We start from the raw sequence: 58,482 nt of genomic DNA, 5'->3' as shown, positions 1-58,482 counted from the left end.
TAAAGTTTGGGAACCACTGCTGTAGTGCCTTCTTCACAGCGCCTGTCAGGCCAGGGCAGGAGACAGGGGCTATTTGGAAACAGACAGCGTGGGTCTGCTGCAGGGTCAGACAGGGGCTCATAAGGGTTAGTGGGGGAAGAGAGACTGGGTCAGGGGCTAAATGGGCATGGAGGTGCAGGGCCACATGGTGATGGGGGAGAATGTGCTGGGCCACATGGGACAGGGTGTGGCTGAGTGGGGGCACAGAGACACATGGGGACAGGGGCAGAGGGTGCAGGACTATATGGGGAAGGGGGGAGTGGGTGTTTGAGTGGGGGTGGAGGGACACGTGGACAGAGGGTAAAAGACACATGGGGGTGCAGGGACACATGGGGAAAAGGGCAGATGTGCCTGACTGAATGGGAGAGGCTAGGGGTCAGCCAGGGTCTGCATAGGGGAAGCTCCCTAATAGTTCCTCCCCACCCTCCAAAAAAACCTTTCCATACTTTTCCCACCCATACCCAACAACCCCTCCAAATTCACACCCAGGCTCCTTCCCAGCAATTACTTCCCTCTCCCTCAGCTCCTCGATTATCCCTGACTCCCCCAAGCATTTGCACTGCTTCTGAGGGATGCAGGAAATACGGTTCTGTATTGTAGTTTAAATGAATTATTACTCAGCGTTTTGTATCAATATGACTAGTAAGAAATCAGTTTGTCAAAAAACATTTCCTGAATCTTTTTTGTTGTCTGTATTGTTAACAGACATACTCGCTGACAGGTATTTTGAAATAAATGACCAAAAATAATTGAAACTGGTGTGATTATATTGTGTTATTTTGACAAATAAAATATGCAGAATTTTACAGAATTTGAAAATATTGCATGCAGAATGGCTTTTTTCTTTTTGGCACAGAATTCCCCCAGGAGTAAACTATATTGGTTAAAAAAAAAATCACACTCCTAGTTGGCAGCGATAGTGGCATAAAATATGTGCCTAGACCAGGCCTTAGTCTCCAGTTTAGCTTTCCCTCCTCAGAGCACTTAGGCTGGCCAGTCTCCCTACATTTTAATTAAAGTCTTTTTCTCTGAGGGATCATAGTCTTTTAGTAAATTCCCTTAATGAACATGCATTTGTAGATAAGTCGATTATAGAATCATAGAAATTAGAGACAGATAAGATCTAGGTACTCAGATACAAGAGTGCGGGAGCCATATAAACATGTAGATAGGTTGGTCAGTTTATCCATCCCCTGGCCAGTACAGGATCATTCTCTACAGTATACTCTCTAGTGCTTTGTCCTGTCCCATTTTGATGGATCATCCACCACTTCCCCTGTAAGAAGCTGTTCCAGACTCTGTTAGATCTCATTAGTAGACATGTTTCATGATGGTCTACATTTTCCTTTGCTTCTTTTAGTTCCATCACTCCTAGTTATAGCCTCTGGGCCTTTCTAAATTATTCCTTTAGCTCCTGGATGTTGTGAGCCTTCAGATATTTGCAGGTGGGTTTCTGTTGTTTTTTAGCCAAGCAATAAACAATGTAACATACATGACATACATACATGTGCAGTATGTATGCACACAGAGGTGTGATACACATGTTCAGATCCAGAATGATTCCCCTATGATTATGAACTGAAACTTTGGAAAACCACAGATGCAATGAAATTCTATGTTTTACAGTTTATGCCAGAAACTGAAAAATCCACTTGCCAGTGGTGAGTAGGAAACTTTCCCTTGTTGTTGAGATGAGTTCCTGTCTGCATCCTGTAAAACTTGCCCATACGGGTATTGCCCTGGCCTCTTCTTTTGTCATTCAGTGTTGCACGCATTCTAAAACAATATGCATTTCCTCACCTTTTGGGGGTGAAGCCAGACTTTGAGGCACCTGCTCCCTTACTTGGTGTAAACTTTGCTTGTGCCAATCAGAAACGAACACAAACAGGTTTTGGGCCCCATCCCCTATGGCACTTCTATGATGTCATAGTTGGTACTTTATGGGCCTGCCTGCCATGTGCAGGCAGGGAGAGGAGAAAGAAAAACAAATCCTGTGTATCTTGTGTACACCCGTACCCGAGCCTGATCACCTCAAAGCCTCTCTCTCAGCTCACGTGTTTCAAACAGAGTGTCTACATTTGCCGGTCGTTATGCGTTGGTTGGTATTTGTAAGTATCAGTTATTACTAAATGCTGCATGTTTGTTTATAAATATTGTTAGTAGATATTTTAGTCATTGTGTGTTTTACGTTTCATTAACTCTATTAGCTAATCAAACGCTGCTCCCTTACCCCTTGTAATTATCCCCAATAAAACTTTAAATTGATTAATTTTAGTTGTTTGTGTGGGTCTGCAGTTTGCATCGTGACCCATACTCTCCTTGCATCCCTTACCAAGATAGTCTATGGCCACGTGCAGCCTGGTAAATAACAGGCCTGCATTTTCTTTCGCCCCTGCATGCCCGTGGCAATCCACACTTGTAAGTGGGATAGAATTTAAACTTTGATTAAAAAAAAAAGTATCTAGCCCTTATGATTTAGAACATTGGCTCTCAACCTTTCCAGACTACTGTACTCCTTTCAGGAGTCTGATTTGTCTTGCCTACCCCTAGGTTTCACCTCACTTAAAAACTACTTGCTTACAAAATCAGACCTAAAAATTAGGTTTCAGAGTAGCAGCCGTGTTAGTCTGTATCCGCAAAAAGAAGAACAGGAGTACTTGTGGCACCTTAGAGACTAACAAATTTATTAGAGCATAAGCTTTCGTGGACTACAGCCCACTTCTTCGGCTGCATATAGAATGGAACATATATTGAGAAGATATATATACACACATACAGAGAGCATAAACAGGTGGGAGTTGTCTTACCAACTCTGAGAGGCCAATTAATTAAGAGAAAAAAAACTTTTGAAGTGATAATCAAGCTAGCCCAGTACAGACAGTTAAGAAGTGTGAGAATACTTACCAGGGGAGATAGATTCAATGTTTGTAATGGCTCAGCCATTCCCAGTCCTTATTCAAACCAGAGTTGATTGTGTCTAGTTTGCATATCAATTCTAGCTCAGCAGTCTCTCGTTGGAGTCTGTTTTTGAAGTTTTTCTGTTGTAATATAGCCACCCGCAGGTCTGTCACTGAATGACCAGACAGGTTAAAGTGTTCTCCCACTGGTTTTTGAGTATTTTGATTCCTGATGTCAGATTTGTGTCCATTAATTCTTTTGCGTAGAGACTGTCCGGTTTGGCCAATGTACATGGCAGAGGGGCATTGCTGGCACATGATGGCATATATCACATTGGTAGATGTGCAGGTGAACGAGCCCCTGATGGTATGGCTGATGTGATTAGGTCCTATGATGATGTCACTTGAATAGATATGTGGACAGAGTTGGCATCGGGGTTTGTTACAAGGATAAGTTCCTGGGTTAGTGGTTTTGTTCAGTGATGTGTGGTTGCTGGTGAGTATTTGCTTTAGGTTGGGGGGTTGTCTGTAAGCGAGGACAGGTCTGTCTCCCAAGATCTGTGAGAGTAAAGGATCATCTTTCAGGATAGGTTGTAGATCTCTGATGATGCGCTGGAGAGGTTTTAGTTGGGGGCTGAAGGTGACAGCTAGTGGTGTTCTGTTATTTTCTTTATTGGGCCTGTCTTGTAGGAGGTGACTTCTGGGTACTCGTCTGGCTCTGTCAATCTGTTTTTTCACTTCAGCAGGTGGGTATTGTAGTTTTAAGAATGCTTGATAGAGATCTTGTAGGTGCTTGTCTCTATCCGAGGGATTGGAGCAAATGCGGTTATATCTTAGAGCTTGGCTGTAGACAATCGATCGTGTGGTGTGTCCTGGATAGAAGCTGGAGGTATGTAGGTAAGTGTAGCAGTCAGTAGGTTTCCGGTATAGGGTGGTATTTATGTGACCATCGCTTATTAGCACAGTAGTATCCAGGAAATGGACCGCTTGTGTGGATTGATCTAGGCTGAGGTTGATGGTGGGATGGAAATTATTGAAATCATGGTGAAATTCCTCAAGGGCTTCTTTTCCATGGGTCCAGATGATGAAGATGTCATCAATGTAGCGCAAGTAGAGTAGGGGCGTTAGGGGACGAGAGCTAAGGAAGTGTTGTTCTAAGTCAGCCATAAAAATGTTGGCATATTGTGGGGCCATGCGGGTACCCATAGCAGTGCCGCTGACTTGATATTGTCCCCAAATGTGAAATAGTTGTGGGTGAGGACAAAATCACAAAGTTCAGCCACCAGGTTAGCTGTGAAATTATCAGGGATACTGTTCCTGATAGCTTGTAGTCCATCTTTGTGTGGAATATTGGTGTAGAGGGCTTCTACGTCCATAGTGGCCAGGATGGTGTTTTCTGGAAGATCACCGATGGATTGTAGTTTCCTCAGGAAGTCAGTGGTGTCTCGAAGATAGCTGGGAGTGCTGGTAGCGTAGGGTCTGAGGAGAGAGTCTACATAACCAGACAAGCCTGATGTTAGGGTGCCAATGCCTGAGATGATGGGGCGTCCAGGATATCCAGGTTTATGGATCTTGGGTAGCAAATAGCATTTGCTCCAATCCCTCGGATAGAGACAAGCACCTACAAGATCTCTATCAAGCATTCTTAAAACTACAATACCCACCTGCTGAAGTGAAAAAACAGATTGACAGAGCCAGACGAGTACCCAGAAGTCACCTCCTACAAGACAGGCCCAACAAAGAAAATAACAGAACACCACTAGCTGTCACCTTCAGGCCCCAACTAAAACCTTTCCAGCGCATCATCAGAGATCTACAACCTATCCTGAAAGATGATCCTTTACTCTCACAGATCTTGGGAGACAGACCTGTCCTCGCTTACAGACAACCCCCCAACCTAAAGCAAATACTCACCAGCAACCACACATCACTGAACAAAACCACTAACCCAGGAACTTATCCTTGTAACAAACCCCGATGCCAACTCTGTCCACATATCTATTCAAGTGACATCATCATAGGACCTAATCACATCAGCCATACCATCAGGGGCTCGTTCACCTGCACATCTACCAATGTGATATATGCCATCATGTGCCAGCAATGCCCCTCTGCCATGTACATTGGCCAAACCGGACAGTCTCTACGCAAAAGAATTAATGGACACAAATCTGACATCAGGAATCAAAATACTCAAAAACCAGTGGGAGAACACTTTAACCTGTCTGGTCATTCAGTGACAGACCTGCGGGTGGCTATATTACAACAGAAAAACTTCAAAAACAGACTCCAACGAGAGACTGCTGAGCTAGAATTGATATGCAAACTAGACACAATCAACTCCGGTTTGAATAAGGACTGGGAATGGCTGAGCCATTACAAACATTGAATCTATCTCCCCTTGTAAGTATTCTCACACTTCTTAACTGTCTGTACTGGGCTAGCTTGATTATCACTTCAAAAGTTTTTTTTCTCTTAATTAATTGGCCTCTCAGAGTTGGTAAGACAACTCCCACCTGTTTATGCTCTCTGTATGTGTGTATATATATCTCCTCAATATATGTTCCATTCTATATGCATCCGAAGAAGTGGGCTGTAGTCCACGAAAGCTTATGCTCTAATAAATTTGTTAGTCTCTAAGGTGCCACAAGTACTCCTGTTCTTTTTTTTCCTAAAAATTAGGATTGTCAAGTGATTAAAAAATTAATCGCAGTTAATCGTGCAATTAAAAACATTAATTGTGATTAATTGCGTGATTAATTCCACTGTTAAACAATAATAGAATACCATTTATTTAAATATTTGTGGATGTTTTCTACATTTTCAAATATATTGATTTCAATTACAACAGAATACAAAGTCTACAGTGTTCACTTTATATTTATTTTTTATTACAAATAGTTGCACTGTAAAAAACAAAAGAAATTTTATTTTTCAATTCACCTACTACAAGTACTGTAATGCAATCTCTTTATCATGAAAGTTGAACTTACAAATGTAGAGTTATGTACAATAAAAACCTGCATTCAAAAATAAAACAATGTAAAATTTTAGAGCCTACAAGTCCTTGTTCAACCAATCACTCAAACAAGTTTGTTTACATTTGCAGGAGATAATGCTGCCTGCTTCTTGTTTACGTCACTTGAAAGTGAGAACGGGCGTTTGCATGGCACTGTTGTAGCCAGTGTAGTAAGATATTTACATGCCAGATGCACTAGAGATTCATATGTCCCTTCATGCTTCAACCACTATTCCAGAAGACATGCATCCATGCTGATGATGAGTTCTGCTGGATAACGATCCAAAGCCGTGTGGACCAAAGCATGTTCATTTTCATCATCTGAGTCAGATGCCACCAGCATAAGGTTGATTTTCTTTTTTGGTGGTTTGAGTTCTGTAATTTCCGTATCAGAGTGTTGCTCTTTTAAGACTTCTGAAAGCATGTTCTACACCTCATCTGTCTCAGATTTTGGAAGACACTTCAGATTCTTAAATTTTGGATCTAGTGCTGTAGCTATCTTTAGAAATTTTACATTGGTATCTTCTTTGCATTTTGTCAAATTTGCAGTGAAAGTGTTCTTAAAACGAACAACATGTGCTGTGTCATCATTCGAGACTGCTATAACATGAACTATATATAAGTGGGTAAAACAGATCAGGAGATATACAATTCTTCCCCAAGGAGTTCAGTCACTAATTTAATTAACACATTATTTTTTTAACTAGCATCATCAGCATGGAGGCATGTCCTCTGGAATGATGGCCAAAGCATGAAGAGGCATATGAATCTTTAGCGCAGTGGTTTTCAAACCCGTGGGTCACGACCCAGTATCCGCCAATGGGAGCTGATGGAGGCAGTGCCTGCCGGCAAGAGCCACGTGGAGCCACTTGCGCGCTTCCACCGAGCCAGACCTGCTGGTGGCCGCTTCCGGGCTGCAGTGTGGTCCACGGTGCCAGGACAGGCAGGAAGCCTGCCTTAGCACCCCCGCTGCACCACTGCCCGGGAGCTACCCGAGATAAGCCCATGCCCCAATCCCCTGCCCCCTCCCCGAGCCCCCCCCCCACCCCCAGCCCTGACCCCCCCCCAACCCAGAGCCCTTGCCCCCGCACCCCACCCTCTGCCCCGGCCCTGAGCCCCTCCCACACCCCAAACCCTTCATCTCCAGCTCTGTTGAGAGTCACGGGCATCAACAATTTTCTTCAACTGGGTCACCAGAAAAAAGGTTTGAAAACCACTGCTTTAGCGCATCTGGCACGTAAATATCTTGCGACGCCAGCTACAACAGTGCCATGCAAACACCTGTTCTCACTTTCAGGTGATGTAATTAAGAAGTGCGCAGCATTATCTCCCGTAAATGTAAAAAAAACTTCTTTCTCTTAGCAATTGGCTGAACAAGAAGTAGGACTGAGTGGACTTGTAGACTCTAAAGTTTTACATTGTTTTGTTTGAGTGCAGTTCTGTAACAAAAAAACCCTACATTTGTAAGTTGCGCTTTCATGATAAAGAGATTGTTCTACAGTACTTGTATGAGATGAATTGAAAAATACTATTTCTTTTATCATTTTCACAGTGCAAATATTTGTAATAAAAAATAATATAAAGTGAACACTGTGTATTCTGTGCCTTATTATTATTCTGTGCTTTGTATTCTGTGTTTTAATTTAAATCAATATATTTGAAAATGAAGAAAAACATCCAAAAATATTTAATAAATTTCAAATGGTATTCTATTGTTTAACAGTGCGATTAATCACAATTTATTTATTTATTTGCAATTAATTTTTTGTTAATCGCATGAGTTAACTGCAATTAATTGACAGCCCTACTAAAAATACAAAAAATGTCACAGCACGTTATTATTGAAAAAAATGCTTATTTTTTCATTTTTATCATAAAATTATAAAATAAATCAATTGGAATATAAATAATGTACTTAATATTTCAGTGTATAGTATATAGAGCAGTATAAACAAGGCATTGTCTGTAAGAAATTTTAGTTTGTACTGACTTTGCTAGTGCTTTTTATATAGCCTGATGTAAAAGTAGGCAAATATCTAAATGAGTTGATGTGCCCCCCCGGAAGACCTCTGTGTACCCGCAGGGGTACGTGTATCCCTGGTTGAGCACCACTGGTTTAGAAGAAAATCTTTCAAATGAGACCACGGAATCCTGTTTTCCTGAGTCTGCACACAGGCAGCTCCAGTGTCTCTGCTCCTGCTCCTTTCCCAAGAAGCATCAGTTTGATGTTAACACCTTTGTGGTGAGTTTCAGTGCTCTGATATTCAGACCAGTATGCAGCAAGGAAATGAATGAGAATTATGTTAATTTCACTCTGCAACTGCTACTTTAGAAAGCCCGGAGCAGGATCAGACACTGAAGCTATTCATGAGAAAGGATGACCCAAAAACTGAAGGCTGAGGAAGAGCAGTGCCATATAGACTCTCTGTAAGGAATAATAGGCAGACAGCTAAAGGAACAATAGATTAGCAGAGACACGCTGTACTTATTAGCAGCCAGGAGGCCGGAAGAGGATAGTATAGTTATTCTTCCATCCCAGTAGATAGGAGGCTGGGAACATTGGTGGGGTTGAGAGAGCAGCACTTCCACCCGTGGGAGAGGAAGGCTTTATGTTTACCAGCCACCTATGAGCTGGAGACCTATACGAAAGATAGAGCCCCTGCATAGGATCCATGAACAGCACCCTGGTAGGAAGTGTGACGCCTTCTCCCTTCCCACCTGGTGGGGAGTAAATTGAATGGGCTTCTCACTAGAACATTTCCACAGATTGTGTTGATGTGTCCCATTCCCTTATCTTTTATCCTGGACTCTGCCTAGGAACGTTAGCCCTCTGGTTAATAGGTGCCTGGTAAAAAATGTTCAACATGTACATTCTGGCCAGTGAGACAGGGAGCCATAGAGATTTCTCCATTAGCCTTCTGATTCTGGAGATCCCGTTTGAAATCCTGAAATAAATTTGGAAAGGAGTTTACAGGATCATCCTAATCCCTGGTCCTGTAGATATCTGTCCACACCCTAAAGCCACTCCAACAATATACAAATATCAATCTTTACGTGAACAGGTTCAGGCCCCCTGTGATGCTGCAGCCAAAGCAGAAGTTGTGTTAGCAGAATAGCGCAGAGGGGTTTGCTGAAGAGCTGCCTCTCTGCTCTGTAGTGGGCCTGGGCTCTACCTTTTGTGTTTGTCACTCCCACAAGAATTAAAGTCACTCCCACATCTTCTTCACGTTAGTTTACAGCTGTGCTTGAAAAAGAGACCAGGTGGAGACATTGCAGCAGCATCTCTCAGCTTCTGGTGTTGGGGTGGCTGGAAGGGGTGAGCTAACACTGTACTTTGGCAAAGGAAAACAAAGAAGTAACCATTGTAAAGTTAGTTTATTTAGTGGAATGGTGAGAACACAGGAGAGCAGAGATGAGAGCTGCAATACAAACCACAGTCCAGACTGTGCATTTGCTGCAGAAGATGATCATAATCCCCTGGAATACAGGCAGGGAAGGGGTTAATGTTACCAGCACCCAGAGACCCACTGAAGTCAGACCTTCCAAGCCATGTGGCAGAGCAGATAGGAAAATCCCTTTGCCTGGTGAAGGAATTATAGGATGAGAGGCGTTCCAGGCAAAGTTGTATGGACAGAGCCATATATTTGTGTTTGAGGCATGACAGTTAGACTGGATGGTCCAGTAGATATCTTCCCACCCTATCCCCTAAAAGCCAAGCCTTTGAATAAAAAGGATCAAAGAGCAGAAACAGTGTACCTAGCTTTGAGGGTTAGTTAATGTAACAATCGTTTCAGCTTAGAGGAACTAAGATTTGGGTAGCTTTATTTTTTGTAAAGACAACGGGTGTATGTAAATGTCTGTATGCAGATGCAACAGAAGCCAGTTGAAGCCGGGGTGATCAAACATGGATTCTCACACCCTACTAAGTGTTCAGACACCCGGAAGGTATTTTTATTGTGTTTAATAAATAAACAAATCACTGCCACAATCCTGCCCATTTAAGGGTTAGCCCTAAGGGCTTCTCAGGGTGTGTCTACATTACAGACACCATACTGGCATAGCTATATTGGCATAGCCCCTGGAGGTACAGCCTACACCAACAATAGTTTTTCTGGCAGTGTAGGAACGCCACTTCCCCCAACAAAGCCAGCTGTGTTGATGGAATCCCTCTTTTGTCAACACAGCTGTGTCGGGGGGGGGGGGGGAAGGGATCTGTTGGCATGGCTGTGTTGCTCACAGAGGGGTGTGGTGGTTTAGGTTTTTTACACCCCTGGCTGATGTAGCCCTGCCAATATAACTTTTCAGTGTAGACCAAGTGTAAGCTTTCTTCAGCCACAGCCCCGAACAAATACAAAGGGTGGCTTGCTGCAGTCAAGTCCAGCAGGAACAATGAATTTGAGAACACTCACTGCTGTCTAAGCTAGAGGCTATTGGCCCAATTTGCAGTGGTGATGAGCACACACTGCTCCCACTGATGCAATGGGAGCTGAGGGTGCTCAGCACCTTTGAAAGTCAGGCCCATGAACCCCAACCTACTGCACAGGAGAAACTCTTGCTGCTGTATTGCCGGGAACTTTGTCTGTGGACAGGACACAGGTTATTGCCACAGAGAACAAGCAGCAAAGGGTAAAAAGGATCCATTGTTGCTCTCAAAATAATCATTCTAATAACTTCTATAATAATATCCCTACGTTTTACGCAGCATTGTTCATCCAGAGGGTTCTCAAGGCAATTTATAAACTATAATTGCTGGCTCGCTACTGGATACCTTCCCCACACTCTACACCTAGAGATGTAGCCTATAGCTATGACAAGTCTTAGCATACATCTTGATCCATTTGATTTCATCTCTAGCTTAAACAACACGGTGGCCACAGGTCCCATTCCAGACACCCCTGGGCTACATTTGGCTAGAGGCCTGTACTTTGACCCCCCCCCAAATATTAGATTTTACCCCACCAAATATACAGGCTGTAGCTCATTATGTTTCTGGATAGCCATTCTTCTTTCTTCCTTCTTACTTACCCATCACTCCAGTCAAGCACCAACTCATATCTTTTCTTCGTGTATGCTGTTCACCACCAGAGACAGCTATTTTAAACACCTCCTTTATTTCCATGCAGATGCATCTCATTTATGAGTACGTGTCCCGTGGTGTACTGCAACATCTACTGCTGTCTATAGATCTCAGCTCAGAATTCTGCACTGTGACCCCAAAGAACAATAGATCAGCTCCCTGTTGCTTTGCAGAGGTAAAGCAGGGGTGTGCTTACATAGCATTTGTCTCACTTCACCTCATACCGAACCCTCTGATCACAAATGATTTCAACAGCTATCAATAAGATGTGAGTGGTTATCAATTGAAAGTGCTAATAAAAATCACAGGAAAAATGAGCATTCACAGTTAAGAGAAAACTGTCCTTTTTATTCATTTAACCTATAACTACCAGAAGCCACCAGGTGTCAGTGTAACCTAATACGTGGCAGACGGGACTACAAAGAAACCTTACTGAATGCGAAGTAAGTTTTTCAACTGTCAGCTTACCCTCTGTCCAGTTTGGTGCCCAACACTGAGGGTTTACGGTAAAAATAAAAGTGTGACAAAATTATATGAATAGAAAAGTTTCCATGATTTAAACAAATAATCAATTAAAAAAACAAATGTTTCTTTTCTTCCTTTAAATCTCCCTTTGCAGCATTAGAAACCCAAAACACAAGACCCAGAGTAAAACTGACTAGGAATACACGGCCAAATCCTACACATGGATGTCAATAAGAGCTCTTTGCTCATGGAAGGATTACAGGATCAGGCCCATGCAGTGTAACTGATGCATGAAGTTTCACCCTCCAAGATCAGCCAAATGCAAATAGTAAATTAAGTGGGGAAGGTAAATTTTAAAAATTTCTCAGTTTTAATAGTAAAATGCTATCAGCTACAAGACCTTTGGAGACAAGCTGGGATTCCAAAGCCAAGCCACACCTCCTCTGAGACGCTTCCGAAGCAAGTGATCTGGCCACTGTGACAGACATCCAAAGACCACTCTAGACGTTTGGAGAGCTCCTGAACCTCAGAATTTGCCTCCTGAGATACAATCATGGTGCTACTCTAACCATAAGGAACTGGAGTAGCAAGCCACCAGAGCTTGGTAGCTGGCAGCTTTCACAGCTAGAGCTGCTAATTAATAAGCCTCGATGACAAACCTTTAACAATTTAAAGTTTGGTGGCTCCCTGCCATCTCAACAAATGGTGACTTATGTCACCATTGGACTTGAGTATTAGCTGACCAGCTCTCTGCTGTCTCTGTACATGGTGAGAGGATATGAAACAAAAGTGGCAAAGCAGCCCAGCATTGAAGTAACAAGTGAGGGAAACCAACAAAGGAAAAATGTATTTTGTGTGGGTGTCCTAATCCATGTTTGATTTAATATGATTTTTTATAGTAGCTACTGAATATTAAACATATTTAATGAGGATTAGTGGCTATATTATTAACATTATACTGTGGGGCTGCTTAAAGGCCACAGGCAGGTTAGCCCCATTGTGCTAGGTGCAGTATAAACACATAACTTAACTCAATGTTTTATTTATTCACCATATAATGTATTACATTTTATATAGCATCTCTTCATCCTGAAGAACCTCAAAGCATTTTAAACATAGTGGTTCTTGATTCCATAACACAAACTGATTATAGTCCTGCATTATTCAATTCAGTTGATTTGGGAGTCAGTTTGTATGGAAGATGCTATGCAAAAATGAATCTGTATTAACAAGATCATTTATATCCTCACTTTCAGCACTCTGATATCAGTGATGAGCATCCTACAGACATAGATAGATAGATAGATAGATAGATAGATAGATAGATAGATAGATAGATAGATTTGAATTACAAGTTAATTGCTAATCCTCATTAAATACATTTGGATCTTTTTGTACAGTTATTCCCTTAAAGACCAAACTTTAATAGCATCTTGCCGCAGGCAGCCAGCTAGCCTGAAAATGGAGATATGCAAAACAGGGTGAAGAGGGGAATTTCTTATGTATTTATTTTGGACCCAGGTCCATGAAACAATGAGGAGAAAAAAAGGGACAAAACATTTCAAACTAAAGAGCAGTAATTTTGAGCATCATGATTTAGGCAGAGCTGGGAGCACAGTTATGAATATTCAAGTTCATTTTATCACATCCTCAGGGAGCTAGGGCCTTAAGGTTTGCCCAAGGCTTGCCTGAGAAGCACTCGTATGGGCGTTTAGGCTTGATTCTGACCTCACATTGACTTTTATACTAGTTTAAATGCAATAACTTCAGTGGAGTTACTCCTGCTTTATACCGATGTGAGTGAGACTAGAATCTTCTCCCTTGAAACAGATCTGGTAAGGTCCCAAATGGAAGGGGGAAGTTTTCAGTCTCTGGATCTTATTTTCTTTCATTAAAATGTCCTAGCTGCTCTGTATGGTTCATCTCACAAGATCAACCACAGCTGGAGGCCACAACCCTGGAAAATGGGATAGGAGCAGAAAAGGCCTCCTACTCTGTGATTTAGACAAGGGATCTTTTGCTGATGTGACCTCCCAAGCTGCCAGGAGGCAGGTAATTGTCCTTTTCAGGTGAATTCCCACCCCACACTGATGTACCAGCAGAGGCTCTGCAATGCAGCACTGAATTCTCTGCAATCATCCAGCCAAACCAGGCTAGGTTAAAGTGCTCAAACTTTTCAGGTTCAACGTGGTGCTTGTGGAACCGAAAAGGGATTGGGGGGGTATTAGGCAGAGGTGAGAGCTCACAGGAAAATGTTTTCATCTGAACAACACAACAGCCCGTCCCATCAGAAGCTAAAGCAAGGGCACTAGAGAATATCTGACCTTCATACATGAACAGAATGCAAACTCTCTGCCCAGGACATCAACTGAATCTTTGCTTCCCAGATCCAGAACAAGACATAGATTTTCCTATTGCACCTGCTGGGACAGATTCTGATTCCAGCTCCAGGAGCCAGTGAGGTCAGGGTCTGGCCTACCATCTCCCTGCTGGGCACCCAGTGTGAGTTGACTCCCCAGTCACTTGGAATCCATCTTAGCCTCATCATTTTATTTCTCAAACCCAGCCATTCTCAACCGCAACCAAAGAGCTAAGTAAGTGCATTTAAAAGTGATGAAAAAAGCATTGGCGCTACTGATAGCAAAAGACACATACACATACATACCCCAGTGCCCCACCCGCCTCCCTCCACTCACAGTGACCCTTCTCGCTCCAGGATTCGGACGCAGCCTCAGGACCACGACAAGAAAGAGTCGCTCTGTCCCAAGCCCTATAAGAGGTTCCTGAGAAGCTGCCCCTCACCTCACAGTCCTTAAGTCAAGATAGGATAGACATATATTTAAGCTGTTTCTCTTTTTAAAGATGTGTATCTTCCTCAAAGACACCTGCGTCCTCACTCGCCCGCTTGGTGATCAGGACATCCCAGCCATCGGGGCCGTTGATGGCACCTCCGCCATTCACACTGGTCTTCTTCTCCTGCATCTCCGACTGGCTGTCACTGGCCACGTCCAAGGTGGGATTGTCATGGCAGCCGTTCTCCACAAAGCGCAGCTCCTCGCCGTGTGACTGGAAGGGGGAGGAGGAGGAGGCAGGATGGGACACAGAAACTGAAAAAAGATCCCGATGCTGTAGAGGCGCAAGGCCAGGGCCAGATCTTGCTCCTGTTCAAGTCAATGGAGATTTTTGCCATTGTTTTCATGGGAACAGGACTGGGTGAAGTTTGTTCATGGCCCCATGTGAAGGTCAACTAGCCCTCGTGGTGGAAAGGAGGTGGCACCTGCCAGGAGCCCAAAGGCTGCACCTATTCTATATAAAATGGAGCCACCTGAAGTCATAACTTTAATATCAAGGGGTAAATTATGGTGCCAGCATGCAATGCACTCAGGCTGCTTGAACCAAGATGGAGCATGGCATGCTGGGATCTGCAGGCAGCACCTTCATATTAAAGATGGAGGTGACTGCACTGAAGAACTCTTTGAGCTGGATCTGGCCCACTGCAGGCTATGCTTCATGCTATTGGGTTAGATCCAATAAGAGAACACTATCAGGGTCCCAAATTCTAATCTGGACACAGCCATTGACCCATGGTGATCTGGTCCAGGTGCTTCTACCAAACTCATCTAGAAAGATGGACATGGAGAAGGAACCACTCCTTCCATCCTAAGGGATAAGAGCCAAGTCCAGATGTCTTCCCCCACCCTCCATGTGCTCACCATGTTCTTCATCTTGGGCAGGCGCCTCTGCCAGCAATTGTAGATAAGCCCCATGATGATGATGATGGCACAGATGGAACCGATGATGACCAGCACCACAAAGAGTTTCCCATAGTCGCTGCGGGTCTGGCTGGGCCGTGACTGGCAGCTTGTGGTGGTTGAGTAGTTCTGGATGCCAATCTAAAATTAACCGAAAAGTAAGGCATGCTCAACCACTTGGGGGTTAATGGAGCTGCAGTCACTGTCCTGTGCAGAATCCCAGAGCTCTGGCAGTGTGCACAGGCTCACTGTGACCAACAGGGACAAGAGCTAGACTGGTGGGATCCGCTCTGGGATTGTGCTGCACAGTTGGAAGGAAGGAAGCACATCTCAGTCTAATACTATCTACAAATCTTCCACCATGAGGTCATAACATCTTCCTTCTAGGGAGTGACAGTGGGAAGAAACCAGCACACCAGGTGTTAATCCCTGCTCTGGGCTCACATAGGTGTGCAGAGTGGGGTAGCAAGGCAGGGGCTGTGGCTCAAGGCCAATCAGAGGGAGGAAATGCTCTAGAAACAGCTACCTAGCGGGCAAAGGGGAGGAAAGCCTGTGGGGGAGGCAGAACTACCCACTCAGCTGAGTGTAACCTGGGGTGGGGTGTTACATGTTTAAGCACCAACCTGCTGTTTCTTTTGCTCTAACTTGGGCTCACAGGAGGGCAGGAATAAAGTTTTGGATAAAAACCTCCTTCCATGGAAGACTGGCGTTCTGTTCCTACACGAGTGACCCACTCCACCAGCTTCTACTTGGGATACTGAATATTCTAGAGGCCAATCAGACACATGGGGTCTCTAAACTATAGCTGGGAGCGAGCCTCCCATCCCGGGCAGACAGACTGGTGCTAGCAGCATTCGAGCTAGCACGCTAAAAATAGCAGTGTGGAAGGTGTGGCTCAGGTGGAGACTCATGCAGCCCACCCAACTCTGCCTACCCGGGCTGGGAGGTTTGCTCCCCACTGCAGTGTAGACACACCTATGGAGTGTTCACAGTAATGATCTTAGCACATTAAGACTCACTTCAATCTACAAAACTCCTTGGTGGCAGGAAAGGCCCCACTTTACAAGGGAGAAACCCAGGTTAAGGGTCTTGCCCACAGTCACAATGGCAGGTCAGTGTCATAGTTGGGATTAGAACACTGGATTTCCCGACTCCCTGTCCTGTGATCACTCCCCCAGGCCACACACTCCAGACAAGCATGATACCAAAACTTTAAAAAACAAAACCAAACTTTGCCTGCTAGAAACGGCATGTCAGCAAACGAAGCTGAACATTGCTGATTGGTCTCAGTGACTTGGCAGATGTCAAAAAGGTTATGTATCAATTCAATAGTATATATGAAGAGTGTAAAAGAATATCCTCTCTCTTTCTTCCAAGCTTATGATTACACAACGTCTCTGTGATAAAGAGTCTGTTTCATTATTGATACGGCTGGAGAAAGAATTACTGGTGCTGAGGTACAATATAAATTGTGTAGGATCTCTGCAGGTAGCTTTATTGTTCTCTCAAACAACACCAAGCAAGCCTTGAAGTCTCCTCCCATGTTTTCCATGGAAAGGACAGTTCAGGGCGCTAGTACCTTGTTTACACAATTTCAGCAATGCCCCTTATAGGGCTTTTAGCACTTTCTCTGGTGTAAGCCAATCAATACCACATTGAGCACTTAATTTGCTTTGTCTAGCTGCACTGGGTTGTTAGGTTAGGAGAAGACATGCATCTGCCAACACATTCTGGTCTGACTCTGCTCTCACCCACTTACACTGGAGTAATTCCACGGAAGTCAATATAGTTCCACCAGTGTAAATGAGAGCAGAATCAGGCTCTTAATGCCTTCAAGTCCAATGAGCTAAAGGGGCAGACTCAAAGGAAATAGACTAGTTTGCCTTCTTCCCTGCTCCTCATCCAGGGCACCAAGGTTCTTAGGGGAATGTTTGGTGAGTAACTGTAGTCTGCAATGGAATTCGAATAGTGCCGTCAATGAGAGAAATGGAGTACTGAAGGCTATGATGTCAGAGGGGACTGAAAAGCAAGCCTGAACACTGGGGGGAGGGAAGAAAGCGAGACACAGCCACCTGCATTCATCAGGTGTCCCCCCTCTCTGGAGCAAATCTAAGGTTCAGCTCTTCAGTATGGTCCCAGTTACACAGGGAATACGAAGACAGGCAAAAACAATTTTAAAAATACTTCCCTAGGAAACAGAGGGCTGAGAAACCCTGGAGGGCATTCTGCCCAGTGCGGGAACTCACCGGGCTGAGCAACTACTGGCAAGAAGAGCTCTAAGTGGACAATACGGTGAGCTGGACAGATCTCAGGTCTCATCTTTCTATAAAAAAAATCCTGCAGACAAAATCTGCAACCCATCCTGGCAGATGGTGGTGTGGGGAGCAGGGAAGGGATTGGTCTATGCAGGATCCCCGAAGTGTGGACAGCAACTTCAAAGAAGCCTTCCAGAGACAGCAGATGACCCCATAGCCAGTCACTCTTAATGGGAGCTGACATCTGATCATTCTGCAGTCATCAGGGAGGGAATAGGGGGTTCTGGCAATTTGCTTATGAAGGGTTCAGAGCCCCCTTAGACTGAAGCATGATCCCATTTTAATTACACTGGCTGCCTTCAGCCTGTAGGTTAAGCAGACAGGTTCTTACCTCGGCTAAGCTCCTCTGAACATACCCCAGTGCCATCAGGACATCTTTTGTAGGGACGACACCTGGTGAGAGGAGGAGAACCAGACAGAAGTGGTCAGCCCTACATGCTCTGCTTTGGCTCACGCATTCAGCACATCAGCATTCCCTGGGAATTCCAGGGCAGGATGTGGAGGAGAAGGGGACACACGTTTTATTAGTTTACAAACTATTTTATGCGGTAAAAGCAATGTTTGGCCAGGAATTCCGGATGCATGCAAGTGTGATTGAAAGTGTGGACTAACTGGAATCCAAAAATCATGGGGCTAAGCACTGTGCTACTCACACATACCTCCGCCAATGCATTTCAGCCCTGACTTGCAGCACTTGCTACTCCTGAGTGCTTACACAGCTCTGTCAATACACCTCTCTCCTGACCTGCAGCATCCTTAAGGACATGTGTTGTGCTCTGCAGGGATCCCTAGCAAGGCAGCCTACCAGGCATGACACAATTGACTGTCAGGAGGCATATTGCAACAACTTTGTTCCTGGCAGAAAGAAATCTGCAAAAGCCTCCCTGCTAGGGAGTCACTAGCCATCACTGAGTGGCCCCCAAGTGGCTTCCTTCCCACATAGCTCACAGGATACTCTCCAAGCTGGCAAGCCAGAAAAGCATCACCTGTCAGTAGGATTTAGAGACCAAGGAGAATTGTTCCCTCTCCAGATGCCTCTCCAGTTCGGTCCAGCAACAGAGAGGGAACCTAACAAGAGCCTCATTCTTCACAGCAGAAAATGATTCAGCCCTTGACAATTCCAGGGTTCCTAACTGGGCACAGAACTCCATTTCTGACAGTTGCCCAGCCTGGCTGTGCTACTAGCATTACACAGCCCAGCTTCTCGTTCCCAAGGGGATCCCCTCCACTAGAAAGAAAGGTTTACATTAGGGCCGCATGTGCTTACAAGAGCCTTTTAATGGTACATGGCATGGTCCACAGTGTTGGGAGAAACACACTAATTTAAACAAGCACGGAGAAGATACCTCTTAAGTATCAACATTATTTCCCAACATCTGTGGTGCATTTTATAATATTACTTCTTACTTGCCCTGGCATTGGCCTGCTAAGCCCAGGGTTGTGAGTTCAATCCTTGAGGGGGCCAGTTGGGGATTTAGTTGGGGATTGGTCCTGCTTTGTGCAGGGGGTTAGACTAGATGACCTCCTGAGGTCCCTTCCAACCCTGATATTCTATTTTATGATTCACAGTTATAGGGCCTTCCCCATCAAGCCTATACCCTAAACAGACTACAGAACAGAGACAGCCCCAGCTGATTGGAATGTTCCCATTGGGACTGCTTTTCAATGGACACGCAATAGTTCTTCTAACCCTCACTGGGTAGCATTGGCAGGCTCTGCGGATCTGAACAAAAAGCAGACGATCTCACCTTCTGCAGCAGAAGAGGGAGGGAGACACAGAGGCAAGCATGGGAAAAAATGCACAAAGATGAATGTGTGCAAGGATAAAAAGGGAGGGGGTGAAGCAGGAGGCCCTGAAGGAGTGAAGGGAGGAGAAAGATGAGAGCAGAGTCTTGAAGGTCAGGAGGAGAAGCTGGAATCTGATGTGACTAGCAAGAGGGAAAACCACCGCAGGACCGTACATGGGAGGTAACATGGTGTGTGGTGGGAAAGAGGCTTATACTCTATGTACACACCGACAAGCCTGCAATCACCAGATATAGCTAACAGAGGCAGCATTGTACTGTATAGCAGGAGAGATTATGTCACTATCACCAGGAGAAAAATTGGGGGTAACAGGACAGAGAAAGCGCTTTCCAGCATCACTGGAAATCTCCACTGGAAAACAATCTTGAAGCCAGATACACCTCTTCCCAGTTCTCCCACCACCACTCCGCTTTTCTACCAACACTTACCCTGCTCCCCTGCCAAGGTCATTAGCAGGTGCTTGTCATTCTCATTGGGTTTGCTCAGAGAGATCAGCCACTGGGCCTGCAGTCCATCTGTCTGCCTGGAGAAGGCATCCTCCACCAGAGCCAGCAGCTGGGGACCCTTCTCCAGCCGAAACTCCTCCTGCAACAAGGAACGTTGAAGAGCATCTTACCCTACTTCGTGGCAAGGTAGAACCAGTGGAGTGGAAAACCAGGAACAAATGCAGACTTGGTGTAAGTGAGTGCAATGCCACTGACTTCAATGGAGTTAGACCTGTTTACAGCAGGGCTGAATGGGGCCGTTGGTGGGATTATTTTGTGGGTGGTGGGAAGGGAACCATATAGGCTTGAGGGATGGCTTAAATGTACGTGTAAATTAAGTCAATTTAGCACTTCTGAAAGCAGCTGGCAGTAACCACAATGCAAACCATCAATGTGCTTGTTCCACATCCAGATCTGCAGTGGCTCTTCAATCAAGAATCACAGCGTCTCCTTTCAGTCCAGTCCTGGCCCACATAGTTGTGCTGAAGCACCTCTGTCCTAACCTGTACCCTCACTTTGAGTTTGTCTTTGTAGCATCCTCCAGTCTCAACTGAGCCCCTCCCTGCAGCAGGCAGGGATCCCAGAATCACTCCCATGTGCAGAGCTGTTTTCTTAGCCTAAAGTAAAATTGTTTCAGAAGCCAAGAAAAAGTGCCAGATCTGAAGGGAAGGCCTCAATTCTCCCAGCACCCGGCACCGGGTCAGGGGGGCCCAGCTCTGCCTGACATGTGCCATTGCCTGGCAGCTCCTCTGCCACTTTCCCACTCCTGTGTTTCTATTCTTGTCTGCAGTTGCCATGCCAACCCAAAGGCCACCCGGATGATTAATAAATGCTGGCGCTCCTGGTTGCCATGGCAATCCCAAGTGCTCAGGGCAGGCACAGGCCTGAGCAGTGAATGGCCTAATTGGAAAAGACACCTAGGACTCAGGCCTGAATCACAAGAGCCCATCAGTGCCATGTCTCATCAGGCGAGGGTTATGGATTTCAGCTGAGGGAGCGTATGCAGCCAGTCAGGAGAGGCATGGGAAGAGGGCACGGGTGGGAAACTGCTCCACAACTTTACCGCAGGGGCCTCCTGCTCAGAACCACGCACAGGGGCCATGCAGCCATCACTGTTCTAGTGGCCAGCTCTCCGCATTGTGACACAACCACCATCTATGGCTCAGCAGGGGCCTGGGGATGCTGAAGGGGGGGTAGCACGCTCAGCCTGAGAAGAACGGGGGGGGACGGGACGCACAAGTAGCGGGGGAGAGAATATTTGAAGTAACGGAAGCAAATGAGACAGAAGAGGCCCCGACAGCCCAGGCAGTTCTCCTTGGCTGAAAAGACGGCGGCCATGACATAGTTTTAATCCAGCAAAAGGATAACTCGCAGTGCTAGAGAGACTTCAGGTTCTGTGAATGGAGGCAGGGCCCTGAATGGACATGCATCATTGTTAGGTCCAATCCTGCAGTCCTTACTCAGGCAAAACTCCCACAGACGTCAATGAGAGTTTTGCCCAAATAGAGACTGGGCACTTAGACCCCATTAGAAGGATAAAGGGACCAAGCCAACTTGGGTCTACAATGGAGATCTTGGTAAATGTGTGTTTGTGGTAACGGGTACAGAATCCTCGGGCCCAATCTTGCAAGATGCTGAGAGGTGCCCATTGACGCTCAGCATGTCATAGCATCAGGCCCTTAAAACAAACAGAAATATCTGCATGTTTTTTCTAAACTAATTTAAAATATATCAATAAATCGCTTAAAAATGCAAACACACTCCTGCAGCATTGAAAACCCAAACAAAACCCAGCAGGGACCTAGTGTACAGGAGCCAGAAAGCAAAACTGATATACTCAAGGGAAGCCAGCCTGTCTACTTCCACTGTCCAACCTGAATGAAGTTCAACAGACAGTAAACAAACTGCATCAACTGTGATGGCGGGGGAGGAGGGAGTTTGACTTAAACAACAAAAATCCTTTCAGTTTCAATCATATAAAACACTAATACAACACAGGGAAGGGAAACATTTGTGTTAGATATTTAAGTTGACAGGTGTTCCTTTGAATAAGGTTGAAGACAGCATAAACCACTTATTGGGAATATTTGTTTTGAAACATGAAGTCAAGTAGAAAAACAGTCCAGTCCTGCCTGCCCAAGGGCGGCATCTATGTTTGGCAAGGGAATAGCCGAGGATTACACCTCCAGTCCCCCGCACTTTTGCTTTCACTTTTCATCTCCTTCCAATGGTTAAAACTCAATGATTGCAAATGGCAACAGGAAGAGATGAGAGCTATTACATACAGCAAAATTGCACTTGTGTAGTACTCAGATGAAATGGGGGAGAGAGGGATGATGACCGAGGTGGATAGGAAATGAGCCATCACAAGCTTATTTTCAAGCGCTGATGTTCTGAACTGTAAATGTTAGTTGTGACAGAAGCACTTAAAATGGTATGAAGGACAAACAGTTCTCTGTTTGAAGGGGCAATGCTAACGTCAGGAAGCTTACTGAAAGGAACATATTTCTTATACCCCTTTAGAAAGTTATCATCATTCATTCTCTATATTTATTGTTTCTAAACCAAATCCTTCAGGGTTTCTCTTTTTAAAAAAAAAAGACCAATGTGCATAGATCAGCGCTCAAGAGCAATCCCGCAAGAACAAAAACAGCACGCTTAGTCCAGTGCAGGGACCTATGATAAAAAAAACAGATACGCAGAGAGGAGAAAATATTTCATCGGAGAAACATTGTTTCAAATTTCTAAAGTAATCATGTATTTTAAAAATCAGTTTAAAAATCACAAAGGACAACCTGACCCTGTCCTCTTGATAACTGGTCTTTAAGAGTTTGATAAATGGCCCATGGGAGGTTCCAAAGGTGAATGGGCCCTTTTACCAGAGATACCCAAGGGGCTTTGGGTTCATCAATTAACTGCAGGTTTCAGGGATTGATGGGTGAGTATTGGATTAGCAGAGCACTTCTGGTTAACAGAACGAGAAAGAAAACAAGATAAGGGGGAAGCGAGGGGGACAAGAGGAGAGGCACTTAAAGAAGATTTAGTGACAGTCTGAACCTGTTTACTCTGGAAACAATGAGTCTTTATTTGCAGAATCATCAGAGAAACATGAGCAGAGACATCATACCCCAAAAGTGAGGAGAAGAAAAAAGTCTCGGTCTTGGGATCAGACCCCAATCTTGCCACTTCATTGCATGATTAGGGAATGCAGTGTTACAGGTACTGTCCTGCAGATGAGATGGAAAAAAAAAGGCTCCTGGTGGTCATCCAGGTGGAAATTAAAGATCCCAAACCTGGTGCTTTAGGCCATGTTCCTACCTGCAGTAAAATAGGTTCTGACCTCTCAGGCTGTATTAGAGCTATTGCTAAGCTAAGAACAGATGCTGTGCTTGCTTCCACAGTGACTGCATTGTCAGCATAGAACCCAGAATGGCACACTGGTTTAGAAGGTATGAGTGTGAAAGAGAAATATGACCTAGTAGTTTGAGCACTGGACTTCTACCCAGGAATTATTGTGGTCTAAGTCCAGATCCGACACTGAACAAAACACTTTCGCTGCCAACTCTTTCCCCATCTGTAAAATGGGAATAATATTAACCTTCTTCCCATGGGGGTTGTGACGATTAGCAGTTGTAAAAAGTCTGGAATATGAAAATGCAAACCAAGGGCTATATATTATAAACCCAATTTCTGTCCTTCTGGATGGATGGGCTTGAGGCTAAAAGCACAGGATTGTGAATCTGAGATCTATTCCCAGCTCTGCCACTGACTCATTGTGTGTCCTGAAGCAAGTCACTTCACTGCTCTGTGCCTTAGTTTCCCCAGCTGTAAAACTGAGATAATGCTTACCAACAACACTGGCCTGTTGAGAGACTTGATTCAATTAAAGGAACATAGTCAATTTAAAACATCACATTTCTCTCTGAAACTATTATACCAAATCTAGTTACAATGAACATCCAAGATCACTAAAACTGAAATACAGCAAAAAGCTATTTTCAAATTTATATTGATGATACACAAAATGTTATTGAATGGACATATCATTGTTCTCTTGTTTAGCCAGTTAACAAAAGAGAAACTGCCTCACTGAAGAGGCCCATCTAAATAGCAGAAAATAATCTATAAAATGTAAGGAATATATGTATTTTAATTTCAGGCACTCCTTAGTACTTAAAGGGGTCGCTCTATTGGAAATTGGATTTAAAAAATCAATTAAAAAAATTCAGTTTTAAACTGTCCCGTGAATTTCTGAAAAGTAAAGTGCTTTGAGATCCTCCAATGGAAAGTGCGATGAACATGTATCAAGTATCATAACCCAGGGAGGATGGCCTCAGTCAAGGTTCCCACTCTCCCTACACAAATTTCTAGTTATGTTGACTGAGAAACAAGAGGGACAAGTGAAGGCTGCACATGCAAAACTTGCAGACACTTTTTTAAAAGCCCATTTGAAGATCTGGGACAGACATTCTATGAAAAACTGGGTTTATACCTAAGCCTAGGATCATCTTGATTCCACTATCTTGCCTGCTAACCCCCAGAAAAAGAAGAGGATGGAAAATGCACATATAGGTGCATGCAACACACAAGAGCTGCAGTTTCTTGACAGCAGTGCTGATGATAGGATTTGTGCTGGCCCTAGAACAGAGGTGGGCAAACTACGGCCCACGGGCCACATCCAGCCCACGGGACCCTCCTGCCCAGCCCCTGAGCTCCTGGCCCAGGAAGCTAGCCCCCGGCCTCTCCCCTGCTGTTCCCCCTCCCCCGCAGCCTCAGCTCACTGTGCTGCCGATGCAATGCTCTGGGCGGTGGGGCTGTGAGCTCTTGATGGGCAGCGCAGCTGCAGAGCCGCGGCCTGACCCAGTGCTCTGTGCTGCGCGGTGGCATGGCTGGCTTCAGCCGGGCGGCACAGCTGCCTGTCCTGGTGCTCTGGGTGGCATGGCTGTAGCGCCACCAGTGCTCCAGGCAGTGCGGTAAGGGGGCAGGGAGTGGGGGGATTGAATAGAGGGCAGGGGAGTTTGGGGTGATGGCCAGGGGGTGGGGGTGTGGATAGGGGTCAGGGAGGTCAGAGGGCAGGGAACAGGGGGGTTGAATGGGGGAAGGGATTCCGGGGGGGTAGTCAGGAAGAAGAGGGGGGGTTGGATGGGGTGGCGGGGGCAGTCAGGGGCAGGGGTGGTCAGGGAGAAGGGTGGTTGGATGGGGCAGGGGTCCCGGGGGGAGCAGTCAGGAATGAGAGGAGGGGTTGGATGGGGCAGTGAGGGGCAGTCAGGGGCGGGAGATCCGGGGGGCGGTCAGGGACAGGGAATGGGGGAGTTGGAGGGGGCAGGAGTCCTGGGGGGGCATCAGGGGGCAAGAAGGAGGGGGGGGTCAGATAGGGGGCAGGGGCTGGGCCACGCCTGGCTGTTTGAGGAGGCACAGCCTCCCCTAACCAGTCCTCCATACAATTTCGGAAACCCGATGGGGCCCTCAGGCCAAAAAGTTTGCCCGCCCCTGCCCTAGAAAATGTCCTATGAATCCTAGGATCGGTCACACTAACAAATATTTTGCTGCCCTGTATAGCAGAGCCAGCCCCCATGTTAGTATTCTAGCTATTTCCCATTTACTCTCATTCTATTCAGGTCTCTTGTGTCTGACTTACGCAGTCGATGTTATCAGACATGTTCAGAATGATGTAGTTTTTCCCTGCCAGGTTACTCCAGTCCTTGCAGATCACCTGAAAAGACAAGACACATACAGCTGGGTTTGGAAGGAGAATGCAGCTTCCTGCTGAAGGCACAAGAAGCTTGAGCAGAGCAAGTGAGGGGTTGTATTGTACGCTGAGCAGGGGTTTGAACTTTTGGGAAAGCTCTGGAGGAACTGCATGTTCTCCAATATGGAGGGGATTCTCCAAAGACGGGATACTGGAGGACATGCCCCATTCTCCAGGCTGTGACATACATGCATAGAAAAGAAATGTCTTCTTTCTCATTTGAGTGCTAGTGGATTTCGGTACTGTACTCTGTTAATCCACAGAGCAGGGACAGTCCGATCAGTGGCCGAGTAAGCTCCCTACAGGCTGCCATGCCAATCAGCCTTGCTATCCTGAGGCAATCTAATGGTGCATTCAGTCCTTGGCTCCCTTATTCAGAATAAGAATGGGGGAGGGGACAGGCAATTAGTGCTAACTGCCAGACTGATTTGTGTGATAGGGACACCTGTTTACTACATTATATCGTCCAAATGGAGCTAGACACACTGGTAGCTGGATCCGCTGTTTAGGTGGCCTGCATATTATCACAACAGAGACTGCATCCAGAGCCTCACGGTCCTTAAGAAGCAGCGCTGTAGGCAGGCTGAAATGGAGCCCTTCTCCTCAGCTGAACTCCTAGAAACTGCAGATGGTTTCAAAACTAGACAAAGTCCAGTTCCACAGCCATCAGATAATAATGACTTGGTCACCTCACTCACTACCAGCTTGAGTGGCACTGAAATTGGCTGACCTAGTGGTGAAAAGCTCTGGATCTCTTTCTCCATCTACCCCTTACAGAAAATTTTGCAACACAGGAGAAGCCTCAATAGGTCTCAAAGCAGGTGCTACTGCACAGGTACCCTGCAATCGCACAACCACCTGCAATTTTACTGTACTATCTTGTAACCTCCACCCCCATCTATCTTGGCACTTATACGGCCTCTATTACCATAATATCTTTGCACCTCACAATCCTATCCTCACAGCATCCCGTTGAGGCAGGGAAGCACCATGATCTCCATTTTAAAGATAGGGAACTGAGTCACAGAGAGACTAAGTGACTTGACCACGATCAAATGGGATGTTTGTGGAAGAGCAGCTATTGAACAGGTCTCCCACAGGCCAGGCTAGTGCTCTAACCACTGGACCATCCTTCCTCTGATCCCTCCCTGCAACTCTATTGTATGTCTGTCCTGCAATTCCCTCCCTGCAATTCTCCTGTACTAACCTGCTGACAAAGATCAGTGTACTGCTGCCCTGCTCCACGTGCCCTGCATCTGTCCAGGCACCAACAGTTGCAGCACAGGTAGCGATGCAGGTACTGGTGATATAGGCACCTCCCAGAGTTGTTTGGGGCCATTCACGCACTTATATTTCCAATAATGCAACCTGAAGAAATATCACTGGACTTGAAAGGAGCTAACTATTAACCCTTTCACTGCTGTTTTCTGCCCAAAGATTACATTAGATATGCATAGACAGCAGGGTAGGAGCAAAACTGTGTGGGAAGGTTTCTTGGTGCATTGACCCCCCCCCACATACACTCAGTATCTGAGATGTTTCCACAATGTGCCATGAAAGAGGGAACAATCCCCTACCACCTTTAGTGAGGTCATGGGAAAAGTCCCAGCAACTATTTCCACCAGCCTGATGATGGGGCATTTGAAAGCAGGGAGAGGTGAGTATAAGTTAATATCCACACAGCACTGGGAGAAGAAGGGTTAATACCCAAACATATTCCATAATGAGTCCCCCTCCCCCGCACAATGGGATACCTGTGCCGAGTTCCAGGGCAGTCCTGTTGACAGCACATCCAGGTGGGTGTCCCCGGTCTGTGGCACAAAGCTCCGCTCTGCTGCCATGGTTTCAGTAGCCAGCTTCGTGCCATTCTGAGCAGGAGTTGCAGCTGGCTCGTCAGACCCATCCAAGGAAGCCACCGAGGAGCTGGCATTTGCGGGGCCATCACCACTACCAGAAACAATCTTGGGATCTTGGGGGCTGCCTCCAGGAGATGTTACCTCAGGAGCTTCCTCTGTTTGCTCCATTCCAGTTAGCACTGTGGGCCCCATTTGCTCCCCACCCTCTCGTACTGTGGACTCAATGAGCTCCCCTCTCACTGGGAGCTCTGTGGTCTCCACTCCAGCTCCCACCAGGGTCTGTGTGGACTCTGCTGTTGCCACGGTCCCTGCTAGCTCCACTCCTACTCCCACTGTAGCCCCAATATTTTCTGAAGTCACCTGGATGGCATGCTCTGCGACACCTTGGGATCCTGCAGTGGTGACCGACAGGATGGAGGACACAGGCAGCAGACTTGGCCCTATGCTGCTCCCTAGGTCAAAGCCCAAAGAAGTGTGCTCAGGAACAGAGTCTTCCTCTTGCCTTTCTACAGCTGCCTCAGTCACAACACCCAGTCTGCTGGAGGCTGTGGAGAACAGGAGGGAGAACAAGGAGTCCTCCTGGCCAGCTGCTTCTGAAGATATGTCCTTTGGCCATTGAGTCTGGCTGCTCTGTTGCCCTCCCTTAGAATGGTTTATGGGGAGCAGCCCTTCCTCTTCCTCCAGAGCACCGGAGAAAGGTGTATGTGGGTCAGGCTCCACGGAATCCGATGACGGCTGAAGGGGGGCGGTTTCCCAGTTGTCTTTAACCTGCGTCCTGTTTCCCTTGGGCAGGGCCTTATGAGAGGTGACTGGAAAACTGTAGTCTAAAACAAATCCAAGATGCTTCATGTTAGGAGTCTATCACAAATGATCATGAACGCTGAAAGACTGGGGGATGAAAGCAGAGAGGAGGGAACAAGCCCAGGGTCTATCTACTTAGGGACACAGATGACAGAGGTTGGAGGCCCTATGAGAGTGCCCTGGTGTTTGCCACCAAAGAGGGAAATGGGTTCATTTAATAGAGTTCATATGTTCATATGTTAGCGAGAAGAATATGATTGGCAGATGCAGCTTGGGCAACAGCAGTGCAAGCTTCCCATGCATTCACCACCAGGCCTGGAGGAACCCTTTTAGGGATGACAGGGGAGTTCAGACTTCACAGACCCTTCTGTACCAGGCCTCTCCACTGAGCCTGCCAACCCAGGGGCCAATCTGTGCCAGTTCTGTTGGCAGTGTTCATGAGGTGGGTTTGCATGCTCTAGGAACTAAGCGGAGATCCTGCAATTCATTTAATACAGGGGCCCTCAAACAGATACCAGTCTGTACCGCCATTTAGCCACTATCAGACTAAGGTGGAAATGATAGAGATTAAGGGGGAAAGGAACGACAGAATGATAGGCCTGATCCTGCTCTCAGTTACACACAGGTAACGCCACTGAAATCTGGATTGACTAGGATGTCACTGAGAGCAGACTCTGCGTCAGGAAAAAGAAGAACAGGAGTACTTGTGGCACCTTAGAGACTAACAAATTTATTAGAGCATAAGCTTTCGTGGACTACAGCCCACTTCTTCGGATGCATGTCAAGGCTGTATCCCCACTTTGAACTTTAGGGTACAAATGTAGGGGCCTGCATGAAAACTTCTAAGCTTAACTACCAGCTTAGCTCTGGTTCCGCTGCCACCATTTCAATGGATTCCCTTCCTGGGAAGCCTTGAAAAACCTTCACCAATTCCCTGGTGAATACAGATCCAAACCCCTTGGATCTTAAAACAAGGAGAAATTAACCATTCCCCCTCCTTCTTCCCACCAACTCCTGGTGAACACAGATCCAACCCCCTTGGATCTAAAACAAGGAGAAATTAACCATTCCCCCTCCTTCCTCTCACCAACTCCTATATGCATCCGAAGAAGTGGGCTGTAGTCCACGAAAGCTTATGCTCTAATAAATTTGTTAGTCTCTAAGGTGCCACAAGTACTCCTGTTCTTCTTTTTGCGGATACAGACTAACCTGGGTCAGGAAAGTATCTCACAGCATAAAATCACCTCACAGATGGTTCCTGGGTTTCCAAACCACCAGGTTATTGAAGAAGCTGTTTAGCCAAGGGAATAAAGGACAGAAACAGGGACTGAGCTAAATCCACACATCCCCAACCGAAGGCTCACTAACTGCAGCATGGTGCTGTTCTGGAAGGCCAGCATGTGCGGGGTTTTGAGGGGAATCCAGCAGCTTGTGAAATATCAGGGCGAGGGAGCACTAGGCCTCACGGCAGGAAAATCAGACCAGTCAGTGGCTCCTCTTGGAAGCCCAGCAAGGACCTCTAAGATGTCCTGGACTGACACAGTAACAGCAAGATCAGCTACTGACAATTGACAGGCCACATGCTCCAGCCACACTCATCCCTGAGGCCAATGGAAACCCACCATCCTTATCAAGAAGCTGCCAATAACAATGCTGCTGAGTACTGGGCCGCCCTCCTGAATAAGTCCCCTTTCCCCCACGCCTAGCACAGTGCACGCTGGGAGCCAGAAAGCGGTCTTGCTGCAGCCAGAAAACACCGGCCCTCCCACCTCCCTGGGCTGTGGTTATTCTTCATAAATAAATAAGCGATTGTCCGACATCCCCAAGCCCGTGTTCTTGCCTGGCTGCCAAAGTGGATGCTTCATTAAGCACGGTGGGAGGCAGCCGTCTGGATGCCTTACAGTGCGCGTCCGTGAGAGGAGCCTCCGAATGACACCCGTCCCCAAACCGCCGCTTACTGCTGCTGCATCTGGAGCTCAGTTGGGGGGGTGAGAGCGGGGGTGGGGAGAGTGTGTTGTCAGCAAGAGTCACTTGGATACTCCATAGCAGGTAAACCTCTCCATGCTGCCAGAGCAACTCATCGGTCTCAGCCCCCATAGTCCCAAAGCAGGAAGCAAGTGGATCCTTTCACCCCTAACGGTGACCACAAACGTGTCACAGACAAATTCCTACCCAGCTGGTGGTTGATTTACATGACTCTCCCACATCAGTAGCTTTATATTAAAATCAGCCCCCAACTCTCCCTAAGGCTACTTTATATGCCTGTGATGGCTCAGTGCTCCCCACCCCCACTGTGACAGGGAGCTGGTGACTTTCTCCTGATGCTTTCCTTCAAAGTGAAACCGAAGCCTGTCAAGCTCCTCCAGGCTGCTGTTAACTGGGTTCCCATGGGGCCTCTCCCACCTCTGGCCCCATACAGGGCACCGGGATCTATTGTCACTTGGGCCACCTGGGGCTCTTAGGCTCAATCCGAGCTCTGAAGGGCATATGGCATAAATCCATGTTACTGGGCAAGTGCCTCTTCACTAGCAAACGTGCTCTAAAACCCCTGAAACGGGATCAATAGACTCAAGAATTCCAAGGGCCAAAGGAGACAGTTGCCACCTGAAGCTCTCCACCACCGCTCTTTGGCTAGCAAAGAGGTTATGCCCTGTCATGCAAGGTGGCTGCAAGAGCAGTGAGCTAATGCCCAGGCAGAGAAAACCTCTCCCTGGCTGAAGTCTGGCACCAACCTTTCCAAGTGCCCTGTCGTCATCCTCCTGTCTGAAGGTATGCAGCAGCCACTGCCTCACTAGCCAGAGGCTGGTTAATGGCAGGAATGACCATGGGATTGAGGGCACTGGGCGGGGGAGGACTAGCCCACCTCACCAGGCTCTCGGGCTTCCGCTTCCATTGAAACGCTTGGCATTTGCATTCCATACAGTAGCCCCATTGAGAACTGTAGGAATTGCGCCTGCACAGATGCACTATGGGTGTGGAAGGGAGGACTGGCCTCCCCCGAAGCATAAGGCATTGGGCACTGTCAGAGATGGGACACTGGACTACGAAGACACGCAGCAGGAAAGCGGGCAGATTCCTTGCACAGGGCTGGAACTGGCCAAGTAGCAAGCAAGAGCACTATTCCCTGACAGCTGGAAACCCTCCTGGCACATCAGCCTCCCTTGAAACCTGCAACTGACCTTTTCTTAAACTGTTAGAGCACCTGGGAATTAGCCAGTTCCCTAAGGGTTAAACCTCCCACCTGAGTCAGCCTGCCTGCTATCCTCTGAACAGAGAGCACTCAGGGTGAGCGAGCCCTCAGGGAAGCTGATGGATTGCAGCCTCCTGTCTCACCACCGAGATCAAAGCTGAGAGAGAACTGATCCTGCACCTCCCAGCAGGCTCCTGTTTACAGGGCAGCCTACAACTGAAACCTGAGCTGCTTCTCTCCAGCAGTGAGTCAGTGAGATGGAAGCAGAGGCAGGAGTCCTCAGGCTCAGTGCTAATCGATTTAACATTTCCACTCCCCACCAACACCACCTCCCTGCATGCTAAGCCCAGGGTCCTACTACATGTCTAGCCCAGCAAGAACCTGGCATGGATTAAAACCTAAATGTTCCTAAAATCCTGCAAAGAACTCTGTTCTACCAGTTACTTTACAGATGAGCAAAATTCAGATCTGGCCTCGGACTGCCCCTAAGTTCAGGGGGTTTTAGATCTGGCAGGCACTGGTTTTGCCCATTATAAAGATATTTGCAGAATCCAGATCCCAATCGGGATTCAGACACCTCCAGAATTCAGGGATCTGGAGTGATGGTTCAGCCTCTCTAGTTAGTGTACATCAGGACCTAGATCTTCAAAAACAACGATTGATTTTAAGTTCCCCACCTGAAGCACTTCAAAGGAGTCTGATTTTTTAGAGGGCAGGTGTCCAGCACTTTCTGAACATCTAGACTTGATTTTAACAAATAGGGAGGAACTCGTTGAGAATTTGAAAGTAGAAGGCAGCCTGGGTGAAAGTGATCATGAAATACAGTTCACAATTCTAAGGAAGGGTAGAAGGGAGTACAGCAAAATAGAGAGAATGGATTTCAGTAAGGTGGATTTTGGTAAGCTCAGAGAGCTGATAGGTGAGGTCCCATGGGAATCAAAACTGAGGGGAAAAACAACTGAAGAGAGTTGGCAGTTTTTCAAAGGGATACTATTAAGGGCCCAAAAGCAAGCTATTCCGCTGAGTAGGAAAGATAGGAAATGTGGCAAAAGACTTCCTTGACTTAACCACGAGATCTTGCATGATCTAAAAAATAAAAAGGAGTCATATAAAAAATGGAAACTAGGACAGATTACAAAAGATGAATATAAACAAACAGCACAGGAATACAGGGGCAAGATTAGAAAGGCAAAGGCATAAAATGAACTCAAACTGGCTACGGGAATACGGAGAAACAAGAAGACTTTTTATCAATACATTAGGAACAAGAGGAAGACCAAGGACAGGGTAGGCCCACTGCTCAGTGAGGAGGGAGATACAGTAACAGGAAACTTAGAAATGGCAGAGATGCTTAATGACTTCTTTGTTTCTGTCTTCACCGAGAAGTCTGAAGGAATGACTAACATAGTGAATGCTAATAGGAAGGGGGTAGGTTTAGAAGATAAAATAAAAAAAGAACAAGTTAAAAATCATTTAGAAAAGTTAGATGTCTGCAAGTCACCAGGGCCTCATTAAATGCATCCTAGAATACTCGAGGAGGTATCTGAGCCTCTAGCTATTATCTTTGGAAAATCATGGGAGGCAGGAGAGATTCCAGAAGACTGGAAAAGGGCAAATATAGTGCCCATCTATAAAAAGGGAAATAAAAACGACCCAGGAAACTACAGACCAGTTAGTTTAACTTCTGTACCAGGGAAGATAATGGAGCAAGTAATTAAGGAAATCATCTGCAAACACTTGGAAGGTGGTAAGGTGATAGGGACTAGCCAGCATGGATTTGTAAAGAACAAATCATGTCAAACCAATCTGATAGTTTTCTTTGATAGGATAACGAGTCTTGTGGATAAGGGAGAAGCGGTGGATGTGGTATACCTAGACTTTAGTAAGGCATTTGATACGGTCTCACATGATATTCTTATCGATAAACTAGGCAAATACAACTTAGATGGGGCTACTATAAGGTGGGTGCATAACTGGCTGGATAACCGTACTCAGAGAGTAGTTATTAATGGTTTCTAATCCTGCTGGAAAGGTATAACAAGTGGGGTTCTGCAGGGGTCTGTTTTGGGACCGGCTCTGTTGAATATCTTCATCAACAACTTAGATATTGGCATAGAAAGTACGCTTATTAAGTTTGCAGATGATACCAAATTGGGAGGGATTGCAACTGATTTGGAGGATAGGGTCATAATTCAAAATGATCTGGACAAATTGGAGAAATGGTCTGGGGTAAACAGGATGAAGTTTAACAAAGACAAATGCTCCACTTAGAAAGGAACAATCAGTTTCACACATACAGAATGGGAAGAGACTGTCTAGGAAGAAGTACGGCAGAAAGGGATCTAGGGGTTATAGTGGACCACAAGCTAAATATGAGTCAACAGTGTGATGCTGTTGCAAAAAAAGCAAACATGATTCTGGGATGCATTAATAGGTATGTTGTGAGCAAGACACGAGAAATCATTATTCCGCTCTACTCTGCGCTGGTTAGGCCTCAACTGGAGTATTGTATCCAGTTCTGGGCACCGCATTTCAAGAAAGATGTGGAGAAATTGGAGAGGGTCCAGAGAAGAGCAACAAGAATGGTTAAAGGTCTTGAGAACACGACCTATGAAGGAAGGCTGAAAGAACTGGGTTTGTTTAGTTTGGAAAAGAGAAGACTGAGAGGGGACATGATAGCAGTTCTCAGGTATCTAAAAGGGTGTCATAAGGAGGAGGGAGAAAACTTGTTCACCTTAGCCTCTAAGGATAGAACAAGAAGCAATGCACTTAAACTGCAGCAAGGGAGGTTTAGGTTGGACATTAGGAAAAAGTTCCTGTCAGGGTGGTTAAACACTGGAATAAACTGCCTAGGGAGGTTGTGGAATCTCCATCTCCGGAGATATTTAAGAGGTTAGATAAATGTCTATCCGGGATGGTCTAGACAGTATTTGGTCCTGCCATGAGGGCAGGGGACTGGACTCGATGACCTCTCAAGGTCTCTTCCAGTCCTAGAATCTATGAATCTATTAATCAGGTCTCTGTAAGGCACCTCAATCTGAGACCAAGATCACCTTCTCTTGTAGTCTGAGTCACAGAACTTGGATTCAATAGAACTGTCAGGTGATATCTTGTCCCCCTCCCCAGTGTGCCGAGCTGCTAGACTGCCCCTGCCCCCGCCAGAGTGCTACTGAGATTTCTACAGTAACTGCATCCTGTCACCCTGCATCATGGAATATGAAGTCCAGATTGACTCAAGTTACTTGCACTCACCCTGGCGAGGAGGTGCTGGGTATTATGTTAACAGGATGGGTATTAGGTAGCTGGCTGCAATGCCAGATTCATCAGGCTGGTTTATGAGTGCATCATATTTCAACAGGGAAGTAGAGACCTGTTTATGGAATAGAAGGATGCAAGAGAGAGGGGAAGAGAAGAGGTCAGAAGTGAGCAAGCTGCAGTCTCATCATTAACCCCTTCACAGCTAGATCTCCGTTCTACCGACTGTGCTGCTCTGCTCTATGGGCATTCCATTGAAGTCGGTGGTAGATTAGATCATACCTGGGTACATATGGGCCGTGTTCAAAGATGAGTTTTTCCTTGTGGAAGGATCTACTACATTTACCAGTAATGAAGATTTAAGAGACAGTAGAGCAGCACAGCAGGGTGAGTGACACAAAAAGGCAGCCGCCCAGAAGCCTGCTGGTTTTCAGCCTGCATGGGACCCCCCACCTGTATCCCAGAGGAGAATGGCACAAGAGGACAGCATGTGGAGAGGTCTGCAACTCCAGTTTGAGGATGCTAACATCTCCAGGTAGCAGGACTTACCCAGTCTGGCTTGGGGCCCTGCTGCTGCCTCAATTTCACCTTCTTCCCCAGTTAAGAAAGCTTCACACAGCAGGTGCTTTCTCAGTCACTCTCCCCTTTTAGGAGTTTGGTTTATTTTGCTTTATCAGGTCTTTATACATGCGGCTGTGGTTCATTACAGTGGCATATGGCACTTTAAAAACCCCTTTCTAATTTCCCACATATTCCCTGCTTAACAGAGACCACTCCTAGAGAGAGAAGATGCTGGGGTAACAGAAGAGACAGGCTGGACACTGTATTACAATTATAAATTCCAACTACACAATCAGGGAATTAAGGTCTTTCCCACCTCATTGCCCTTTTATTAAGAGCCCCCTTTCTCCTGAGTGCATTAATTGCCCTCCGCCACAGCTATCCCCTCCTCTCCCCTCCAGGCACCAGGCTCATTGAAATGAGCCACCTCCCGTTCCAGACTGACAGCAAATCTACAGTTCTTAATCCCATCTTCAGCCCAGGCATTAATGCAATGAAGCACCTGGTAAAGACCATGTGTAAGAGGCTTAGCGCTGAGCAGCCTCCTGCCTGCACTCAGCTCCGGGATGCCGCTTGTTTACGTCCTGGTTTAACGTATGCTAACATGTTAAGCGACCCTTCTCGGAACAGACTTTGCTGCTCAGCAGCCAGGGAGCACAGAGCTGTCCCTGAGCCAGAAGGTTGGGTTGGCCCAAACTGGAGCCTTGGCGGGAGAGGAACAAATGGGGTAAGTGGAGGATTTTAGAGGCCTACACTTCCCACCACTGGGAAAAAAATCAACAGGAAGGGCAGTGGGACTGATTCTGATTGAGCCTAAGAAGAACATATCGATTTGTGATCCAGGCAGACACACCAGGGATGGATATGACCCAGTGCAACTCTACTGGTGTCAATGAAATAAGAGAGGTCAGTGGGGTGGAGCTGAAGGGATGGAGCTGAAGCCTTTTTTTTTTTAAAAGCAGACCCCATTCTTCTTTCTCTTAAGTTAGCGAGGAAACCCCATTGCTTGCCATTGAGATGCAATGCCTTAGGAGGAAACAGGAGGGGATAGAAGTCATTTGGGACCCTGCTGCAAGTGCCTGCAGGAGTCACTCAATCCAATTTTACTGCAAAGGAGAAATGAAAAAGTCAAACCCAAATGACAATTTGAACAGCTTCTGGTTTCCTCATGAGCTTTGGGGATACCAGGTCATCTAGCATTAACCTGACCAATGGAGGTGACCAAGAGGCAGTTGAGGACAGCTGGGGAGGGAGGTCATGCCTCCTGGTCCTTTAGTCTGCAACATGCTGTCATAATTCAGAGCAACTGTGCCTGTACTCCTCTCTGTGGTCCAGCAAGGGCAACCACTCTAGGCTTCCAGCTTCTCTGCCATCACCTGTCTTGGGCAGAGACCTGCATCTCTCCCTCCTGATCACAGTTTTTCCAAGCAGCACAGTCCCCTGCGAAACTGTGCATTCCCCTGCAAGTCAAACTGCTAAGCAGGTCTGCTTTGCTTTCTCCTCAGAGGCAATAAGCAGCATAATTGTCCACATTTAGAAGGTACCACCCAGCCCTTTCTAAGCAAGCACATTTATTCATAAGGTAAAAGCATTATACATTAAAACAATCAAAGAACCTACATGAATACTAATAAGCTTACCAGAGGTCACCCCCCAACTCCAAGATGGGCTCTGGGAGGTGATCAGTCCTTCAAACCCCACCCAGGGTTTTTTCTGTGGTTACAAGTTCATAACACCTTTTGCTCAGAACAAGAACACCCATGCATCTGTGAGTTGCTCCTTCATACAATTGGAGTCTTTGATCTTGGGACCCCGGGAACAGATGATGAGCAGACAATGGATATCTCCTCAGGGTCCGGAAGTGGGACTTTGCCTTCCTCTCCTCTCAAGTATGTTGTAGGAAACCCACTCAACTAAAAGTTCATTCTCATCTGGCACATTGTTTAAAAGAGTCCTTTGAAGCTCATAACACTTACCAGGGTTACATTAGTCATGCCTCCACCCTAGAGACATTACACACAATCCCACAATAATACAGAAACATTTGCATTTTTAATACAATGAACTCATAAAACACTTAACCTTAGTTCAATAGGGTTTGTCCAGGATATTACAGGAAACTGTCATATATACACATGCCATGTGGAACACAGCACAGTCCATTCACCTCCCCATGCTTACAACAGGACCAAATCAATACTGTGTTACACACAGAGCTTTGCTGCTGACAACAAGAAGGAAGCTCCAACATTACAAGGGCTCCTCCTCCCTTGTCTATCTTTCTGACTTGAGCACTAGCCCTGCCCTGACTCTTCCTCCACTGGTCCCTCCTTGTATGCTAACATCTGCTCTCCTTAAGTAATCCACCCCAGCGGTGATCTGCTTCCAAGTCTCTGCTCTGGTCCTTGGTCAGCCCTGTAATGTGACTCTCATGCACAGCACTGACTTCTTCTTCCCTGGGCCAGAGTATCAGCTGCATTCAGAAACAAAGACAGAGAAAAAGGCCAAGCACATCATCCTCGAGGGAGAGTTTTAAACTTCAAAGGTCAGATCCTGTTCCCATTGAAGTCAGTGACCGAAGTGCCAATAACTTTAGGCCTTGGGTGTACTCATCCTCTGGCTGGGGTGCCATATGTTCTACTGCATATACATATCAGTCACCCTAATATCATAGGAAGACCCCCAATGCTTCCCAAGACATTCAGAATCATTTAATCATGCCTGGGAGACCAATTTACAGCCACCATTCCAGCAGGAAGAGACTCATTCTGCACTTGGGAGAAGCAGGAAACTCTGGACTCAGTCTCCAAACACCCTGCGTTGAAATATTCCCCAGTCCTCAGTGAGACACTGATATATTACAAATTCTCTTTACTTTTTTCTGCACATCCTCTGTGGGGTTTTCAAACTAAGTCAGATAATTAGCACTGGCCCTCACACACACACACACACACACACACACACACACACACACATGCAATGAAATACCTTCACACTGATCCATGCCCCTGCACTAGCCTCCAGACACCTCTGTGCTCCCCAGCGTACCTGCCAACTCACTAAGCAAAGGCTAAAAGGGGTGACACTTTTGGTGCTGTGGGCTGAGACTCCAGCCACTGCAGGGCTGCTGCAATGGTGTAAATCCTAAACCCCATCTCACGCACAGCCCAACAGGCAAGGCACGGATGTTGCTCCACTGTGCAGGAAGGCTGGATTCAGAGAAATCATGCCCCCTTCCCCACCCCCCGTGCTCTGCAGGCCATTTGCCTCAATGCATGTACGTGGAGAGGGTTTTGAAAGCAGGGCAAGGAAGAGTTAGGGGCACGCCTAGTGGGTCCACAAATACGTGAATCTGCCAGTCAAACCCTCCTCTCGTAGCTGTACAGCAACTCAGCTGACGCTCCTTGTCCTAAGGAAAAAGCATTCCAACGCCCACCTTGACCACCACAGAAACCCCTGTGCCAAGCCCCATTAATTTATCTTGTAGAGTCGAATACTGAGTAACTGATGGGTAATGGATGTGCATATATAGAAAACACAGGGGGTGCCAATGGGCTAGTGAGGAGGACTGTGCATTTCAATGCACAGTCATGGAGGAGGAGCATGGATAAAATGGATTAAAATCCAAGACAGTATGAGACAAATCCTGAGGTCCTTACTCAGGCAGGGACCCACTGAAGCCGATGTAAATATATTGGGGTGTGTCATGAAGATTTTATCAGCAGGAGCGTGTTACTCAGGAGAAACAAAGCCACAAGGTGAGTGATGCCAGCCGTCCCAAACAAGTACCAGGTGTTCTCTACACGTCACATGTTTGCCACGAAAAGCACACATATTTTAGGAAAGTTTGAGAACATTACAAAGAAATGTATTGGGATTACATTTTGTATCCCCCACCTGCAAAGCCACAAAAAGGCTGAGCTAAGTCCAAGTCTACAGACTTCAGAGGGAAAAAATTAACACAGCTTTGAAATCTCTAGAAATCTGGCCTATATCAGACTGTTAATTTGAGGCCCAATATCTTTACACTTTACAGTGAAAGAAGCAAATGTTATGTGTCCTGTTACAAAGCTGGGAATCATTCCTTTCTAATAGTATCTCTGACCCATTTCTAGCCTTGATTGATACTAGACCTCAGACCTGTCACTGCTCCAGAAATGGGCCTTACTCCACTGTAATCTTGGGAGGAAATTTTACATTTGATGAATGAAACAAACATTTCTCTGGAAGGTTGGTTTAAAAAAACAATAACAATCCATCACTCATGGGTTGGTATGTTAGAAGTAACATAATAAATGCAACTGGTTACACAGTTCCATAGGGAATCACATGGCACTTCCATCACACATGTGGCATGTATATCATAGACTTGTAGACCAAGTGTGACTGGGGAAAGCTTCCCGTTTTAGGGACGCTATTACTATATCCTTTATTATGAAATGACACACGCCAGGTTTCTAATTAAATTTTAAATAGAAATGAGCTCCCGAGCTGTTGAATAATTCAAGGAGTTGTATTAACTGAGGTTCTGAGATGCGAGCTGCACAGAGCAGTGGCTGGCAGAAGGCCAGCCCTCAGAAGTACTGCAGCTGTTTGGTGGTGAGTCGATAAGGACGTGTGTGTGTAAAGAAGAGCAAAGAGAGAGCGTGTGAGAGACTCTGTGTGCGAGAGTGGGAAGAGGCGGGTGTGCTCTGCATGATGAGTGTGTGCATGGGATGAAGCTGTTTTTGGTGCTTTGTGTTTATTGCTGTTAATGTGCAAGTGTGATGAGGAGGTGAGATTCTTTGGCTAGATATACAAGCCAATGGGGATGTGAGGGGTATGTGTGTGTGTGTGTGTGTGAAGCTATTGTGCGTGCTTACACATGTGTGAAAGTGCTTCTGAGTGACAACGAAGCGTGTTCTCTATACATGTGAGAGGCTGGGGGCTGAGCATACAAGAGATGTGGCGGAGGAGTGTAAACGTTTGTGTATCTCACCATGAGCACAAGTGCCTGAGGAGCATCTGCATGATCCATGCGTGTCAGAGGGGGAGTGTACATGTACAGTGTGTGATGTGTAGGAGTGCCTGTGACTCTGTGTGTGTCACCATGTGTGAGACTAGGATGTGTACAGAGCACAATTAGTGACCATGGTGATTTCAAGTCCTAAGACAATGACATCCATGCCCCAAGGAGCATACAGTCTAGTACAGTGCATGCAGGAGCAAGAGTATGAGCACGTGTGTGTACTGGCACAAATGTGTTGTACCACTGTAAATTAGATTGCTGCTGCTGCTTGCTCCACCCTCATCCCAGTAGAAGCGCACGTCTTTTTAAGGTCAGAGGAATCAGTGCAGAGAAGACTAGAAAGACTTCAGCTTTCTAATTCCAGACCTCAATCAAGCCAGGAAAGTGCCTACTGAGAAAGAGCTGACGACACAGGATGTGGTGGGGGGGCTGAAGGTCAGTCTCCTGCACTGTATTTAAACATACCCAGCCTGGAATTTAGAGCAGGATCATGTGGGATAATCTCATAAGCTATAGGAAAGCCTGCAAAACACTCCCCCTCCCTATCCCGTCCCTCTCCCAGTGGGCGTCTCAAAAGTTAAGTCGTCTTCTGCTAAGAAGTTCAGGGAGATTGAGGAGGGGGCTAAAGTAGGAGCCATATTTACATAGACAAACACAGGCAGGTTAGTTTCAACTTGATTTTTGTAATGTCAACAGAGAGGGAGCTCAGCTTGGATGCAGCAGTGGGTTCCAGTGGGCCTGGGAGGAAGCGGGGGGCGTGTATAGATTTATGTTCTCCAGGGGAGGCTTAGCCCAGGCACGGCAGTGGGTTCCAGTGGATCTGGTATGGGGGTAAGTGGGAGAGACTGTGCATATTACATTCTCCAGAGGAACTTCAGCTCAGACATGGCACCCAGTTACAGTCAGAGGGTCCTTGCTTTTTGTCCCAGTTTTCCAGCTAGCCTGACAGGCTGCCCAAGAAAGTTGGTTGAGTTACTTGACAGGACACAGCCAGCCCATACTCTGGCCAAACTACTACTGAAGTCAAGGCTTAGAATTGGGTCTAGTGAGTTCAGCTGGGACTCAAACCCAGGGCCCTGCCTGGATTCCTCAAGACTTATGCTCAGAGGACTAGATTGCACTTAGTTTAGTTCACAGTGGCAAGGGAAAAGAGAGAAAGGTGGTTGAAGGGAGAATAAGAGACAGAGACAGAAAGGGGGAGGATGAGGTGAGCAAGAGACAGAGATAAAAGTGATTCTTTCCTCAGCTTGTGAATAATGATCCAGATGTACCTTGTTTTTTAATATCCGCCCATGCCCAGGGTTCCCTAGGGACACATCAGATACTGAGGTGAGATAACAGAGTTGATGCTTAATCCCAGCTCCTCTTAGCAAGAATCATGTCAAGGGAGGAGAACAGAGTCTCCCCCAGAGGAAGGAAGGGAAGAAAGGGATAAAAATAACCTACCTGTTGCTGGTCCCAGATCCAGGCTGGAATCGTTGAGATCTCCCCCATCTTCCCAGAAGTACTGGGGGGGCTGTAGGATCTTGGACTCCTCATTCTCCTCACTAGCAAAGCCTGATCCCGCGGAGGCATGCAGGGCACTGAGGACGGGGTCAGGCTCCGTGGCCTCCGGTTTGCTTTGCTCGCTGGAATCCAGTAGCTCCAGATGGGACATCATTGTAAACTCCACCAAGGAGGTTGAGGTGAGACCCTCAGCGGTGGGCTCCTCTGATGAAACAAGGCAGAGGCACAAGGTCCCTACACAATGACAGGGAGACCCATGTCAGAATAACAGAGTGAGAGGCAGTAGTGGGAACTGATGAAATGAGACACAGGGGTTTTGATCTCACCACAGGTTCTGTTGCTCCAGACACAGCTGTACTGGGTCAGACCAACAAGACCATCTAACCCAGTAACCTGTCTCCTGTCAAACCACATCAGCCCATCTAGCTTGTCTCTGAAATAGCCCCCTCTCCCCCCTCAGGCTGAGGGCACTGTTAGCTTAGGACAAAAACAATCATGGCTGTTTAAGAAACATACACAAGAAGCTACACAGATAGAAGTTCACCTCCGGACTCAGCTAGTGTAGAGCAGTGTCACTCTGCTGAGGTCAGTGGTGCCCCAGGCACTTACCCCAGCACAGCTCCATGGACTTCAAGGGAACTAGGTCGATCTACCTCAGCTGAGGATCTGGCCCCACTGAATTTATCAGACGCAATGTGGCTGGGGCCAAAGTTGCCTGACTGCAGTGGACCCAAACAAGACTCTGTGTGGCTCAAAAGCTTGTCTCTTTCACCAACAGACATTGGTCCAATAACAGATATTACCTCGCCCACCCTGTCTCTCCAATATCCTGGGACCAACATGGCTACGACTACACTGCATGAGTGCAGTGGCAACATTTAAAATCCTCAGCCCATAAGAAGGCTCATGTTCTGGGAGCTTGTGTGTTTGGTTTTTCTACATTTGTTTTAAGTCAGTTTTATGCTAAATGACAAATAAGCAGGGAAGGGATAAAAATGCAACGCAGTTTGTCTTGGGCCAATGGATCTGAAGAGAGGTTGATGCAGCCATCAAGTTCAGAGCCCCATGTGGTGGTTGTCCGATAACCTAGACAGGTTGGAAACACAAGCTAGATTGCTTCTGCAGTCCTACCCATTTTCTAAATAATACCACCATATGTTACATCCCTAGAGAGTCCTCTGTCTCAAAGGGCTTCCCATGCTGCACAGAGACAGCACCTCTGAAATGCACCACCTCTAGGGCCGGTTGCGTCACCACTTTGAACAGCGGGAGGGATGGGGAGGGAACAGTTTATCCAAAGGCTCCAACTTAAGCCAGGGCATCTTGGTGCATGTTACAGAGACTGACAGTTTTATGATCTTCCCTCAACTGCACGAAGCTCAGTTATGTATGAGAAGGATGAATGGCTGCGCTGACCCAGGCAGTGTTGAACCTGTGGTTCTAGACATTACCAACCTAGGGCTTACCCTGCTAAGCCACCCTCTCGAAGGAACAGTTCTGTTAATGCATTCACTTACTGCCCAGCCCCACCAAAGTGTGCCCCTGCCTGCTCTTTATTAAGCACAGAAGCATCTTCGGTCAGATATAAACCTGCAGTCCTGGAACCTTAAAAACTCCGTTTGTCCTGAAGGGACTCGGTGTCGGTGGAATCTCCTAACCAGGCTTAGAAGTGCCCAGTACTCTGAATATGAGATAACTACCTTCATCACACCAGGTTAGAGAAGATACCAGTCATTATTTACTCTGTGGGGGTGAGAGAGACACATCCTCTGCATGTGTGTATACCTCTACTGGTGGATCCCCAGGAGATGTATACAGCAAACCAAAGTAACTGCATGACCTTATGATTGTAACCCTCTCCTTCCTTTTCCCCACCCCAATTGCTTGTATCATCTGCTGTGCTGCAACTACCATTAGACTGGGAGGTATTCAGGGAAGGGAACATGGCTGTTTTCATTTGTCTGCAGAGCCTGTGGCACACTGTGGTCAATGACTAAATAAATAAATAATAAGGGGATGTCCTGCCTTGCAGGCTGAAATCGATCGACAAACCCTGAATTCTTGTTAAACACCCTTCCTGGAGAGGAGGCAGAATTTTAAACACTCGGGGTAAAATCCTGGCTCCACTGAAGTCTATCGGAGTTTTTCCATTGACTTCAACAGGGCCAGGATTTCACCCCAAGTCTGACTCACTGACACTGACACTCTCTCTCTCTCTCCCTCCTAGGAGCACACTACGTTGTACAGGGGCATGTTACACATATAATGCAACTCACTCACATGAGCCTTATACAGCTCTCTCGCTCACTGCTACAGCCCTCTACAGAAGCTCAGCTCTTCCCTATAGGAACAGAGGCAAGGGGCTCTTCCCCGTAACTGAATGAGCGACCCTTCTATTTTGAAACATCTGGGGAGTGGAGAGCTAACTGTCATTCACTGTATCTACATGGAACAAAGATTTTGTGGGGGCACTGTACACAGGGACCGAGATGCTCTCAGATTTAGGGTAGAAGAACATATCCAACATGGGACCTTGTCAGTTTCTCTTTCATACTTTTAAATACAGACTCAGCCTGTCTATAGTGATGGTCATGTTCCATGCACTTCACAACCATCTAGTTAATTAATCATCACTAGAGCTTTGGGAAGTGGTTAAGTATTATCCCCATTTACTTACAGGGAATCTGAGGCACAGAGGATGTATCAGTTGGGGATATTCCCTCTAGACTCCAGATCAGATCTCTGGAACAACCAAAGACAAGGCCAGTCCTGCCCCAAATTCCATCCACTGAGCCCAGTGCATCCTGGGACAGGACTCTGGGCTCTTAGCCAGTGCTATATGAATACCCATCTAGTGCACAGGGGATCAATGAAGCCCAGAATCATTTACTAGCTAATGAGGCTCTGTACTTTGATTTAAGGAGCTCCTAGAAAGGTGACTTGCCCAGTTGAGTGCTCAGACCACCCCTCCCATTCCTGTACAGAGCTCTAGAATGAAATCACTTGCCATTGTTGCTGGGAAACTTGGGAATGACAGGCTGCATTTCTCAAGCATGCTGCCTGTGTTTGGCCTCAAGAGTCTTTTCACTACTGATGTAGGAAATATTTATTCTCTCCCCCCACCTGTCCCCAAGCGCTGCTTGGTTTTGCTAATTTTGTTCTATTGATCTAAGACAAGATCAGTTCAGCCCAGCACAGATAAATGGAAAGAAACTATGATAGAAGCAACTGCATTATGGAAAGGAAAGCTACTGCAGCACAATGCAGCCAGTGGAGATACTTTTCCAGGCATCCCAAGGGATGGGCAAACTCATCGGCATGTGGCTGAGTCACTCAATGGGACTGAGACATCCTGAGCTTTGCAGCACAAGCCCAGACATGGGATAGTCCCTGACAGGCAATGACTTCACAGGTTCAGTTCTACTGGAGTGCTCTCCCCTTCTAAAGAGCTTAAACTGACACAATTTTGTTCAGGATTTTCTTGTTCTCATGCAAAAACAGCTGGTAATTTATTATGTGTATTAGAGTAGCACCATCAGGCCCCCAGCTGAGTGTGCTAGGAGCTGTACACAGACACAGTAAAAAACAATCCCTGCCCCAAAGAGCTAACAATCTAAATGGACAAGACAGACAGAGTGGGAGAAAGGGAGTGTTATTCTCCCAGTTATAGAGGTGAGGGAGCAGAGATGCAACACCATGCCCAAGGTAATGCAGGGAGTCTGTGGCAGAACTGGGAAAGGTACCCTGATCTTCTGAATTCCCATGCACTACCTTAACCACAAGGCCACCCTTGGTATCTCTAATGCCCAGGAAGTTCTAGCCTGCTACACACGTGGTTTGCTGGGGCAATACCAAGAGGAGGAAAGCACAGCTCCTTTTTTCCATAGGTCCCACAAAAATGGCAGCTATTTATTTGGAGTAGAGCATTTCCACCCTTCCCCATTACTTTTGCTATAGCAAAATAGTGGTGGCAGATAGACATTCTTGGACCTTCCCCACTAAGTGGCTATAACTAGGCTGGGCAGGATTTGATTGAAATCATCAGTAGTTGGTAAATATCGACTTTATCTGACACACAGAAATAGGGTGACTATTTTCTCAAAGGGAAAACGGGACACTGCACAGGGCCAGCCTGAGGCCCCCTGCCCCCACATGATCCTCCTCCCAGCCCTCTTTGCCACCCACGTGGGGCCGGCCTGAGGTCCCCCTCCCCTTCCTGAACCCTCCTGCCACATGCCCGCATGGCTGGCTGGAGTCCCCCTGCCACCAACTCTGGGCCAGCCTGAGGCCTCCCTCTCCCCCTTCCCGCGTGCGAGACTGGCCCGAGCACCCCCACCACCCGCCTGGCCCAGCCCAAGCCGCTCTCCTGAGCCCTCCCTCCTGTGCAGGGCTGGCATTGCTGCTTGTTCCACTCTCCCCCACATGTTCCTCCACTCCCTGCTAGGGGTTGCACCCCACTTTTTTGGCAAAACTGTGCAGGATGATCAATGGCAAGAGCAAACAGGACAAATGCCCAGTTTTGCCAAAAAAGTCGGGACGGCCGGGACAGGGCTAAAAAAGGGGACTGTTCTGGCCAAAATGGGAGATATGGTCACCCTGCTCAGGAATCAACGAACAAAATATCCACCAACAGCAGCCAGCGAGTGCAGCCTCCCTTGCATTTGGTGCCCTCAGGGATCTGGTATCCGGGCCCCGTGGCCACACAGGGGGCCCTCTGCAGCCCCACTGTCACGGCCCCATTTACTCATTAAACAGCTAGGAGTGCAGGGCTGTCCCTGGGCCGGAGCCGTTCAATGATAGGGTGGTCTCCCTCATGGCCAGGGACTTGTCCTCCTCCTCACAGTCCTAGGCAGGGAGGGTTTCTGCTCTGCCCCACCAGGGCCACAGCCTGCTCTGAAACTTGCACCTGCAGGAATCTGGTGTCACCAGCCCCACAGCGAGCCCCCTGCGACCCTGCTGTCATGGCCCCGCATCCATGCAAGGAGCTCCCCATAGCTCTGCTGTGAAACTGTGAAAATGTATTAGCATTGTTTATTTTTAACCTTTTCTTCCAATTGTTATCACTGATCTTAACTGTGGAATTTACCAAATAATAAAAATCAAATTCTGCTGAGCCCAGAGTTCCACTACCCTCAGCGCAAGCTGAACTTACTCTGTCCCAAACTCTGCAGTGAGTTGTCAGCAGAGATGGTTCCTGTGGGCACCACCCACTCTCTCTAGGGACATCTGCCAAATGCAAGTGCGCTTCTGGGTCGGTCAGAGAGCATGGCAGCGAGATAAGTGACTTCATCCAGCATCAGGTGAAAGACCAAGTAGTTGCTTTAGTCCCTGGGAAAGCTCCGGGTCTGTGGCAGGGTGTTTACTTTTGTAATAGTGTCACAGAGGGGTTAGATGGAGGAATGGGACTCAGGACACCTCCCAGCCCTGGCACACACTCACAGCCTAGTTCTCTGCTATCCTGCATTTCAAGTATTCATTTACACTTGTGCATAGTAAGTATAAAATGCAACCACCTCACTCACATGCATGGGAATGTCTTACATCCAATTTGCACAGATGAAAGGGGCAATACAAGAGGCAGGGGCCTGGAGAATCAGGCCCAGGATGTCTCTTTGGAATCTTTATTGACACACCCCTCACATTCTCCCAAGTGCCCCATAGGGAGACCCATGGCAGTTGTCAAGACAGACAATGGATGACTCAAAGCAGAGGCAGGAGCATACCTTGAAGGAAATGGACAATGGCTGGAGTGGAGATCCAACACCCAACAAGGCTGTTCCTAAGCCAGACTCCTTTGGAGAGCAAAGGGGGAACAAATGATTTCCATTTGGTGTCAGTTTTCTGACTCGGTACTTTAAATATAGATCAACTGATAGGAGAACAACACACACAAGCAAACAAATGACTGCAGAAGAGATCGAGTGGGGAGTGTTAGCCAGGACGCATTGGTTTCTTCAATGGGGGCATGTCTCTGACTGGCAGATTCTGTACCATAGCCTCCCAACTGGGTGTGTGACAGGCATCACAGAGGGTCAGGAGGGTCTCAAGTTGTCCCCAACCAGAAAGAGGGCACCCATGACACAGTGAAGGAAAATGAAGTATTCAGGGCTCCAGCCGAGTTTGGTCCTGCTGCTGTCCGGCTTCCATTTCAAGCTTTACCCCAAACAGGTCCAAGGGTTTGCCCAGCAAATGTTATTTACCAGGGTAGCAGGGTCAGGAAAGGGTCACTTACTGATAATCAGTTAGGACAGGAGCACAATGACTGGCGGAGGGAAGCATCTGCCAGCGATGTCCCCTCCCCCTCCAATCCAAAAACACTGTGTAGTCTGGAATAGTTGAGGGAGCGAGGCCCAAGGGCATTCAGAGAGGAGGGAGGTGTGGGCACAGGGAGCTGAGGAAGGAAACCGATCTGGAATTAAGGCTAAAATTTACAATGTCAACCAACAATTGTCTCTGCTCAGTGCCCAGCTATTATCTGGGTTCTTTAAAGCAGTGTGAAACACAGAATGAAAACTAACTGAGAAATCACAAGGATCATTCTGATCCCAGGTACTGATGGTGGAGGAAGAGAAGGAGAAGGAACGTGATGCTACTCTCAGATGCTCCCCTCTATCATCTGCATCAGCAGCAGCCCCATGGAAACTCAGTGACTTGCACTAAGAAACATAGGAGAGGCTCAGACCCCAGCCAGAGTTAATCAGCCTGATGTGTGCTCATTGTTACAGATTATCTGACCCCTGCTCCTTCCCCCTACAAGATTCCCTGCCTCCCCCCCTCACTCTATCCCTCCCCCTTGCTGTGTCGCTCTCATTTACTAGCGGAACATTTTTAATTGAATGCTGGATTAGGAAGCCATGGGGAGCTATCACTTCTAATTAGGGTTTCGGAAAACACAGCTTGAAGGCTGGCATGCCTCTGGCACAGTCCAAGGGGTAAGCACACAGGTGCCTTACCAAGGGCTCTCTCTAACACACTTATCTTCCCTGGACTCCAGTATGTTTTCTGGACTACTGCGATGGATGTATGTGTGTGGGGAGGCCGGGGTGGTGGTGGTGGTAGTTTAATGACCCATCATGGGAACAATTCTCCATTGACTGGAGAAGGATGAGCAAGATGTGGCCTAACAGGTCTTTGTGGTTGGAGAGTTCTTTGCGGGGAGGTTATAGAGGATGCAGGAGCTCTATGGGAAGGGGTAAATCTGTACCACCATGCTCCTTCTCCACACCAGAGCCACCAAACCAAGACACCAGAGCCACCAAACCAAGCAAGACGGGTGCTCTTGCTCTAAGACGACCTTGGAATGCTGGGAGGAATTTGGGGGAGGGGGCACCGCAGTTAACAAAGAAGTGCACACCAGAAGGTAGCGCCACTGCTGTTTCAGGGAGGATGCAGGAGAGAATCTAGGCCTACACGTGGCAACTGGTTCTGCTCAGGCACTGCTGTAAATTGCCTCTCCTTGGGCAGAGGCTACCTCGCCTCAGAACCAAGCGGCCCTGATCTTGGGGGCTCATTTTCAAAGTTGCTGAGGACCCTCCCCGCCCCCAGCTCCCATTGACCTCAACTGGTTGCAATTTTCAATCTGCAACACAGACGCACAGCCCTTCTGAAAAGCCAGGTCCTTAACACTGACCAACTATGAAAGGTAGGGAATGCGCCCATCATCAGCATGTGTCACTGATGCTGAGCAGACCATTGCCCAATGCCTCCTCACACATACAGCGAAAACTCATCCCATCCACCAGCATCGAACAAACCCGCCTCGCCTCCCTCCCCCACCCCATTCATTCCAGGATATAGATCAGGACTACTCTCCTTGTTTTCAAATCCTCACAGACCTGGTTTCCTTCCCCTTCCTGCTCCTTCCATTCTTCTAGTAGCTGCCTTTCCACCATCTTCCTTCTGCACCTCCCGCTGTCTGGGAAAGCCCTACAGATCCTTCTGCTCCATCACCATTCCAGGGCATTTCCACTATCCGCTGAAAAATCTCTCTTTGTCCTTGCCTCTTATTTTTTCTCACAGTTTACAGCATAACCCCTCCAAGTGTTATATGATCTGTGGTGTACCAAACAAAGTTGCATTATTGGCTCCAACAGCACAGCTGTTGCAGAGCCAGGGCTCCCTGACCAGAGCACAGAGGAACAGGTTTCTAAGAAACACGCTAGCCAAACTATGCTAGAGGCCCCATCAGCACAGTCAGCCAAATGGTGTTTACACTGATTTTGCCACAACTAAGCTTAAACACAGCAGTTAAATTCAATTCCAGCCCGTGCGTAACAAAGGGTCTTCCAAGGCTTCCTTCTGTTAGATGATGCACTGGTTTGGGCCCCTCTACTATATTTATATCCAAGCCACAGGATCCAATGTCAACAGTTTCATGCTGTAGTTTAGTCAGGACCTCATCCATATTCCTTAACTGGGCTAAACCTCTGGACATGTTCAAGGGTTCAGCGTAGCTTGGGGACACCATTTAAAACACTGTTCGTTCCACGCTAGACTACAACACTGACAGGAGCAAACCAAGACAGTAGTGTAACCAGGCTTGGTTGTAATTGTCATGTTGAGGGAGAGCTCGAACATCTCTCTCTCTCTCTCTCACACACACACACACACAATCTCTCTCCCCCCACCAAGGAATCCATGCCTGAATCCTGCCAACAACTGGATTTAACCAGGGACGTGAACAGCACGGGTCTGATCCTAGCTAAGCAGGGCACAACTGCCTTGCCAGCATCCCTACCCCATAAACAAATGGCTGCATGTGTTTGCTTTGCCTCCGTTGTGCCTCTGCCCAGGCCGCACTCGTGCGGGTGACAAATAGCTTGTCTCCATTCTTTTGGGATTACGTGTTTAAATAACCAATGAGAACTGGCAGCAAATTCACACGGTCGCCAGCAGCAGGACTCAGTGCACCTTCACCCCCTTACACTGTACTCTGCAGTCTAGCCTGCTTTGTTGCTACCGTTGGCTTATTTTACCCACAAAACTCTAGAGCTGCTTCCCACTCTGAGCAGAGGGAAAACTTTTATGTGTTCTGATCTGTAGCCTGTCGCCTGGAGCTTCCCTTCGAGGGCTCCATGTAATTATTTCAACCCCTGATGCCTATAATTAAGTGAACATTTCCTTATGTTACTGAAGAGGCAAAGGAAAAATTGACTGCAGGGAATTTTCATCCATCCTGATTTATGCTCCCTAGGCATGGGTTCATTTATACAGTACTAACGAGGAATTGTCTAAGCGGACAGACGCAGAGGAAAGAATTATCTAATAGAGCCTGGCACTCACACAGCCACATGCAGACAGACACCTGGGGTGATATGGGGAGGAGGAGGGAGATGTTTTTCTCTTAACCTCATGAAAGCAAAGGTCTTAGATAACTGGCTAGAGTAAGGCAATGCTCAGGCAAATGGCATGCTGACTACCTGCCAGATCTGACAGTGGACCTCAATTCTGACCTGCCACCGTCCCAGAGCTCGGCCAGTGTACCTTAAACACAATCTGCAGCAGATAGTATTTCAGTCCTGGAGTCTCAAGCTGAAGCTCCAGCAATGCACCTTGTTCCTGACCTGCAGCCTCCCGTTCTATTCCAGTCCAGGGACTCCCCTGCTACACCTCATTCCTGTCCTGCATCACCCCCAGTTATCCCAGACCTGAACCTCTCCTCAGCTGGGACTGCCAGTCATGAAAAACTATGCGCTGGTTTTGCAATGTAGACTCACTGCAGACTCCTCATTCTTCACTTGTGACCTCTACACTAAGTAAGAATCCAGGTTTCTAGAGGCAGCTGGCTAATGAGTTCACCCACTGACCCCCCACAACACCAGTTTCACTAGCCTAAGGATTCAGCTGGTACTAAGTTGTGCCCATCTCAGCGTCTCCTCCCGTCCCCATACTATCTAGGTGCTGTTAGAGGGAAACAATCGGGAGAGTTCTAAGGACCAAACCCCTTTTTGTCGCTGTCAGCTGGAGGATCACTCTAAAGTTACGAAGCTGCATCTCAGCAGAGAGAGGCCCTTCCAGAAGTTGAAATGAAACTTGGAAGGTTTCGCCGGTCTATGCGCCTCCACCTGATATTGGTATGATGTAGCCCAACTCCGGTAGCTCCCAGACGTCGTTTAACGCCACCAACCAAGGGCCTGTCTGTGTAACCAACGTAGCTTTAAAATAATAATTGTGAAGTTAGTGTTGGTGAAAGTTGCTGGCTTTACAGCCCAAAAGACAGCTTCAATGCATAGACCAGTTACAGCGTGGGAAGCAGCAGGGCAACCGTCCCACATACGTACTGCTCCACTCCAGGGACCTCCCCACCTCACCCCCCAAGGACAAGGTCATTGTCTCCATCCTCATTCACTGCTGGGGTCTCCTGCAGATATGCACAACAGGGAGGTCCCAGCTGTGGTGGCTTTCTATGCTATAGAGAACTTTTCACTAGGAGATGGGCTGAGACCTGATCCTGTAACAATTGGATGACTCCAGTGGAAAGAGGGGTAGACACTGGATCCCTCCTCCTCCTAACAAAGACACACTCTGGTGGCATAATTTAAACCACATTTGTTTCTGAGTTCCCCACCCCACCATATAACCTCACTGGTGGGCCCCTCTTTCCCAGTTTTGCCCCACTATCATCTCACCAACTTGGGATGGGGACAAAAGGGTACATAATCACTTCTGGACCACCATGAGTATCGCTCCATAAACTGGGGTGGGCTGCATAGTCAGCCAACCAGCAAAGATTTGCCCATTTACCCCTACCCCCACATCAGAGCTCTGCTGATTTAAGATGCTAAGAGTACTAGGGATACCGCTGAATCTCTGGTGGTACAGGGCTTCACACTCACTCCGCAATGCACTCTGAGCTGTATTTGCAAATCAGAGTGCCAGCACACAGAGGTAAACAGCTGAATCAGAAATCAGAGACGCAGAAGAACTGTTAGGTTGCAGCTTGTCTATCTCCCTTCACACAGAGCGGGAAGGTTCCTTACAGCACATTCTCATATGACTGGTGCAGCTTGGTTTGAAATGTATTAAGTGATGGGATGTCCACCCACTATGGGGGCAGGAAGAAACCACAAGTATTTGCAGTTGGGACACCACTGATGATTCAGCACCATGGTGGGAGTTGGTACTAGTCCCCTAAATAGGCCCTCTGATCCTTCATGTCCTATAACTTCTTACCTCCTTATTATTTAAAAAAAAGATATTCTTTCTGTTATTGTAATGCCAAGAGACCTCAACCAGGGGTCCAGGACTCATTGTGCTAGGCACTGCACACAAAGAATCAAAAGACAGTTCCTGCCCCAAAGCACTTGCAGTTGATAGCTCTCCTTCGGCTGTTTTGGGGGTGTACCCTTGACTGACATCAGGAAGTGGGATATTACTGAGCCCGCAGTGCATCATCTAGTGCAAACGAGCTCCCTTTTAATGAAACTGGCCCTTCATTACACTCAGGGAGAGATGCTCCCAGATCCACATAAGATGCCTTCAAACCTGGCTACTATCAAATGACCCCAGACAAAGAAGGCTTACACTTCTAATGCTCCATTCCGAAGTTCTGTTTTCACAGCACTACCCCAAAATTCAAACTAATTTTCTTTTAAAAGGCAAAACTTTCTTTCCCAGAGTTCTTTGAGAGGGGCCCCTTGTTTGAAAACATCTCCAAGCAGATTATATAAAAATAGCAGCACAGACCTCATAACTAGTCTAAGTATAATTACTTATGTGCTTAATCGGCTTTAATTAATGCCCCACCCCTTCTCCAAATTTCAAGATTAGGATCTTTGGGGCCAGTGGACTTGTTTCTATTTAGTCCCCTCTTCCTTTTTATTTTGGTAACTTCACAGTAGTTGGTAAACTGAAAAAGCTCATAAATAAAGATGTTTTTTGTGCAGCACAAAATAGTGGCATCTCTACAGCCCCCTTGGGGAAAACAACAGCATGCAGGAATCCCAGCTCAAGGAATGGCATGCAGAAAGCATGCTACATTCAGAGCTATTTCCATCCTCTCCATAATAACACCACCTTGTTTACTTCAGTTGGACAAGTGCTTATTGTAGCATATACCTTCCCTGCCCAAAGACATTTTTAGCAGCCTTGACACACATTCTTCTTCCTAAGACATAAACTTTTAGAACATACAAGTAGCAAATGATTCCCCCCTCCCCAAAAATCCCCACACTGCATAGTAATAATAAAATGATTCTTACAACTATCCTGGAGTGGACGTGCACCCTTCATAAAATCAAATGAAGGAAAAAGAATAGAAGCGAAACTTGGGTCACAAAATCCAGACTTGAAAGGGTGAGCTTAATCTTATATCCCTAAAAATAATGGTTTAGGGAGAGAAGAAGCTGCCCAGCAAAGATCTCAAAGCTGCACAGAAGTAAAGAGCACACTGCGTTGAATATTCAGCACATAACTCAAACTCCAGGGAAACATACAGAAGAGGGGAGTTACAGAAGAGGGGAGTTACTCACTAATAACAAGTCATGTTCCCTTCTGGGGAGCTACCTAGCTAGGTTGTTAGAGGTGAAGGACCGGGAGATCAGAGTGGTTTTGGTTTCTTTTCTCCCTGGATGTTCACATTCACACCCAGCGAGTTATTGTTTTATTTAATAATTACTAACAGAAGGGACAAGAGGGGAGGTGCCATTTACTTCGCCAGGTGCTGGGGACCCGAACCAGTTGGGTCCCTACGGTCTATTCCCCAAGACTTTGCTCCCTAGTGATAGAGAAATCCTATTTAGTCCACCCCACTGGTCCCCAGACAGGATCGACCCCACTAGTCTATTCCCAGGGCTTTGTCCAAGCCGATTTAATTTAGCAACTCTTCTGCAACGGACAGAACTCTGCTGGGATGGTCAGCTTCTCCCCGCGATTTCATTAGCTCTCCCGCAAACCAATCACTTTAAAATCAAAGCAACAAAGGCACTCACCCCAGGCCAGCAGCACCGCCAGGGCCTGGTGCAGCCGCAGCTTCATGGTGCTGTCCGTTGCACTCCTTCACTTGGCCCTGGATTCTGCAGCTGCCCACGGGGCTCTGCCCCTCCTGGACACAGCAACCACCTCTCTCCCCTGCAGGTCAGCCTCAGCCTGCATCTCCCCACCACCAGCAGCTGAGCTGCAACTTTCCCCCGACCCCCTCCTCCCGCTGGGCTCGACTTGCTGCTGTCAGGCTCCCTAGGGTAGGGGATCTGGAGGGGGTGGGGTGGGGAGCTGCTCAGTGGTCAATCAATGCACAAAGGGAGCCAGCCCAAAGCTGGGCGAGAGCCGCAGCCTCAGCATCCGCCCCGCCAGACGCAGCCCAGGTCTGATGCTTGCATAAAATTAGCCCAATCTCTCAAAGCCACGGCGTGCGGTGCATCCTCCTTCCCGGGGCAAGGGGGGCCGGGGCAAAGGGGGCCGGCCCGCGGAGCGTGCACAGGAGCTGCCTTGCTCCTAGTGGCCAGCTGCAGTGGCTTTGCTCTGTCTCCCGCAGCCTCTAAGGGCAAACCTCCACCCCGCCTCCATGGCTGCGGCGGCGGCTGCTCGGGATGCCCCAGGTTCCCAAGAGGTGGGATTAGAATTCATACATCTCACGCGTTGCGCAGGGGCTGCATTCCGGCCACTGCCCGGGATCAGCTCCCCCCGGGTCCTAGAGGGAGTCCCAGCCGGTGCCCTGCTGAGGGCGCTCACGAGCGACCAGCCTGCGGGCCAGGCGCTGTGGGCGGCAGGAGCTCTGGCTGGGGGGAGTTTACCCTCCCTCCCTGCTGTGTGTGTTACAATGAGAAGCTCTCCGGCAGAAGCGCCCCCAGACCACCGCTAAGAGGCTGCCTGCTGGGGAAAGCGTCTTGTCATTTGTGCACACAAAAGGCTGTTCCTGGGAGAAGGGAGGTGCTATTAACAGCACAAGGCAGAGCTACAAATATCATCATCGAGCTCTTATATAGCACTTTTCACTGGCAGCGGGTACAAAAGCTGGCACACTCCAGAGCTGGGGTTTGAGCCACCCATTGTAGAGACAGGGCCCTAGCTGCAGAGTTCAGATTCCCCCCAGTAAAACCATCAGATCTGGGCCCAGCGCTACATAGAAGCAGAGCTGGTGGAAAATTTCCAAAGGAGATGTTTCCCCCAGTGAAACAAGAGCCTGTCCGCAAAGCACACATTATTCGCTTCCCCCACCCAAGAAAGCAACAGCTGTAGACGATATCAACCCAACATTTTTCACATGGGAACTCTTAGTCCAGAGGTTCTCAAACTGTGGTCCGTGACCTCCATTCAGGTGGTCCATGGATAGTTCCCTTTAAGTTGCACGCCTGCGTGGCCCCACCCAAGAGAATGAAGGGCCACCCACTAGAGCCACACAGGCATGGCTCTATTAATTAGGTGCCTGGACCTGGAGGAGACTTACATGTAGGGTGAGGTCGTGGCCATGCGGGGAATAGGGGGTAGGTGGGAGGGGGCAGTGGGGTGAGAAGAGGGAGTGGGAAAATTTGGGATGTGCAGGGCTGTGGTGGCCAGAGAAAGTGGTGACTTTCCACAGCTCCAGGACTGCTGCGGCAGGGGAGAGAGGGAAAGATCCCCCCCGCCTTCTTCCCAGCCCCAGCTCGGGGGCTGCCGTGGCGGGGGAGAGAGGGCACATCCATTGCATTAGAAAGGTAAGACTACTATATTAAAATATGAGTTGAGTGCTTTTATTTGTAGAACAAAAAATGTTTATTATTAAGGGTTTTTTTTATATAGCACTTTTATCCAAAGCGCTTTACAATAGTTAGCTAACGGTACAAACAACATTCGGAAAGATCATTAAGTGGTCCGCCGAGACTCTTAGCAATTTTCAAGTGGTCCATGAAAAAAAAAGTTTGAGAACCACTGTCAGACATTTTTTGTTTACCTCAAATTCAAGGAACAATACTGGCCAGCCACTGCTTTAGATAAAAATGTCTAGAGGAGACATGGTAAAAAGTGTCACCAAGGGCAGGCCCCATTATGCACCCTGCAAACTTAAAATAATTTCAACATTTTTTTCCTTTAAGGGAAGGGATAGCTCAGTGGTTTGAGCATTGGCCTGCTAAACCCAGGGTTGTGAGTTCAATCCTTGAAAGGGCCATTTAGGGATCTGGGGATTGGTCCTGCTTTGAGCAGGGGGTTGGACTAGATGACCTCCTGAGGTCCCTTTCAACACTAATATCTATGATGAGCTTTTGTATTACTAGTTTGCCCTCCCAAAACACAGCTACTCCAGTTATCCTCTCTCACCACTAGGACGCCTCCTGCATTTTATCCTATTCCCTACTCACCCTGCCTGTTACCTTCAACTCCTCACCTTCACTCTTTCCTTGTGCCTGTCTCTCTGCTCTCACTTCCTACTGCGCTCCCCTCATTCCCTCTGTTCTGCTGTCTTCTCTTGCTTTTACTGCACTTTTGGCCAAGAGTAAAGGATGGTGCCCTCTCATGCTTCCCCCTCCACCCCATCCTCTCTCTGCCCCCTTGAAATCTCTTAGTATCCACTACCCTAAGTAGCAATTTTCCAAAGCCTGCACCTGTGCTCTCTTACTAACACAGTCCCAGTACTGCTAATCCCAAGTATTCAAAAATGATGGGTCAGGCCACCAAATATCATGAGATTCATGATTTTTTTAAAGCCAGATTTTTTGCCTTCTGTTTTTGAGCCTTTAGGAGGCACTCAGCTCATGTTTTCAAGCTTTTCTCCATACCATGAGGCAGTGGTTCTCCACCAGGGGTACACAGAGGTCTTCCAGGGGTATTCAACGCATCTAGATCTGTGTTTCTCCACCTCTGGCTTGCAGCCCCCAGGGGAGTCACAGGACGGGTTTAGAGGGATCGCAAGTGTATGGCTGGCATTATGGGGTAGCAGGCAGGGCCCAACATCACAGGGGGCCCCTGCAAAGCTAAATTACAAGCTTCAGCCCCACCACCTGGGGCTCAGGCTTCAGACAAGGCTCACAAGTGAAAAACAGGCTCAAGTATCACATTGAAATATAAGTACAATATTTATATTCTAATCGATTTTATAATTATATGGTAAAAATTAGAAAGTCCGCAATTTTTCAGTAATAGTGTGCTGTGACACTTTTGTATTTTTATGTCTGATTTTGTAAGCAAGTAGTTTTTAAGTGAGGTGAAGCTTGAGGTATGCAAGACAAATCAGATTCCTGAGAGGGGTACAGTAGTCTGGAATGGTTGAGAACCACTGCTATGAGGGATAGAAATGTACTTTAAAAAAATGAAGGTGGAGGTTCTTATAATCACATGACTCCAGGAGCTAAGACTTTATGAAATTAAAAAAAAAACTATCAATAGCATGAGATTAACAATAAAATCACAAGAGTTGGCAAATCTGCAGTCCCTTCACCATGGGGTGTACCATGCATGAAGGGATATTTGTGTGTCTGATTTCAAGTGTAAGCTCCTCAAGACACGCATCAGGTCACTTATAAATAACTCTCTACAAACTATTCTCCATAATAAGTGAAATGCACTTTGAAGATTATGACAAGGGCTGCTGAGGCTTTTAATTACCTAATTTATAGATGTAGAAAATTAGCACAAAAACAAGAAAAGTGACCTAGTGAGTCAGTGGTAGATCGGGGAATGGTACACACAAGGCCCAATTCCTTGTTCCTAATCCCATAATTTTGAGAATGAAGCCAACGAATTAAGTGCACAGCACAGATTTACAACTAGAGCTGATCAACATTTTCTATT

At 47.1% G+C, this 58,482-nt stretch overlaps 1 protein-coding gene across 2 annotated transcripts; it reads right to left on the bottom strand.

The window, feature by feature from the left end:
* Positions 1 to 11,352: 11,352 nt before the first annotated feature.
* On the bottom strand, positions 11,353 to 55,390 carry PODXL2 (podocalyxin like 2). 2 transcript variants are annotated; one of them, XM_034776532.1, is made up of 8 exons: positions 54,711 to 55,387; positions 41,722 to 42,015; positions 27,359 to 28,284; positions 25,494 to 25,568; positions 19,799 to 19,955; positions 17,896 to 17,957; positions 15,211 to 15,390; positions 11,353 to 14,563 (listed from the first exon to the last, which is right to left on the bottom strand). In XM_034776532.1, the coding sequence occupies exons 1-8, from the start codon at positions 54,754 to 54,756 to the stop codon at positions 14,354 to 14,356; spliced, it is 1,950 nt and encodes a 649-aa protein (XP_034632423.1). In that variant the 5' UTR covers positions 54,757 to 55,387; the 3' UTR covers positions 11,353 to 14,353. The 2 variants fall into 2 exon arrangements, with proteins under 2 accessions (XP_034632423.1, XP_034632424.1); XM_034776533.1 differs by having other exon boundaries at positions 14,346 to 14,604; positions 54,711 to 55,390.
* Between the last annotated feature and the right edge of the window lie 3,092 nt (positions 55,391 to 58,482).

Source organism: Trachemys scripta, chromosome 7 (genome assembly GCF_013100865.1).
Source record: "Trachemys scripta elegans isolate TJP31775 chromosome 7, CAS_Tse_1.0, whole genome shotgun sequence".
Lineage (NCBI taxonomy): Eukaryota > Metazoa > Chordata > Testudines > Emydidae > Trachemys > Trachemys scripta.
The sequence above is the reverse complement of the archived record's forward strand: the minus strand, read 5'-3'. Positions and strand labels throughout refer to the sequence as shown.

Excerpts from the sequence above, each read along its gene's own strand:
- PODXL2 (XM_034776532.1), bottom strand. The coding sequence starts at position 54,756 with ATGAAGCTGCGGCTGCACCAGGCCCTGGCGGTGCTGCTGGCCTGGG. Across the intron at positions 28,285-41,721 it reads GGATCTGGGACCAGCAACAG|ACTACAGTTTTCCAGTCACC; the intron begins GTAGGTTATTTT and ends GATTTGTTTTAG. Across the intron at positions 25,569-27,358 it reads TGCCCTGGAACTCGGCACAG|GTGATCTGCAAGGACTGGAG; the intron begins GTATCCCATTGT and ends TTGTCTTTTCAG.